Source organism: Salvia hispanica, unplaced genomic scaffold, assembly GCF_023119035.1.
Source record: "Salvia hispanica cultivar TCC Black 2014 unplaced genomic scaffold, UniMelb_Shisp_WGS_1.0 HiC_scaffold_907, whole genome shotgun sequence".
Taxonomy (NCBI): Eukaryota; Viridiplantae; Streptophyta; class Magnoliopsida; order Lamiales; family Lamiaceae; genus Salvia; species Salvia hispanica.
This window is the reverse complement of record NW_025952696.1, coordinates 7011-79099: the sequence shown is the minus strand read 5'-3', so window position 1 is coordinate 79099 and position 72089 is coordinate 7011. Positions and strand designations below refer to the sequence as shown.

Below are 72089 nucleotides of genomic sequence, written 5' to 3'. Positions count from 1 at the left end.
GAAGTAGGGGCTAAAATACGAAGATCGTCCGATGTTGTTTCGAGAATATTTAAGTTGAAGTTAAATAGTATGATCAAAGATTTTCGTTGTAATAAAGTGTTTGGTGACGTAGTAGCAGGTCGATTTATTGTATATTTATTTTATTTGTTTTTTAATTGTTTTAATTTTTTACTTTTTATTGTTTATAATATGTTTTTTTTATGTTGAGTTGTTTATACTTGTGGAATTTCAAAAACGTGGTTTGCTCACGCTCATATTCTTCTCGTTTTAGCCAAGAAGAAAAAACATCCTCGAGCCTGCAGATATTGATGAAATTATTTCTCAGAAATTCCGCATTCGATCTTGATGAAGATTATTATAAACTTGTCTCTGAATTTATGGTGCATGGCCCTTGTGGTGTAGCTAGGCGTGATTCTCCTTGCATGTTTGAAGGTAAATGCAAGAAGTATTTTCCAAAAAATATTTAGATGCTACAAAGTTGATGATGAGGGTTATCCATTTATAGAAGTGAGGAATAATGGTCGAACTATTTGGAAGAGTGGGATACCCTTAGATAATCGTTATTTGTTCCTCATAACCGTTATTTGTTGATGAAGTATGGAGCTCATGTCAATGTTGAATGGTGTAATCAATCTCGGTCTATTAAGTATTTGTTTAAGTATGTTAACAAAGGTAATGATCGTGTATGCGATCATTTTATATACACGTAAGAGATGCGATTCAATGAAAGAAGTGGATGAAGTTAAGATGTATTATGATTGTAGATATATTTCTCCATGTGAAGCTGCATGGAGGCTTTTTGGATTTGAAATACAGTATGAGATCCGCATGGAAAGATTAAGTTTTCATTTACCAAATGAGCAAACTATCATATATGATGAGTCAACTCGGTTTAGATGATGTGATGACTCGGAATAGTGTTAATGAAAGCATGTTTTAGGTTGGTTTGAGGCGAATAAGAAATATCCTTATGCTAGAGCCTGATATACTCGATTTTCCAAATAAGTTTGTTTGGAGATCTCACATGCAGAGTGGACACCTCGAAAAACAGGTTTTGTGATTGGAAGGTTGAGATTTATTCCATTATGTTCTGTGAGTTATATTATTTGAGATTGCTCTTGAATATTATTCCTGGTGCTACTTGCTTTGAAGATTTAAGAAGTGTCAAGGGTGTTCAATATGGTACTTTAGGGTGCATGTTATGCCTTAGGATTGTTGGATGATGATAAAGAATATATTAATGGTATTATGGAGGCAAGTGAATGGGCTTCTGCTCTGCATTAAGAGATTTGTTTGTAACGTTATTATCCTCTGATTCTATTTGTCGTCCTGAGTTGTTTGGGAAGCTTGTTGGAGTGTATTGTCGAGATGATATTATTTATAGACAGCGAAGAGTGCTAAGGCATCCGGTAATGTAATTATTATTATATTAAATTTTTGAGTATTGTTTATTTGATTTTGTTTATGTCATATTGTATTTGTTTTTCAGATTTGTTACTCATGAAGAGGATAAACGAAATTATGCATTAGCAGATATTGAAAAGGCCTTGGTGAAGGGGGAAGGAGTTTAAATGAATTTCAATCAATGCCATTTCCATCAGAAGATTATTTTCAACCTTGTCGAATAGGTTGATAATGGAGGAGTTGTCTTATGACCGAGAAGGCTTAGCTAGAGATCATGTCGTGTATGTCTCTAAATTTAACGATGAACAACGCAGTGTATGATTCTATAATTCATCAGTTGATTCGGAGGTGGGGAAGTATTTTTTGTATATGGATCTCGTGGTACGGAAAACTTTTATGTGGTCATCTTTGTCTCTGCTATTCGGTGTAGAGGTGAAATTGTGTTAAATGTTGCCTCAAGTGGAATTGCATCGTTATTGTTACCTGGTGGGAGAACAACTCATTCTCGGTTTAAGATTCCAATTAATGTAACCGAGGATTCATTTTTGTATTAAACAAGGAAGTGCACTTGCTGAGCTTATTGTTAGAACAAAATTGATTATTTGGGATGAAGCTCCAATGATGCATAAACATTGCTTTGAAGCTTTGGATAGAACTCTTCATGATATAATACGTTGTTCAAATCAAAGCAGGCGATTTACCTTTGGTGTATAACAACTGTCTTTGGTGGTGATTTTCGCAGTTTTACCTGTTATTCCCAAAGGTAGTAGGCAAGATGTTGTAAATGCACTATCAATTCTTCTTATATTTGGGATTATTGAAAAGTTTTGAGGTTGAAAAAATATGAGATTATTAATGTTGAAAATGGTATTGAAAGCTTAAATTTAAATTTGTTTTTCTAAGGGGTTGATGATGTTGGTGTTTTTGGGGGGAGTTAAATGGGTATGGTAAAGTAGTTATTCCAAGAGATTTGTTCTGGAGTATACTAATCTTAAAATATTTTTTTGACTTGTTTGGCAAAATGTTGAAGATTTGAGTTGTTTACGATGGTATTTTACCCAACTTTAGAAGTTGTTAAATGGTTTCAGATATGATGTCTCAAATTTTTGCAAGATATACTTTTTTGGCGGGTGAGTTGGATCATTCATGGGTTTTTTTGGGGAGGTTCACACTAAATATTGAATGGTATACGTTGTTTTTTTCAAATCATAAATTACATCTTAAGATTGGTACCCCCTGATGTTATTAGAAATATTGATCATGATTGTTGTGCACGGATAGATTGGGGATTACTAGACTTGGAAGTATTTTTTGGAAGCAAAAAGTGCTTGTGGTTTAAAGGGGCCATTTAGTTTTTAAACCCGGTTGTTCCGGTTTTATTTAAAGTTGTTTTTGTTTCAACGCACAATTTCCATTGATTTTTCTTATGCAATGACAATTAATAAAGTCGGATTTTTATCTCATTTTTTTTTGTTTTTGAAAAATCTTTTACTCAGGGGAATTTTATTTGCTATCTCAAGATTAAAAGTGCTGGGTTAAAAATATTTATTGGGAAAGGAAGAAAAATTCTATTTCCAAATGTTGTTAAAAAGTTTTGTAATGTAAAAATATATTTTATCTATTTTGTCTTTGTTGATAATTAATGTTTTGTTAAATTTTTCATTATTTGGGTTACCCTTAACATTTACATATGTATCGATTGCTTTTATTTATTTTTTTATATTGTTAAAAACCATGTTTTGGATATAATTTTTTGGGATATATCATATCATTAAAGTATTTTGTTTGATTTTAAAAAGTTGATTATTCGTTTGTTTTTATTTGTGATTCTTTTTAAATTGATTTGTTAAAGATTTTTATGCTAAAGATTTCTTTTTTGAATTGAAGATATGTTCTATTAAAATATTTTGATTTTATAAATAATTTAATAATTAATTTTGAATATCAAATATATGAAAAAAATGTTGGATATTTAAATAATATATTAATTTGTTTTTATAGTAAAATTTTGATTATATATTCAACAAATTTAAAATTTTTGTATTTCAAAATGAAAAGTTTTGATGTTGCATGGCGTGTTTACCATCATAGATACATATGAAAAGTAGGGGGTGCCAAAATAATTTGTTTCAATTTAATGTTTCGTAAAAAATTTAATTAAAATATTTTGTTTGATTTTAGTATAGTTGATTATTTTTATTTAAATTTTTTGATTATAATTAAAATTTGATTTGTTAAGTTAGTCTTAAAATTTCTTATAGAATTAAAGATATTTACTATTAAAATATTTTGATTTTATAAATTAATTTTAATAATTAATTTTGAATATCAAAGTATATTAAAAAAATTTTGGGATTATTAAAAAATACTAATATTGTTTATAGTATAAATTTGATTATATTTTCAACTTAAGAAAATTTTAGTAGCCCAAAATGATTGAAACTTAGATGTGCATGGATTGTTTATCATCAAAATACATATGATAAAGTAGAGCTTTAAAAAAAATTTTAATTTAAATTTTTACTTTACAAAATATTTAATAAATTAAAAAAAAAAGGAAGAAAAGGGTGTTGATTTGGAGTAGGTACCTAATGCAAAAAAATCAATGTTAATAATTTGTTAAAGAATATATAATTTAGATCATGTGGAATTCATTATTTTTTATATAAATGATAAAAAAAATTTTGCCCTTTAGGGTTGAATACAACTCGAGAACAATGATGGATTTTCCCAAAAAAAAAAGTGACAATTTTTCCCCATTTCAATTTATTTTTGTAAAAGATTCTCCATCCATTAGTAAAAAACCCGGATCAATTTTTTCTTCCCCCTTGCATAATGATGCCCTTTGATTGTGAGAAATCCCTTTTTGGTTTTCTTCTTGGCTGAGTTTTTTTGCCCGAATGAAAAAGTTCCTTAATAAATAAATTTTAATAATATTAAAAATTTGAGAGTATATTTAAAAAATAATTTTTCGTAGTTTTAAACTTAATAAAAATACTATTAAAATATAAGGTTAGGAAGTTACCAATTTATATTTGTTGTTTTCAATTACCCAACAAAAAAGGTCTTCCTTGGTAATTAATAGTAATCTTCATCCCCAAAATATCCCTGAAAATTTTTCAATATAAATCAAATATTTGTTAATTTATTAGAAATAATATTTTTTAATAAAATTTTGTTTAGTTTTAGTTTAAGAATATATTCCCGGATGGTGGGGGGACTTTTGAACCCCCATTTTTGTCAAAGATATCCTTTAACATCCATTGTGGTTTTTTTAGAACTAAATATCTTCCTTAACTTTTTATCATCAAGAAATTTTTTTCAACCATTTGTTGTAATGATTGTGTTAAAAGGCCCATTTCCCATTGAATTGGAGTTGAATCCATTGCTTTTTTTTGGGTTGGAATTTTGGTTCAAATTTCGTAGGTAGTTTTAAAATTTAACAAATTTGTTTTAGTTAATTAAGAAAGTAATAAATTGGTTTCAGTTTAATAAACAATAGAAACGGGTTTTGAATATTCCCAGGGTTTTGTTTAGGGTTTTTAAATTATGTATGGAAATTTTGTTTTACCCCCGTTTGGTTTTTGATGATGTTTGGCTTGAAGTGACTTTTTAATTGTGTTTTTTTTTTTAAAGAATTTTTTAAAGGGAATGAGATTTGTGTAATTTGAAACGATTGGTTGGAAATTTAAATAGTTTATTGGTTGGGATTAATTTAATAATTAAAGGATGATGTAATGAGTTTTTGAATTTTTTAATTTTGAAAATAGGGTTTTTTTTTCAAATTTTTTAATATAGGATTGCAAATAATTAATTATATTTTGTAAATTCATTTGATGTTATATTAGTAAATTCTTTAATTTTAAAAGTTATTTTTTTTTAAAAATAAAAATCCTTATTTTTTCGTAATGCTTTTTTTAAAAATTTCACTCCATTATTGTTTTAAAAAAAATAACAAAATTTAAAAAATTTCGTGGACCTATTTATTATTCCCTTCCATTAAAAAAAAATTTTCCTAAAAAAAAAGAAAAACTTTTTCCATTTTTTTTTCTTGCTTTTTTTTATCCCACCAACACTCTAAAAATTTTGCCCATTAAAAAATTTATTTTAAGTGGGATGGAGGGATATTTTGGTAAAAAGGCAATAATTTTGGGATAAGGGAAAAAAAAGATTGACAAATTTTTTCGGGATGGATAAAAGGACGGGAGTGATTCCTAGGATACTTTTTCTCTATGTTTTCTTTTCAGTTCCATTTTTTTAACTTAAATCGGGGTTTTTTTTTTGAATATTTTAACTCGGGGTTTTTTTTTTTTTTTTGTTTTTTTTGATATTATTTAGTTTTGTTTTTTTTTTTTTTAGATATTTTTAAATCAGTTTTTAATCAAGATAAATGTTGTATATTTTGGTTTTATGAATGATTAAATTTATAGTATATTTGTATATTTTTTAATATCATTGATTTATTTTAAATTTTCATAGGACAAATCTTTTTTACAAAGCAAATTTTTGGGGAAAATGTGTTTTCTTGGGTTGGATTGGTATATCCCTTAGAATGAAAAATATTTTGGGTTTTTAATATTGATGTGAAAGGATTATGTCGTGGGTTTGGATTTGTGTAGTAGGTGTCATCATTATTTTAGATTTGTTTTAATTTGGGTTTAATTTTTAAATTGAATGGATTTTTATTGTTTTTTAAAGAAACATAAATTTTGGTTTAAATTTATATGTATTTTAAAATTTAAATATTTGTACTCCCTATATGATTTGTAATGGTGGTAATAATTTATTATGAAAAATAATAATATTTTAAAAATATATAAATTTAATTCATATTTTTTTACAAATATATTACTATAAAAAATAGCAAAATATCCAATCAACAATTAAATATATATACATAATATAGTTACAATAATTTGAAGCGAAATGATTTTTTGTATTTTTTTTAAATTTTATTTTGATTGGTGAATGAATAAATTTATACTAATAATATTTGATAGTGTATTTTGATAATATTTTATAGATATATGTTATTTTTACTATCGTGAAAAAAGGATTTGTTTTTAGATTAAACTTTTAATATCCGATGAGATATGAATTTTTTTTTTGGGTTTTATGGAATGATCCCTTCGACAAAATTAATTGATTTCAATAGTAGAGGTTTTTCATTTAAAGTGTTTTTTTTTGGCAAAATAATTTGCAAAATAGGCAAAGAACAAGTTAAATATAAATCCATATATATTTCAATAATCAAAAAAAAGTTTAATAAGAAGTTGTTAATCATTCATGTAACTGCAAGATTTTGGGGGGGAGTTTTCGAGGACTTAGCGTGATGATGGAACAATGTTTTCTTTTTTGTTGTTTGGTGCCCTTGTTGGATTTTCCAATTTTTTGGGGTTCTTCATTCGATGGTTGAAAAACTCCAAAAAATAGTTTATGTTATATTATACAATATATTATCATTAATTAATTTGATAAGGATATAGAATAGAACTGATTAAAAAAAATGCCCCTTTTGGGGAAAAAACCTTCATTAATACCCTTGTTTTGAGAAATGTATTATGAATGTATCCTCACCAACATATGAAAATCAATAAAATAGGAATTCCAAAGTTTTATCAAAAAAATTCTTCCCAAACCCCTTGATAGATAATTCGGTATGGTGGCGTTTTTTTACTTTTTCTAAATGAATTTTCCATTCTGTTTTAAAAATTTTTTGGATGCATTTTCCCGGTATTATATTTCGTACATATCCTCAAACTTTGTAAATGCCGTGATATACAAGTGAATATAAAAGTTATATAATAATTAAACCCTATTTAATTACCTATAAAATAATATAAGATTATTGACAATGCGAAACATTTAAATTAAACATGATTATTTAGTCAAATGTATGATTAAAGTTTTTGTAAAAGTTAAAAAATAGTTTGGTTTAAATTTAAAAAATTTAAAAAAAATTAGAAAATTTTCGAATATAATTATAGAATTTTTTAGTAAAAATATATTTTGTATGATGTACAAATAATATTTAATAAAATTACGATTCTATTTTTTTGTAAATTTAAAAAGGATTGAATTCTTTTATGATATGCATAATATTGTGTCATATTAAATAATAAAAAATATGTTCATCTACTATATAAATTATTCTAATGTAAAAAAATTTTGTGTCAACTAGAGATTGTTATATTTTATGTAACATGAATAATATTAAAAATTTTATTATAATCATGACATTTAAATTTAAAAAATTTGTTTGGATGAAATTATAAATTGAAACAAACAATTCTTACCATCATTTTTTCATGTTGAAGGGTTGTACACTTTTGGAAAGGGGCTCCATTTGCATAGTATTGTATTGTTTGGAAAACTTTTGTTGTGCTATAATATTCAAAATAACAAATCGTTTTTTATGTTGATAAAAATTTTTAATTATTTAAAAGATGATGTTAAATGAATGAAGTAATATATAATAAATTTTTTCTTAAATATTTAAATTTTACCCTGTTATCTCTTGAATCTCATCTTCATCTTCATATTTGCCTTCATTTTATTTTTTTTTTTGTGATTTTTTGGGTTTTACTTTTGTTCCCATTTGTTATTGTGGTGTTAGAGTAATAAGTCTTGGGTTGTATGTTGGGTCCATCTTCAATCCCCATCTGGGTTAGTCTCGAATGCTTTATAATTTGACATTGTATGTTGAACAAATATTATTTTGGTAGCAATATGAAGTATAAGTAGTATATTACTATTAAATAGTAGGAGTTCTTTTTATACGATATGATTAGTTGTGAAATGACATGCGGTCAGTTTTTGCCATCATTGTAAACATTTTGTCTTTTCAATATCTTTTACAAGAGCTGCAGTCTTTTTATTTATTTGATTGTTTTCAATATATATTTTTAAAGAACTTAGTCATGAATTAGATTTGTGTAAAATTTAAATTTTGAGTTAAACTTTATTTGAACTTAAAGTTGAACTGAGATTACGTATTATTTAGTTGAGGTTCAAATTATAAAAAAATTATGTATAATTCAAGTTTTGCACCTATAATTTTATTTATGTACTATAAAGTAGAAAACTGAAATTTGTGATTTAATTAGTGATTTTAATCTTTGTGGGATAAGTCATATTTTGATCAAAGTTAATTATTTAATGGTTGTTTACCCTTAATTTAATACTAATGTAATTTTATTTTTGATTACAATATGCATACAATAAGATTTGCATTTATAATTTTAATTTAATGTTATTAGTAGTACTTACATCGTTTCAAGTAATTTAATTTGTACTACCGAGAGGTGCATACAATATTTATTGGATTGAACGTGTCATCATTGAGTAAATAGAGGTCGGGTGATATTATTAGTGGTATACATAGGGTTCTATATTTATAGATGTAATAATTAACTGTTATTTCTTTTGTAGGTTCATTAATTGTTCGTTGTTTTCAAGATAAAATTGTATGTTTTGTTACTAGGAGTACTATTAATTATAGAGATATATAGAGATGCTGTATACTTGAATTGTAAGAAGAAATATACGTTTTATGCTACCCTAGTAATTAATGTGTTATATTCGATTATAGTGGACATTTAACATTGATTTTCAAATTTATATTAAATGTAAATTACTTATAATCCATCCGATGTAAAATACTTTAACTAAATATTTGTTGTAAAAATATTCTCCTTTATTGTATTTTGTCTTTGTTTGTTTTAATTTATTGATTTATTCTCTCTATTGATTTCAGGTGTGTTATTTAAAATTATTGGTAACTGTGTCTACTTTAAAAAGTATAGTTGTGCTCTTGCCGATTTATTTTCTCCTTTTCCTTTTTCTGTTAATAGTGAAAAACATTTCTTAGAAAGTGATTTTTTATAATAAATTTTATACGAAAAAACCCTTAAATATTTGAAGTACTCAAACTTTTAATGGATATTGTAGAAGTACTATTTTAAGTTTGTAATTGTTTGTATAATAAAGTCTGATTTTTTTGTAGTATAAAATGTCAACCTCTGATGGGGAATCTTCTTCAAGCCCCTACCTTTGATGTGCAGCCGAAGATCTGCGTTCGTGTGAACAGGAATTTCAATTTAAATACATTAGTAAGATCTTAAAATTAGGATTCCATTATTTGATTATAATGTCATTTATCAAAATATTGTTTATTGAAATAATTATTTGATATTATTTTTTTTATTTTTTTATTTTAATAGGTACTGCCTCCTAATTTTGTAAGAAGTGATTCGTGTTTAATACCTAGAGAGTGTAAAATAATTATGTTTTCCACTCAATTTCAATGGGAAGTTGAAGTTTATTTTCGTCACAGATGTTATTATTTGTTATATGGATGGAAGAATATTATTACTGAGAATAACGTTGTAGTGGATGACACAATAACTTTGGAGTACAAAGGTGGTGGGTTGTTCATGGCTGATATCTACGCGAGTTATGGCTTGATCAAACCTGCACCAAGATTACCAAGTAATTATTTTAACTACATATATAAGTTGATTTCAATTTAAATATGTATAATGTTTAATTATATTTAATAATTGAATCTTATTATTGTAATTTTAGGTATTTTACAAAGTTCAGCATTCCAGCATTCCTTCAGAGCCGTTTGCATGGACCTTCTTTTAGTGTAGTCATACAAGAAGAAAAACGTTATGAATTGGTAATTTTTGATGTTGTATGATACTCTCTATTACTATAATATATTACTCTTTATTAGTAATAATATTATTCATGAGTAAGGTATGTTTCTAATAGTTTATTAATAATATATTTCATTTTATATATTTGTTTATCTAAAATATGTTTTTTATCAAACTAAACCTTTTAGATTAACATATTTTGATTGTTTCAATTATTTTATGTATGATTAAAAATTTTAATTTGAATATGATATCGATATTTTGTTTTTCAAATGTAGGAACTACCATTTTCATTTTTGAGACAACATCTACCTGAAAGGGAATTTCATCAAGTTGTTCTTACGTGTGATTGGCGATATTTTTCTATGAAAGTAACACAATGTGATGATGATTTGATAATTTTGCATAGTGGTTGGAGAATTTTCTATGATGAAAATGGTTTGGAAATTGGGAGCATAGTTACTTTTATGCTCTCACCAGATCCATACATCACTTTCAAGGTTACTATTGAACCATGATATTTCAAACTTTGATGATGTACATTATTTTCATTTTTTGGGTAATTTTTGTTTGTCATAATTCTAAGATGTTTGTGTTTAATAGTATGAGTGTTTAACTAATTATTAATTATTTTGTATGATTATATGTTTAGCTCTATGGTTTTGAGATGTTGTAGATGTTGGATTATCATTGTGGTCTAAGATGAAAGTATTGGCGTTGTAGCTCATATAGTATGTTTATATGTATAAAAAGTTATAACAGATTCGATGATACTACATTGATGTTAGTCATTTATACTCTAATATTTATCGTAGTGATTGAATCCATGATATATTGTATTCTTTTATGTGTGTATGTATGAGATATATTTTGGATTTTAGAGTTTCAATGTAAAAGAAGAATTGTCAATTGGTGGTAGTGTAATTATGAATTTAAAAAGTTTTTGTCATTAAGATTTGTCGATTCGTTTTAGATTTTGTTATATTTTCAATGTAGTCCAGTTGTTTTGTTTTGTGTATGTTGTATATTTTTGTATGCATTGCATGTTATTTATATTTATATTTACATTTAATTTATATATTTTGAATAATTGGATGAATAGTAGTAGTAGTATTAAGTGTATACTTTACTTACAACAATGTTGAAGCAATTTCGACGGATTTAATATTTTACTAGCTATCATATTTTAATTTTAACAAGATATTTATGTTTACCCATATGAAAATAGTAACTAATACAAGAAAGTAATATCATATATAATAGTCAAATAAGGTATGTTGTATAATAGTGTATTGATAGTAATAAATATAAAAGCATAAATCTACTTTATTGGTTAAAACTTAATAACAAGGGATGGTGCATAAATATTGGTTAAATAAGCGACTTCCTCCTAATTTCCTCCTTAAAACCGAGAATTTAGGGTGTAGGTTATCTCTATACCATTACCATTTGATAAATATTTCTATATCACTATATTATTGAAATTAAACAAATATTTTTTGCATTTATATGTAATTTGCAAGATATGTATTTACCCCAGTTTCTGCACTATTATTTATTTAGTTTAACATAATTCATGATATATTTATGTAATTTAGATGTTTATATTCGTAGTAAATTTTGTGTCATTGATAATTGCACCATAAATATAATACAAAATAGATGCTAATTGATGAGTGCATACTACATATTGTCTACTACTGATAGAGTACTTAAAACATTATCAATTAAAAATACATATTGTTTGTTCCACAAATTACAGTTTTTGAAATCCACTTACTTGATCAGCAATTCTCCAAAACATTGTATTTTGTCACCGTCATCACTGCAAAAGATATAGTGATAGTCTTCAAAACATTCTATTTATGATATCGATAATGACCTTAATTATTAAATGGAGTTAGTAAGGTATGTTTTCCTCCTACTAATGTTGTTATTAAATATTTATTTAATACTACTATAAAAAATTACAATCTTAAACATTGTATTTTGTCATGATTAATGGGGATTGTTGCGTAACATATAGCGCAAGATTATTTTTTTTATTTATCAATCAAAGAAATATCATGTATTGAGTTAAAACATGAATTATAGACTATTTATTTTTACCTCAGTCATAGTAACTTTGAACTTGATGGTAGAGGTATTCCTTATCAACTGAAAATTCAATTTCATTCCAGTGTGGAATGAGTTTTCATGGAAGAAATTTGACCATCCTGTTGAGACTGTCACTCTATCTTTAGTGCTCTTCAAGTATGTTTGCCACTTTCTCTCTTGGAATTCAAAGATTGCGACTTCAACGTCTTTGTTCATCACATGTGTCCTCCAGAATTGAATTGGTATGTGCTATAATGTTGATTACATTAATTTATCAATTTCAATTGTTCAATTTATAAATCAATAAACTCAATGATTATTAAATATATTTATGAAATAAAAATATAAATTCTTACCAATTTTTTGTGATTTGATGTTGCCATGGTTGATTTGAAAGAAGGTGAAACGATGAGTTCTGAAGATGATGGTCTGTCGATCATGACGATAGCTCCTTCTATAAAGTAATGATTAAAACATGGAATATTAAAATTTATATTAACAAAGTTGAATTTATTGTAATTTCTTACCCCATTCTGGTTGGTATTCTTTAGCACATTGCGTAGTGCCATCATATATTTCCACATAGAAGCAATTGGGTGAAATCAGATCAAAAGTTAAGATATCTCCAGCTCTCAAGTGGTAATCTTTGTGGAATTTCTGCCATCCATTGTCCAAGCACATTTTTCTGTTTGGAAGTTGTTTGATTGCTGCTATCCAGTAGTTATTAAACCTGTTTTCAAGCTCGCACGTTGGGCCTATTGTAACATCCCGAAATTCCGTAAATTTAGAAAAAAAAAATTGTTAAAATGCAATGGAAGTCGACAATTAAAATTAAATTAGAAGTCTCGGTGAGTAAAGATTTGCGTGTTGAATTAGTAGGAAAATAAATGGATTAGATACGTGTTTGTATTGATTGTAAAATGTAAAATCTAGACTAAGTGTTGTGGTGTAGGATTTTAGAAGAAAAGTATTAAAATTGAGAAAAAAAAGAAAGGAATTAAGAAAAATGGAAAATGGAAAGGTTTGTATTTATCCCTCAAAAACTAGAACCTACGAGATTCTTCTCTTGGCACACACTTTTACACCTCATACACACACTCACCGTGATACATATATTGATACACACACACACCCTATGGGGGAGATACGCAGTCCCTCCGCCGGCAGCATTGCGCCTCCGGCAACCTTTGTTCTTTGTTGAAAGTGGCACCCTCTCCTCGTCTCCCTCTCTGTCTCGATCTTTCTCTTGCTACTCACAAACATATGGTACTTTTTGTGGCTGATCGACTATTTCTAGCCGTCATTACTTGATTTCAGCGACAATAGATTAGCTTTGTCTCCCATTTGTGTAAGTAATGTTCCTATTTTGTGTATTCTTTGAATTTTATATGTGACTGAAAGTTAGGGCTTCTTTTTGAAATTTATCCCCAAATTATTGGTTTAGCAAATTGGGTGAAATTTTAGTATATTAATGGACATTTCTGTTCTTACTTATGATTGGGGAGTTGAGTTGGACGATAACTATGAATCTTGTTATTTAAATGAAGTGTTAGCTTAGAGTTCTTCCATATAATTTATGGAAATTGTATTGCTACTTTGGATTGACTTTAGAATATCTAAATCTATATGTGGGAGAAAAGTATTTTTGGTAGGGAAAAGTTGGGACAATCCATTGACTAGTGAGAATATCGATGATTTTTACATATTGTTGTTTAAAGATGCTCAAATGAGTTCTGTTATGCATTCATGGGAATATTTGCTACATGATTAACTAAAGATCAATGAAGAAGAGTTGATACTTGAGGCTAGGTTGTTTAACTGATTCTGGAACTCAAGATTTTAGAGCAATGATAGAATTTTATAGAAGTTGAGAATGATATAAAAGGATAACATATTTTATATTTAAATTAGTTTGGATTGATGTTAGTATATGTAATAAATATGTGCTAAAAAGGTAATCTTTACCGAGATATAATACGGGCAACGAGCAGAAGTAGGATTAAGGTGATTCTGGTTTCAAGGTGTTTTGGAATTTGAGATTAAGTGATCAAAGTAGCTCTTTTGTTGTACATTTTCCCAAGTTGGGTCGCTTGCCAACCTTTTGTGTTTGGGTAATTCTTTTGTTATGCTAGTTGTGGCATGCACAAGAAGTGTAATATAGTTGGAACATTTAGTTACCGCGTGCACCTTTGTTGAATATGTATATTTGTAAATTGTTATCCTAGTTCCATAAATATGTATATTTGTAAATTGTTATCCCAGTTCCATAAATATATATATATAGACTTTTAGAGCAGTTTTCTTTTCGATTACCAAGTAATGAAAAACAATTCATCTATATATAAATTAAGAATCAAGGATTTTCTGTTAATTCAATACTTGTACCAAAATGTGACATCACTTGCATGATTATTAAATTAATCCGGTAAGGGGTGTTACACCTATCTCAACTTGATATTTCTCTTGAAATTTTTCTGGAAAGATCTGTTGTAGGGAGTATTATTTAACATAAATGTAATTGTCTTTTTGAATCTTGATGATACAAGAAATGTTATTTCAAAAAAAAAAGCTAAAAGTAATAAATAAATTTCAATACATACCATTTGTGATTGTTCATCGGATGAAATTATCGTAGTAAATCTTGCAATGTTATCTTCTGAGTATCTCTCCTCTGGTTGCATAGACATTTTTTAACCACTTGAACGTTTGAGATTTACAAAGAGAATATGGAAGATGGAAATGGTTTTAGATGTGAGAGAATATTTACAGGAGTAATTGTGAAAGATGGAAATGGTTGTTGTCTTTATTGAATGTTAGGTGAGAAGTATTTTAATATATTGTACTCCACATACGTATTCTCTTTCTATTGACAATTTAGTAATTAAATAATATTATAATTAGATGAATATGTAATTTGCTAATACGATAATTAGATGAATACGTAACTAATTAATACTATTATAAATAGATGAAAAGTTATTAACTATTACTTGTGCATCGTTCAAGTATAGTGTTGCATTTGATGTTGTTGTGATTTTTGTTTTCTATGTTTTGCCGAATTTATCTCCTAATTTGCATGTTGTTTTATAATTTTTCGCAATAATTTTTGAGGGTTTGTTGGAAAGATTCGTTTATCAATTAACATAGAAAAAATTGTAGTTTGTGTTTGCAAATTATATAATAATATGATTTTATATTTTTAATATTATAACTGGTAGTATTAATATGAAGTACAGCATGTATAAATATAAATTATTGTACAAAATCATATGAATATCGCGTGTTTTTCTATTGACATTGTTGGTATGATATATTTTTAATATTTCTATATATATTTTGTTTTAGAGTACTGAAGATTGTGAATAATTTAAGGTTTATATTAATTTTCTTAGAAATAAATATTTGTCATTATTATAAAGAGTGAATGTTGTATTTGTAGAGGGATTTTGTTTTTCTTACTGATTTATAAGAAAATATCTATTCATAAATATTGTATTCTCAAATATTGTACTCCCTTTGTTTCGAATAATTTAGTACCAAATTATGAATACATATTTGGACGTTGTATACAAAAGATTTGGCACGGAATGTCCTCAGCAGCGCAACGCGCTGGGGATTTACCAGTGTATTGAATAGCTTGGGCTAAGACTCAACCCTATTTGCATCAATGTAAACATGAAATTCAATTAGTCCACCTATTTATAATACTAATGGGCCAGCCAAGCGGGCCCAAATGAAATGAGCGAGTGATAAGATCCAAAATTAAATACGACGATTATTTTGCCCCAATTCCATATATTTTAAATCTATCTCCATTTGAAGGATTAATAAGAATTGCTGAACTCCGACTGCAATTCAAGTATGAGAATCTATTGCCCCTCGATGTAAATTAAATCATTCTTTTCGTGATGATCCTGAATTATTGATTGGTGGATAATTTGATATGCTACGATATTATTGATGAAATATGTTGGAGCACTACTTTTAATATGAGTTAGATGTTATATAGACTAAGAATTTAGTTTTTCATGGATCACTTGTGTCGCATTATGCTACGGTTGCACAATAGAGCCTGGATGAGATTGGTCTGATAGTCACAATTAGCGGTTGGTATCATGGCTTAAATGGCGTTTGGTTTGGCAGTTTTATTTTTTGTATGGCCCGTGCAATGGGCCCCGGCCCAAGCTTTGGAGGCTGCAATGGCTAGTTAACTTATCGGTAAAATTTGGTCCGATACATATCTGTATTCCCCATAAATAACATGTAATTACACTTTTGTCCCTGAATTGTCTTCCTAAATTTTTGTTTCTTTCTTATGCAGAAAGAGATTCAACCAAACTTTTTACAATTTGAGATTTACAACCTGCATCGACCCCCTTCTCCTTCAATCCCAATTCGACCACATATTCGTCGCCGATCCATCGGCGAACACAGCGGCCCTGGCCCATCCGCCACCAGAACCACCGATCGCCGCTCAAGTCGGCATATTCGGAGACCCAGCGTGCCTGCAAGTAGGTGTGTTGAAGACGAAGGGCATGACAGCGGCGCTCGCGGGTAATTCGGGTGTGTTGTTCATGGTTTTGCGGCGTCGGATGAGGCGGAGAGATAGTGGAGGAAGATGGGGGAGGATGGGGCCCATTTTCTTATCAATTTTGCCATAGGATTTCTGGAAGTCAAAGCCCTTAGGATTTGGATAAATTTCTCATTCTAAACAAAACAGATGTTGTGTTGTTGTGGTGTGAGATGGGTGCACAAAAGAAAGTGCGCGGCGGCTATGCATGAAATTTTTTGGAGATGTGCTTACCCAATTAGAATTCTTGAGGGACAAAGTTGGAAATAAGAAAATGAATGAGGATATTGAGGAATTTGTGGGCAGCAACTGATGTTCCTTTACTGGCAAACCAAACGTTTAAGTTAAAATCGTTAACCGCAGAAAAGGAACTTTCTATGAGACTCCAAACATTTTCTAATGAAACGATAACCGACAAACCAAACGAGCCCAAGTTAAAGCTAGTTAAACTCAGGCATGTTGCTCATACAACAGTGACAGGGCTGTGATATATGATTCCAATTGTGCGGCATCGGGAGGGATATTGTTTGATACAGCTGGGGAGTAGATGTTGGGTTACACATTGCGGTGTAGACTGAATTATGAGCAATATATGATGGACTTACGTTGGCGTAAGAACGTGTGTTTGGAAATATTATTGTGAAAAGCGATAATATGACAGTTGAATTAGTGATATGTATAATTTATGAGCATATGTGCTTAGTGTATGAGCTATACTAGAACAGGGCAATGCCCTCTCCTTGTAAAGATGATAATATGACAATTGATTTAGTGACTATATGCTCAGTTTATATTAGAATTATAGGACATTACAATGTTGAATGCCCTATGAACCAAAAAAAATAACTTGGTTTTACTTTATTTGACAAGGAAAAAAAATTTGAATTAAAAAAGTCTAGGTGAAATTGTATTTTATGAGAAATTAACTATAAAGTCAGTTTGTATTTTTTCTCAACTTTCAAAGCTTGTTGCAAAAATTCATTTAAAAAATAACACACCATGAAATACATATGCCTAAAAGTAAAACTAGTAGTACTACCCAATATAATATCGGAACTATGTACATTAATTAATTAAGCACACCACCTTTGATTTGACCCCCCGTTCGAATACAATTTTGTCACTATAAATCATGTTACATAGAATTATTCACTACCTAAAAAGGCCTAATATTCTGTTTGGCATTTCTCACGCCACTGCATAATACTTATTTTGTTTTCCTTCTAGGAATACCATTTAAATTGAATAAAGACCCCTTTCTTTTTTAGGTGTTTTAAAAATTACTGAATAAATTGGTCAAAAACATTTGGAGTTCATTTGAGTTGCATTTTACATTCCGTCTTTGCATTCTAGTTCCAACTCCACACACACACAACAACAACACACACACATATTATTTATATCTATAATAATTTGTTTTAGATAAATGTTTAAAATACATACTTTCCCAATCATTTTTGGAATTTAGATTCTCGGGAAAATGGAAATAAATCTCAGAAATAAAAAAATCATGAAAAAATTCCGATTTCTGGTATCTTGCTGAAAAGTTGTTCAAAATCGAGATCTCAGGTGATCCCGCGGCTCACCGAGTTTTACTTTCTGTAATTCGGATTTGAATCTCGGATTCAAATTCCAGATCAGAGGTGCGGAGCATTCAAGTAGCTGAATTTCTGTTTTTCTATAGAGAAAGAAAGATGCCGGGGCATGGGGATTTGGATAGGCAGATAGAGCAATTGATGGAGTGCAAGCCGCTGTCGGAGGCGGAGGTGAAGATTTTGTGCGATCAGGCGCGGGCGATTTTGGTTGAGGAATGGAATGTGCAGCCGGTGAAATGTCCCGTTACTGTGTGCGGTGATATCCACGGCCAGTTCTACGATCTGATCGAGCTTTTCCGGATTGGAGGCAATGCTCCAGATACAAATTACCTCTTCATGGGAGACTATGTTGGTCAGTATTTTACCTTTCTCCTTGATTCTCCGCTAGATTTATTAGAAAGATGTTTTCTGATCTGTGTTGGTATGTATAATGTATGTATATATGATTTGAATGTTTGGTGACTTGGATAAATCGTCGATTTGCTTCTGACAAAGGTTGTTTTTAGTGGTCACGGAGTATAAATGGATGATTTTGTGAACTGAAGAAATTTGATGTGGAGTTGTTTTATCTGTTTCTAGAAATAATATGGTGGCACCTAAGTTTTGAAGGGTACATTGCTTGGTTTATAAAATGAGAGAAGAAGAATGCCCAAGGAAGTTCCTTGTTTGCAGAATGTCTAATTGGTCCATCGGATAAGGCGAATGAGCTTAATTTGTATTCTTATTAATTACTAATTGTTTCGTGTTCCTCTGAGTTTGAAGATTAATTGTCAAGCTTCCTGCATTGTTGGTGAGCTTGTTAATCTTTGACAAAAGAAAATTAGTGGTTAATATCTGTTTTTTAATTGGTCCCAAGCTACTCTAGATGTGCAACAGAATAGTATGGGGTGATTTTGATTGGAGCCAATTGCATTGGTTGACTGTTTCAGCGGCTGCTAACCGCTAATGTTGAAATGCTGAAGGAATGAGACTAGTGGTCAGTGGGAATGTTATATCATTGAGGAAATTTCGGTTTAAAATCTGTTGCATTCGCACTCGACTTTTCTTTTCATCCAACTTTTATGTCATTATTATTGCAAAACAAATGAAAAAGAAGTTATTAGCTTTATATTTATTTGTTCAACTATTCTTTTGTGATGCCAAATATCAGTGGGAATGTTATATCATTGAGATATATGTTCCACTATTCTTTTGTGATGCCAAATAAAAAATTGGGACTCGTTGCGTGTCACTGTGACGTTAACCCGTTGCAAAATATTTTACGTCATGTCTCTATCTTTCACAATCTTCTCATTTAGTAAATTGCTATTTGCATTTGGATTATCTGCTGTTGATTGTCGTATTAGATTAATTTCTTCTATTAATTGTAACTTTTATTCCATACTGAGATTGTGTTACTTGATCTACCATCAAATTCCATTAAGAAAGTATTCATTGAATGCAGATCGCGGATACTACTCAGTTGAAACTGTCACACTTCTAGTGGCTCTGAAAGTCCGTTACAGAGATAGAATCACAATTCTGAGGGGCAACCATGAAAGTCGACAGATCACTCAAGTGTAAGTCTCTGCCTTCTCTGGTTTGGTTTCATTGTGTTAAAGGCTCAAGCTCTAAAGATGACCTGGAGCTTGACATATCTGAGATGCAAAATTGTGTCCTTTCATTGTTAAATTCATCTCATGATGTTTGCTGTCCACAGATGTTACAGAAGATAGGACAATGCCCCCCACCCCCCCAAAAAAAAAAAAAACAAGTTAAGGGTCTTGGTCGTGTTGGTTTTAAAAAATGGAGTAGTGCACAATATTTAAAAAAATCAGCCATTACTCATAAATTATAAGAATATTTCAGGATCATTGTAGTTATAAGCAACGATTATGAAACGCAGTACCCACCCCACCCGCCCTAAAGATGAAAATGGAAGTAAAAGAAGAAACTCCTAACGCAACAGCAATTAGTAGAAAAAAAAAAGAAGGAATGGGGAAGTAAATAAACAAATGAAAGGGAAAATCAACACCAATTTGAGGAAAACGTTGATGGGGAAATGATGAAAGCTTTCTTTACAAGAAATTAGGTCTTGAAATGACCAAAACTAGTGGGATCATGGGATGAGTAGGGTGCACCATCAGATGCATATGATTGATACTCCAGATTTCCCCTTAAATCCACTACATGCAGTATCACTTATATTGTCTGTGGTATGAACTCTATTAAAGAAAAGAACAAGAAAAGGTTCAAAAGGCATGCCTAGATGCTGACATCTGTAAGGGCTTATGCCATGTATAGGAAATCGTATCGCCCCTTGCCACCTGCATCATGTCACACCATTTGTAGCTATGGTATGGTTAATTTGATCTATTACTATCTTCAACTTAATGACTTATGACACATTGAAATTTGATCACCAATTCCAATTGTTTTTACTCTGTATCACAGGCAAGATTGTATTATGACTATTTAGTAGAGGAATCTACTTTGACTTTGGGAACTTGTTGAGGAATAAGTTTGTACGAGTGCATGTCTGATATTTCATTGAAATTCAGTTTCATGAAAATACAGTATGTTGAAATATATTGTCCGTCGATTGTTTTGTATGTATTTGTTCAATAAAAGTTTGTAGGCAGGGACGGAGCCAGGAAATTATAATAGGAGGGACAAAAATATTAACATACAAATAAATAAATATAAAAATAATATATATACATTAAAATAATATAGTATTTTATCTTAGAGGAGGGTGAGCCTTCGTGTGTAGGTTAGGAGTGGGGCAAGTAAAAAAATATTTTTTCTAAACAAGGGGGCAAATTAGTTGAATATGTATATATTTAAGTATTATAATATATATATTTACATGCTACTAGAAAATGAGCTGGGGCATTTGCCCCTTCTCAAAATACTATAGATCCATCCCTGTTTGTAGGTAAGGACACAACACTTTTAATTTTTGAGGGCTTGTGGACACTTCATTTTGTTAGCACTAAATTGAGAAGGTTGCTTGCAATACTCATGCATCAGTGCTAGATGCCTTGCATGTAAAATTGTTGATAAGACGCTTTTTCATGCCAGGTATGGGTTCTATGATGAATGCTTGAGGAAGTATGGCAATGCCAATGTGTGGAAGTTTTTCACTGACCTTTTTGATTATTTGCCCTTGACAGCTCTTATTGAGAGTCAGGTTTGCATGATAAACACAATTATTTTTCAATTTGAATATATTACATTTTCAACATCTAATATCCAGCACTATGTTATTGTAGATCTTCTGTTTGCATGGGGGTCTCTCTCCTTCACTCGACACCTTAGACAATATCCGAGCTTTAGATCGCATACAAGAGGTACAAACAATAATCCTGTCCATGAATTCAATTTGATTTCCTAGCAACTATTTCTAGTGATGCTGCTTTAAATATTGTCCCAACTCCATTTCATGATCTGTTTCCTGTAGGTCCCACACGAAGGACCAATGTGTGATCTCTTGTGGTCTGATCCCGACGACCGCTGCGGTTGGGGCATATCACCCCGTGGGGCTGGCTACACCTTTGGACAGGATATAGCTTCTCAGTTCAACCACACCAACGGCCTCACTCTAATCTCAAGAGCACATCAGCTTGTGATGGAGGGTTTTAATTGGTGTCAGGTTTGTCTAGAATCTCAAATATTTTAACTCACCGTTGGTGCAATCGGAACAAGCCATAGTTATTATACACTGCTGCATTTGTAGGACAAGAATGTGGTGACCGTTTTTAGTGCCCCAAACTATTGTTACCGTTGTGGGAATATGGCTGCAATTCTTGAAATTGGGGAGAACATGGAGCAGAACTTCCTTCAGTTCGATCCGGCTCCCCGGCAGATCGAACCCGACACCACGCGCAAGACTCCAGATTATTTTTGTGAACTCAGCAACTACCCGTAGTGCATGCTTGCAACTATGTTACTGTAGATGTGTCGTAAGAAAAGAGTATTGTTATTTGAGAATTATTTACTTCTACACCATTCTTTTGTTTGGAGTTTGCTCTACTCCCTACTTTGGTTATGTGCTCAAGATATTTGATGCAGAGTTAGTACCTGCAAGGATGGAGATGGAGTTGCCTTTTTTTTTTTGCCTTTGTATATGTTATCCCCAGTGAAAAAAAGAAAAATAAAAAAAAAGAATTTGTGGCCTCTAATATCATCATCTGTAATTTACACATAGGAAGCAGATTTTCATAACCAATGCTAACATTTACTGGTGTTATCAAAGTTTTTTTATCTTATCTTGGATGAGGATGCCATTTCACTTAATGCTCCTTAGTTATCTCATAAATGAGCTTTTCTCTTACTTATTTTTATATAAATATTTGATTATAGTTCATCTATGCTATTTATTATTATATGGTACGGATCTCATTTCTTAGGACATAATTTTGGAATGAATAGTAAATCATGTTGGATCAGACAAAATGAAGATTTTGATACTCCCTCTCTCAAATTTTGTCATAGTTTGACTGAACTAGTAGTTTAAGAATTATGATGGAAATGTAGGTTGAAAAGTTGATAAGATGTGGGTAAACTTATAAATATTAGTTTTATAATAAAATTTGAGTATGAATAAGTTAGTGGAATGTGGAGGCATTACCAAAAATAGTAAAAGTGAAATATGACAATTTCAGGGACGGAGGGAGTATTATTAAACGTTCGGACTAAGCTGCTCAGCAGAGGTTTAAATACGTTTCCAGTGAAATATAACCTACTTGATCGACCTTGAATACATGTCTATTTTTGGTAAATGTTTCCTCAAATAAGTACTAGTAAGTATCTCATTGTAAAATTTGAAAAAACATCTTTTTTGCAGCGAACTTTACCAAGAAATCAATTTTTTGGTCCGTAATATTTGAAAATATCATTTGAGGTCCATTAACTCGATATAATATCGTTTGACCTACTTTTACACTCAAGTTTCAAATTTTTTTGACGAGAATATACTCAAGCCCATAAATGGCATTTTACTCTATTTATTCTCTCTTCTTTATTAAAATATTTAATTTCTCTATTTTGATTTTTTGCCCCATTCTTCTATTTTTTCTCTGTTCTTCCCCATTTTTTCATTCTCTCTTTTAATAAAGGGCAAATAAAAATTTAAAGAGATAAATTAAATATTTTAATAAAACAGAGAAAATAAATAGACCAAAATGTCATTCATGAGGATATTTTCATCCAAAAAAATTTAAAATAGTGAAAAAGTACCTCAAAAAATATTCTCAAATATTACTAATCAAAATTGATACCTTGACAGCGGAAAAAAAAATATTCCATCTTAACATTTTATACAATGAGTCAACTTTGAGGCACAAAAAGGCCTTTAAGAGTGAGAGTTCGACCATATTGGAAGTTTCAACTCCAACAAAATGTCAGGGTAGAAAAAAGAGGTAATCAATTAATAGAAGAAAGAATAATAATTACAGAAATTCTTGATACAAGGCAAAACAGGCAATACAGCAAAATAAACAACTCGGAATATTGGCCATAACTTACAACAGTCTTCATTGGAAAGCAAAAAAAGTTCCTATATGATGTAATCGTAGATTGGACTTAAAACCTAGAACTAGTAGGAAGCCTCATTGGCACACCACCAGGCGCAGCAGCACGCTTCCGCCTGAAGTAAATGAATGAGCCACTGCTTACGAGCAAAGCAACATAAGGGCCTCGGAGTGGAATTTACAGTACAAAGCATATACATAAGCAAGAAGTTGATTAATCAAAATAGACAATACATGTTATATTTATGTGAGGAGAATAACTTCTAGGAAAAAGAAGGCCAATGCATGACACCAAACGTGTCAATCTCAAGTTCTTTCTATATCAAAAGCTATCCTTGGACAAGAATAGATGTACAAAAGCATTTAAAAGGGGAGTAGTTTACCTCAAAACCTAGTACTGACAATTTTTCTTCGTTTACAGCAGGTATACAGCTCCTGTAAGTGACATAAGAGCGTGGTCCAGCATTGGAGGAATGCTGTGTAATCTTCTTTGCCTCGTTGAAGAAATACTCATGTCTCCATCATGCTGATTAACACCCAACTCCATAAACTCAAGAGTAGATCTTTTCTTATGTTGTTTTGTACCTTTTGAGTCTTTGGACCCAATTCCAGAGGGTACACATTTCAGGCGAATGCGATATCCAGTTTCACCACAGCGATATTTTTCATCACTCTAAGAAACAATAAGAAATATATCAGGGTGTCGACTCTTGAGAATTCAAAAAACATATTAGTATAAGAAGAAGAAAAATCCAGCAGATTAAATATAGTAGTACTATATTGTGGCATTTTAGCATATCGTCCCAAATAAGTTGTGTTCCATAACAATTAACACCTCAATTAGCTAGCATTCTCAAGCATAACAAATACATAACCATAAGGTGGAAATGGTGTCGTTGCTAAATTTACTAAGAGGAAAAGGTCGTGGATTTTGATTTCCTGCTGTGGGTTATATACCTTGCACTAAATTTTATCAAACTCCACAGATAACTTATGGTTTTAATTTAGAGCGAACAACACAAATGCATTCGTCAAAGACATTAAGAGAAAATGATGATACTATATATTTGGCTCATACGGAATGACAAACTGAATCCTGTGACGGTCAAGAAATAAACCAGCAATAGAACTAACACTGCTCTTACAAGAGGAAAACAAGAGTCATCCTGTTAAATATGACATGATCAAGGGTGTAATATGGCATACAGCACACAGTCTCCTATGCTGCAAGGCTAACTGCTAGGACTAATCTTAATTAATATAATTCCAAATAGCATCCATCCAATGAAGTTCCATCTACAATCTTAACAAACTTAATAGACATCATATATTAAGCTTCCGACTCCAGAATAGTAAGGTAATCTAAATGATGTGATCAATTTTGAACTTATACCCTAATTTATAAATTGAATTTCTAGAAAAACAATCATCAAATCAAGACGAGCGAAACCAATCCTATTATGATTCTCAGAGTGATAGGGACCTTTTCAGAGCGAAGGCATGGTATGCAAGGGCCAGAAGGAGAGCAATCAAAGGTGACATTTCCACCATTTGGCGTCTCCTTAATGCCCATCAGGGTTCTCCTTTCATTGCTATTGATTCACTGCGATTTCAGTAAATTATCAATTAAGAAGAAATCACATCTTGCAAACAAAATTCGAATTGCAGCTCCTCAAAAGGTCCACATTTTACATACAGAGAACAAAGAGAAAATACGGAAAAAGTGATGGAGACTTACAAATTGTAAGCAAGGGTAATATTCCCTGAGAGAAACGAAGTTAGGAAGAAGAATAGAGGAAGTAGCAATGGCGGTTTGGCGGAGTAGAGCATTTTCGCCTCTGTGTTTTCTCCTCTTCCTCCTGTGTTGAAACTAGAAATCTTGCCCTTCGTAGATCTCTTTCGAACTTATCAAAATACTATAATCACCCCAACTATTTCAACTTATTCTACTTCGCCCCCTGTACGCTATAGCAATTGCAATATGGACTATGAGTTCTTTTTTTTCTCATACAAAAATTTAATGATAGTACAAAATTTGATCAATTTCGTTTGAAATCAGAATATTAATTTATACGGAGTTTTTTAAATCATCTTTGTATAACATATTTTTTTTTTGGGTAATATTTAACGACCTTATCTTCTTTTCTTTGTTCTTTATTTAAAGATATATCTATTTAAATATTATCAAAGTAATGGTCCATAATATTTAAAAATATTTTCTGAGGCCCATAATTTGAGTTAATATCATTTAATTAAATTTTTCATTGTTTCAATTTTGTTTTGGGTTAAAATACCCTCAATGTCATAAATTTATGGCAATATCTGTCTATTTACTCTCATTTTCATTAAATATTGAAAGAACTTTTTGTTGTGAACTTCACCCCGTGAGCATTTCTCTCTCATTCTCTCTCACTCCTTTAAAACAATAGTTCGCACTTCATCTCCCCAATTCATGGAGCTTTTCTGCAAAGCTTAATTCCTAACTTGATCACAATTCTTTAATAAGTGGTTTTTTGAAGTTGATTTGAGTTTGCAAATTTGAAGGAAGTATTTATTAAATTGACAATTTGTTGTCTTTAAATATGATGAATCTTGAGAAAATAATCTTGATGGCTCGATTGCATATTCAATTTAAAAACTTCTAAATCTCTTTATTTTAAAAAGTATGGTCAAATTGTCCTAACTATATCGGAATCAATTTGGTCCAAAACATTCACTTTTAAAATCGGGTCCAAAACATTTGAAATGTTAACGAAGTGATCCTAAACATTTGACATCGTTGTCGAAGTGGTCCTTTTCCGTAAAATACTACGGTCACCTAATTTGGGTATAAAAAGTGGGTTAAAAAAGTTAGTTGCATGTGAGTCATACTTTTATATATAAGTTTTAAAATAAAATGTGAGTGAGAATGAGTTAGTGGAAGTGGGTTCACTACCAAAAATGGTAAAAGTAAAAGGTGACAAATTTTTAGGGATGAGCGAAAAAGGAAATAGGTGACAAATTTTAGAGAGAGGGAGTAATATACTAATGCATAATTAATTAAAAAAAATTTAAACATAAAATTAATAAAATGCAAAAAAATTCCAAAATCGACTTTTTCTCCCTTTTTTTCCTTTTTTCCCGGAATGGACGACAACAATGGTGGACGACGGCGATTTTGATCTCGGACAAGCAATGTGGAAAACACACGATGCGACGATCTGTGGAAGAGCGAGGAGAGAAAAAAGGCGGCGACGTTGAGCATCGGAGAGAAGAGAAGAGATTCGATTTAGGAAGAACGAAGGAAGATGGAAGAGAAGGAAAAAGAGGGATAAATGTCGATTTTGGAATTTCTTAGCATTTTATTAATTTTATATTTAATTTTTTTATTAATTTAAAGCATTAGTATTAATTAAGTTTAAAAAATCATTAATTAAGCGTTGACCGTTGGTTTTTACGGAAAAGACCACTTTGACAACGATGTCAAATGTTTAGGCCACTTGATAACGATTACAAATGTTTTGCTCAATTTTCAAAAGTAATGTTTTGGACCAAATGGTATTACTATAGTTGCCAAATTTTTACCTTTACTTATTTTAAACCGAACAACAACAAATTCCCCGATGGAATGCCAGAGATCATCGCAACATCACTATTACACTCCCACTTTCACAAGGAATTAAAGCTCGAATAAAAATGATATTTTAGCAAGTTCAGAAACCCAAAAAAAAATGTTCTCTCAATATTTTAATAGAAAGAGGGGGATAGATTGAAATATCCTTCATGGACTTGAAGGTATTTTCCTAAAAAAAGTTTGAAATAATGAAAAAGTAACTTAAATGATGTTAAACGAAGTTCATGAATCTCAAAAGATATTTTCAAATTTTACGGCCCAAAAAAATTAATATTTTGACAAAGTTCACATAAAAAAAAAAAAATGTTTCCTTTTAATATTTTGATTTTTTTTCTCTTTTTTTTTTCTATTTCTTATTTTAATAAAAATATGGAGTATTATTTTTATCTCCAACAAACAACATTTTGTATAAAATTTTAAAATTAAAAAGGGTTTAAAAACATACTACTCCCTCCGCCCAGAAAAATATAGACATTTCCTTTTTTAGTTGTCCACAAAAAATAGGGCACATTAAAAAAGAAAAAGTTTTCAACCTTTTTGCTTTTTCTTTTTTCTTCATTAATAATATGGAACTAAATTTTCCCGTCCTCTTCTCTTTTTTATTTTTTTCCCTTCTCTTTTCCCTTTACCAATTCTACTTTAAAAACTCGTTATTCACAAATTGTTTTTTTCGGGCCGGAGGAAAAATATTCCCCCTGTCCAAAATAGGAGTCCCTTTTTCCTTTTTGCCCGTCCCAATAGGGCCCCGGTTTTTACTATTTTGGACAATTTAATTATCCTCCCCTTTCCCCTTATTTACATTCCTTCCAAAAAAAAAACACCCCATCCACCCCCCTCCCTATCACACCTTTAAAGGGGATTAATTTCTCCCCTTCTCTAACTCCCCTCTCTCTCCCCCCTAACCCCACCCCTTCTCATCCCCCCCCGCCTCCCCCGGAAAAAGGCGCCCCTTCGCCTCCTCTTCCCCCCCCCCCCCCACGTTAATGGATTGTCTCGGGTGCAATAAAAAACCCTAATGGCCCCCCCCCCTTTTTCCCCGTTCGAATCCGGGGAAGGACCTTCAACACTTTGGAGGCTCTTATTTTTCCAAAACCCGCCCTCTATCTGGGGTTTTGGGAGGTTCTTAGATTTTGGGTTTTTAGGGGTTTCCTGGGGTTTGAAATTTTTGTGATTTAGCCCCCCCCATTTGGGGGAGGTTTGGGGTTGGTGTTTTCCCCCCCTAGGTAAAATTTGGGTGTTCGGTGTTTTTATTTGGGCATTTTTTTGGGTTTGGTTTATTTGTTCCCCGCTAATGTTTTTGTGGTGTTTTTTGGATTTCCCACCCCCTTTTTTTGGGGTTAGGAGGCAATGCCCCGCCCAAAGATAAATTTTTTTGTTTTTTGGGCCGGATTAAAGGGAAATTTTCTTCCGAATTTGCCCCGTCATATGGGGGATATTTTACCGGGGGTTTACTCGATGTTGTATTGTTGATATTGATTTTTGGGGGAGGCTTGGTTGATATTTTTTGGGGGTTTTATGCTTGCCCTATGTTTATTAGCCACCCCAAAAAAGGTTGGGGGGCCCTTGGGGGGTTGTTCTATATGAGAAATTTTTTCCAAAAGGGCCCTTTCATGGTGATGTGTTATGAAATCGGGGCCCTGGTTGATGTTGTTGGGGTTTTATGTGGTGTTGGAAATTTTTTTGCTTATCATTTTGTATTAGCCACCCCTTTTTTTGGTTTTGGGGGTTTTGGCTGAAACCCATGTTAAATGTATTCCCCGGGTTTTCTTCCATTACGAGCTTTAGTAAGAACGAACACATTGTTCTTAATTTGCTTCTCAAGATGGAAATTGTCCCCCCGCCCATTCCCTATCCCTATGATGAAATTTTTTGGGGATTTTCTCTTTGAATTTTTTTTTTTGGAATTTTGAAATTTTGGGGTTGATAAAAGGGCTCTTTAAAAGTATAAAGGTTGATTATTTTTTAGCACTTTGAAACTTTTCCCTTTTTTTAGTTAATTCTCCTCCAAAAAATTTTGAAAGGGGGAAAAAGAAATTTCTATTTCCCTCCATATATTTTTTAACTAATCTTGTTGAATTGCCGGTTTTTTCATTTTGAGCAATCTTTTTCTTTTCAGTTTTTTTTTTTGTGATTGAACATTTTAAAAATAGAAATATTAAAAATGTCATTGTAATTAATGACATTAAAAAAAGTTTAAAAAATAAAAAAAGGTTGGCGGGTTTGTTGTTTTTCAATTAAGATGAAAGAAAAAATTGAACACAATTGATGTGGGTCCCAAATTCCCCTCACACCCCCATTTATTACCCTCCAAACCCTTTAAAAAACCCCGGGCCCCTTAGAAATGGGGCCCCCCTTTGTTAGATGGAGGGGGTATTTTAGTTTCAAATACTATAGGACTAACTAGAAGGAGTATATATTCTATCCCTAAAAAGACCCAAAATTTTTTAAACCTAAAATACCCTTTTTAAAAAAAAAAATGAAAAAGTACCAAGGAATAAGAAAAATCCCCTGGGACGGACTTTCCATAGCCTTCCCAGGACTTCCCAAAAAAACCTCATGCCACGTCATAAGGACTTTCCATACCTTCCCAAAAACGCCCGTCATAAAGGACTTCCCATAACCTTCCCCCTCCCAGTGGCGGACATGTTGGGGGTTTGGTTTCCCCAAATTTGGGAAACTTTTTACAAATAAAAAACAGACACGGATCTATTTGACCGATTATGCGATTAATCAATTCCCCCATGTTAAAGATTTGCATCGGGGTAAAAACCCTGCTTAAAGAAAGTAAATCCAAAAAATGAATTCCCCCCCGGTTTTGAGTTTCCGATTTGATTCTCCCAAAAAATCGACGATTGCTTGGCCCTTTTCCCACGTGATGATCTTCAATACTAGACCACGGATCTTTTTCTCTGGGTTCCCCAAACGTATTTTCCCAAAATCAAAGGGGGGGATCTTATCAAAATACTAGGGCTCGAATAAAAAGCAGAAAAATCCTTTTTTGGGAAAAAGGGAGAAATCGAAATCTCCTTAATTTTTGGGGCCCAAAATTTGAAATTTTAAGTAGAAAATTGTCATTTTTCTGTCTCCTTATTCTCCCATTTATATTGGGGGTTTCCTTTTGGGGCCCCGACGGGGAAACTATGGAAAAGGGGAATGGGCTGCCCATTTTTTTACTAATTAAATTGAACCCACAATTTAATACAAGCTTATATTGGAATATTACGAGCGCCACTTACGAAGTAATATTGCACTCCCCATCCAAATCCGAAATTACAAGTAATCGGGTTTCCATTATTTATATTATATATTTCCCGCTTAAGATATAAATGTCCATTAATTAATTAATGTCTGCTATGGACTTAATTAATTAACATCTTATTAATTCCAAGAGTGGACTTAGCAAGAAACACTTATTTATTATTCATAGAGTAATAAAACTCCAGCGCTAGTTTTCGAATAATAAAACCTTGTTCAAGTTCCTCTTGAGGACATTATCAACGAGACTCACTGCGCACGATTCACATAATAGCAATCCTAGCACGCTAGATATTAATCACCACTACCCATATATCGGGATTATTGGGTTCTGAAAACTCGCACCATTTGATAAGTCAAAGTAGTGCATAATCAATACGTATGCTCAATGCTAACATATGTAGATTAAGAAATAGTATTTTATCAAGACCTAGTCTTTGTTAGATAGCATAAAGACACGTCTTCTTGTTAGATCCATTCGAGTGCTATACCACACCAACGTCATCTTATTTCGGTAAGGCTTAGAAATAATCGGATGACATTGCAACCTTTCACGATAGGTAGTCTAAGCCTATCGGGTTGTGAAATTCTTCTTTTTCTTTTGCAAAGCATTGCATAGAACCAGCTGTGTTACCTTAAAGTGGACGCGCCCACAACCAGTCTACTAAGCAAAAGACTTAGACTTTGTTTTTCTTATACATTCAAATGTTTATAAAACATCTTCTAAATGCACAAGCAAACACAATGTAATAATATCTGATTCTATTCTTGCGAGCGCTCGAATAATGCGAATCGGGTTAAAAGTAGATTATAGAGTTTTACGTATACAAGCAAGATTCTATTAGAGCGAAACTTGCTCGAAACATGCTTTTCGTATACCAAACCTAACGGGACCTCTCATAGTCTTCCTCGCGGACTTCCGCGGGGTTGCCTCGATTTCTCCTCTAGTATCGATCTCATCCTTCAACATCCGCTTGTACATGGGATCAGTCGCTGCATGCCACTTCTTCGTTGTTTCGATCATGGAACGCGTCATCTCGTTCGGCGAGATTGTCAGCTGGGGAGTGATCGTGAAGGAGCTTCCGAGTGGACCTCTTGCAAGTATGTGAACTTCCCTAGCCATCCGCATCGCGCCTTTTGCCCAATCGGGCGCGGCGAGGGAAGACGATTGAGGTGTCGGGAACTCGCCTCGGCCGGGAGTTCGTGGGAACCGACACTGTTGTACTCGCCGGAGACATTGATCTTCGTCCGCTTCGGCAACCCGGCTTCAACACCCACCATTAACTTGGGGAATTCTCCACCTCAGATAAACCTCCCAATATTTGAGCTCCCGAACCCCTTCTCCCTTGTCGGAATGCTGGTGAGACGAAGCTTCACATCTTCGGAGGTCAATCGGCCGGTTGCTTCTTCGGCCGCTCCCATGTTTCGGCACTCTCTGTACCGTGAGCCTTCCGTCGGCCGGTTTCTCGAGGTAGCTTTGGCTAATACGGTACCACATTTTGTTGATGACCTGGTTGGCGAGACGTATGGATCCTCGACTACACGATTCATGCCTTTGCCGGCGCGACGCACTCTGAATGTTCCGGCGGTCCTTTTTCCCGCCGCCTTCCTCCACCCCCGCCCCACTATCGGTCGCTGCATGCGAGGTAGTGGCCTTGCTCTTCCCTCCCTTCGCATCCTCGCCGGTGGTCTTGGGGCTGCGTGGCGCGCGTCCACGGAGATATCCCCAAATCATCAAAAGAGAACAACTCGGAGTCAGGACCGAGTCTCCGGGCGTCACGAGTCTCCGCGAATCGGACGGGAGAATCACGCAATAAATCCATATAGGGACGATAGACATTGTCCCAGGCTGGTTGAGGACACACCTGCTCCCTCCCGCAGCGGCGGTGGATCCTTGCGGTGGGGCATCATCCCCGGTTGCATTTTGGGCATCAACCACGGCGTTTGTTGCATTTGGGGCATCGCCCCGCATCTGTGCATCGGGCGTCATCATCCCGGGCATATTGTAGTACCCAAGCATCATCCCCATTTGGGGTTGCTATATCATCGTTACATTCCGAGCATCATCCCGGACATCGGTGCACTTCAGCTGGCATTTCCCCGACTCAGATGGAATACAGCGAGGGGAAAATTCGCGTTTGTGACTCGCTCGTGAGCGGGAATAATTATCGTAATGCGGCATATTTCGTCGGAAGAAATGAATATAGAGAGAGATAGAAACTTGTTAACACAGTGGTGCGAATGAAATGAAGTTTAACGAGTCGTATATATAGAGTTTGGAAAAAAATTAAAAATATATCCGAGCCGCCGCGGGCGTCATCGCATGCCACGTGGCGGACGTCATGTAGCCTTCGCGGGCGGATGTCGCGCCACGCGGAACTCCCGTGTCCGCAGGGACGTCCGCACGCCCGCCTTCCTCCCGATGGCGGACGTCGGGTACGCCGGTCCAGCCCGGTGGACGTCCGCCGGTCTGGTGCTCTAAACCCCACATATGCGTATTAAAACTTGAAAAATAATACAATTTCCAGAAAAGGGGATAATAAATGATTCTGCATGATAACAACATCCACTTAATTTTTCAAACTATTCTTCATCCGGCTAAGATTACATACAATTCTTGGAAAAAGATCGATTCTTCCTTTCTCTTTTTCCAACATTCTCATTCCACGTGTTCTTATTTGAATTAAAATATAAATAGAACATTCACATTCCATCCAATCATAACAAAAGTGAAAAGACCCTTTCACATAGTAGTACTATAACATTGTGAAATTTGGAAACGAATTGAACATGAAAATTTTCGTTGATTGAGAGAGAATTGAACAAAAGAAAACATGTGATTTGATCGAGAATGAAGCAGGCATACAAGAACAAGAGTGAGAAAAAGGAGTCTGTTTGCATGAAATCAATGGAGCTGGTGTTCAACATTATCAAACTCTCATCCTTTACTCTTGCAACCATCAACTTAGGCAAGAGATCTTCACCGACTAATTCATCAGTGAGAGAGACAGAGGATGATCATGATCATTATTTTTCCGATTACATAAAGAGCTTCCACACTAGAAACAAGATTGAAGCCATCACAGATGGGAAAGCCGCCGCTTTCATTAACAAGTTTCACCAGAAGAACTCTCGTAACTACACGCCGCCTCTGCTCCCGTTGCCTCCTCCTCCTCCTCCGCCTCCTCCTCCTTCTCAATAAAAGCACTTAGGCAGCGTTGCCGTTGCTAAATCTTGCATATATATCGATAGGGGCTGTGATTTCTAAATTTTTGTTCGAGAAGTTATAATTTTGGGTGTTTTTGATCAATTGTTAAAGAATTTTATATAATAATTTACATTAAACTTGGATAAATTTATGCAAAAAGAACAAAAAGTTTAAAATGTTTTTATTGGGGGCTTGTAGCCCCTCCCTACTTCCACATGGGTCGCCCATTTATAGATGTACATTTTCTTCTTTGTAGACTATGCCTCTATGCAGCTGAGATCATTTTATGGGCCCGAACACAAACCAATGCCTAATTGGGCTGAAATTTTGGGCCAATACGTGGGCCCCTACAAACTAATTTGTGAAATTTACCGGACATCGTTTTCCTACTTTTTTTTCGTTAAATAAACAGAAATTTGAAAATCGTGTCAAGATGAATTAGACTAATACACTATTTATTTTTATTTCGAATCCATTGTACAAAGCTATTTTTTCTTTACCATTTTGTAAATTTGAATTCGAGTAATGACATATCACTAGACTAACACTCTTGATTTTTTTTTTCGAATCCCATTGTACAGAGCTAATTTTTCTTTTCCATTTTGTAAATTTGAATTCAATTAGTCTTACCTACGCCTGATCAAAATAAAAGAAATCTCAACTTTTCCTTTACGAAAATAACATTAAGACGAGAAAAGTAAACTTTACATAATCAACCAAGTGCAAAAATTTGCCTCTACTAAATTCATCACTAATTTGCACAATGTTTCGTATCTAATTCAGTAATTTATTTTCCAGGCATGATCAATTGCTACTTTCTTAAGTTCTTTAACTTGTTAACTCATCATGATCATTGTATTAAAAATGTGTTGACATTTTGATCCGTCTTGACATTTTTAATACACTGATTGATGAGTTAGCAAAGTTAACAACTTAAATAGTTAGCAATATAACACACCATTTATTTCCCACAACTAAATTTAACTAAATTTGCATTAAAAAAAAACAAAAACCATAATATTATAGTAACTGTAATAAACATTTATTATGAAAATTGAATTGCCATAAATCAACATGAAGATTAGTTATTGGGACACCACGGATGGAGTATATAGATATAATGAATCTTAATTAATACTATAGTTCGAAATTTAATCTAAAAAAAGTTAGTGGTGTAACATGAGTGGGATACCACACCAACAAGTACTATAATAAAGGTTCCCCATGTTCTAAGAAAACAATTCTATTTATATTAATAAATTCCGAAGTGCAACTTCCTCTTATTTTCTTCTTTTAGGAGAATTGCAACTAAGTTTCGAGGATCTTAAGGTTTAAACCCAACCTACAAAAGTCAAGCGTCGTATCTTATTGGAAAACGGTAATATAAGCCGTTTATATTTTAGAGGTTCTCCAACAAATCCAACAAATTCGAGTAATTGACTTTTGCATGATAATTATAGTAATTAGTTTTATTTTGATTGTTTACCAAGTTCAAATCACCACAATCATAAAGACCGGTGAGGATAAATCGTCCACCACTGCGACAGTTACATCAATTATTGAGTTTTACTATGCAAAAATTTGGTGAATGAGTGATTGGAATGGCATAAATACAAATGAACTATAGTATGTCAACCAAAGTGACAAAAGCAAGTGGCCCCGCCCCTAACTTTGATAGAAACTTAATAATTTTGTTTTCAGAGAAAACGCCGAAAACACATAGGAAACAGGCTGATAAAACCTTAAATAAACCAACCCCCACAAACATTCAATAAGTATTTTAACTACAGACAACAACACAATAACATAAACAACCCCTCCCTCCCCAACTACTGAAAACGACCTCTACTTTCATAATTTATCTCCCTAACCCTGTACAATAAGATATAATTATATATATATATCCACCAGATTAAATAATCTAACAATCTACTATTCCAACTTTGGATATCTTGTCTTCTCTTGGATGGTAGAAAGCAGATTAAACCCCACTTTACAGCACATACATCACCACCACAACCATAGATAGGTTCCCATCAAGCAACACTTATCATGCTATCTCCACCACTCCCATTAAAGCCAGCAGCTGGCATTGCTTGGAAGGCGGACGCGTGTCGCTCTTGACTGGCCGGAGGCGCCTGTGATGACATGGACAGGTTTAGTGACAGAGGCTGATTCGCGGCCGCTGTCGTTGTCTTGTTTAGATTGAGGCCGGCCATTTTCGATGATGGGGGACTGGTAAAATGGGAATTGGCCTAATGGGCTTTGGTGAATTGGTGAGCTGATTGACTTGACCAAGTGAGAGTTTGTCCATTGGAGTTTCGGTTGTGATTGGCACCACTAAAGGTGTGATAGCCATGCCAAATTTTGGCAGGGGAATTTTCTCAAGATTCTTGGTTTGCTGTGTTGGTGGTGGAGGCTGAGCTGAATTTTCTTGATACATTTGGTCATCATCAATGGCAGAGCCCACAACCTGTTGAAAGCAAAAGAAATCAACAAAGTTCACCAAAGTCACATACAATTTATTGCAAGTGACAACTAATTGGAGTACTAACAACTAATTTCATGACTACTGAATACCGACAATTTCTCGGATAATTAAACCAAGGAGAGGACTTCCTATTCGTACCTAATTACCTATGGGAATTGAATTATGTGTAGTATTAGAATACCTAACTTCTGTGTTATGCAAGGTGAAAACAAAGAAAACGCCTAAAAATGAATGAACATAGCAAATACTCTAAATGAAAATTAGAAGTAAATAAATACTCCAAAAATGAAGGTTAATGAAGAACTAAAAGGTGGGAGAAATACCGCATCAGTAGTAATGTCAAAGAGGCTGGATCTCCGGCGCCGCCTGTTGTGGTTGTTGCGGCGGAGGAAGTACTTCTGCGCATGGCTTGCGACTTGAGTAGGCGTTCTGGTTTTCACATAATTTCTGGAAATCCCTCTCCAATCTCCTTTCCCAACCTTCTGCAGCCCCAATAGAAATAGCCTGTGCTCCTCCTCACTCCACGGAACCCCTAATTTTGAAACAAATTCCACAATCGCACTCAATTCAACAATCAAATCAGGTCGCCAATTTCTCAATCAATTACCCCAAAACATTACCTCTTTTCCGCTCGCGGCTCCTGCCGGAGGGGTGAACGACGTCGTCGGAAGCATAGCCGGCGGCGACATCGTGGCTGGAATCCTGCGGCAGCTGGTCGTACTGAGCCAAATTGTTCATGCTCACACTCTTCCTGAACGATCCTTCCGTCAAAACTCTCACTCCAAACAGCATGAATCCCCTACCACCGCCGCTGACTTCAGATCCTGTGCGCGAGCTCTGGCCGTCTTCCAGGGCGGAGGTGTCGGAGCGCATCGCCGCCATCTGTTTGAAGGAGTATGTATCGCCTGGTTCCCCCGCCGTACGTGGAGGGTCAGGCCATGTAGAGAGAGGATAGAGGAAATTCTGAGTGGAGACGGACGATGGAGAATATAAGGTGCGATCGTTTACGTAGCAATGAGGGTTTGTTTTTGTTTATAAGCCACTGGTGTGTATAGATATTCCGCTGCTTTGCTAGTGCACGCTCATTTGATCATCGTCGAATCAATGCCCTCCACATCAATCGTCTTTAAATCAACCAACGGATCCAAAAAATATTTGTACCGATTGAAATGTTCTAATATATGTAGGTAGTGTTTGATTTTTAGGATAAAATAGTACTTTTAAAAATGATAAGATAATTTAATTAATTGTAGATTGTTTTATTGGAGATGATGATATTAATTATCCATAATTATTGTTTGAGTTTGAGATTACTTTCTAACCAAATCACTATATATTTAATCTCAAAGATACATTTTAGAACTAAACAAGTAATGGATGAACAAATCGGGACAAACTCCAAACCTAGATTTCATTTCTAATAAATCATATCTTATACATCTACCATATCACTCTAAAAATAATTTGAAACGAAATTAAATTATTGCATTACAAATTAGTAAAACAAAAACAACAAAATAATGACAAAATGGGTAGTATTGTTCTAATTGGGTGGAACGGAGTGGTGATGGAAGCAGAGGATAATCCCTCAATGGAATTAAATACATAGGTAATTGATAGAAATGGACTCTAATTATTGGTGACATACGGTCTAATTGGACATATGAAAAGTCTTGATTATTAAAAAGTACTTATTTGCTTTCAATAAATAAAAGAAATTTTTAAAAACATAAATACAAATAAAAAAAAGGATGGTGGAGAAGAAGGGGTTTCTGGGCCGTAAAAATGGCATATTTTTAAATATTTGGCATAGGGCCTTTTGTTTGGTCACCATTGGGGTGGGTGGGATTTCAAAGGAAGGGGGAAATTTGCCCCCCTAATTACACTCAATTCACCATCCCATTTTTTTTTATATCTCCCTTTTTTTTCATAGTGTACTTTTCATATTGATATCTAACAATTTTTCAAAAAACATTATACTAACAAAATTTAGATTTTTTGTTTTTTTTTTTTAGAGAAAAGCCATTTTTTTGACTCCTTAAAATTGCTTTTGTAAATAATTAATGTCAAAGAGGGAAAATTTTTGGGAACATTATCTCATGAATCATTTTTGTAAGAGGGCACTTTGGTCATGGTGTGAACACAATCAAACACTAGATACACTCCCCATAAATAGTTATTACATGTCTTCTTGTAAGAAAGGGTCTTTATAGATGCTTTATAAAGCATCCATTGATATAGTGTTTTCAAATTTGTTGTATATGTTTTTTCAAGGGGTTCAATTTTTGACTAAAAAGATCATATTTTTTATAATTTTATACATAAAATTCTACTTATGCTCAATAAGATAGAATAAAATTGTTTTGCTCCCCCAAAAGCATGGTTCTAAGTAGAGTATAACTTATATTGTTAAAGTGCTGGGTAGGCTTAGATTATATATAGAATAAGGACCCACTTATTAGCATACTTTCAAATATAATAGTAGGATTTATTTTATCAAACCAAGCATATTTTAAGTGGGCAAAGAAGAAGTCAATTAAAAAACACATGGTCACGAACAGAGAAAGTGTACATGTGAAATAATTAGATGTAAAAACCCTTAATTAGTATTTCGGATTACGAAAATTTTTATATATTAGGACGTAAAAATTTAACTAACTAATTAAATTTCAAACTAAGACAAATCTTTTCTATTAGAAATATCTATCTTTAAAAAAGTCATAAAAATATTTTTAAAAAAATTAATAAATAAAATTTGGGAATTTAAGCAAATTTCCCCCCTTAAAATCATTTAAAAACTTTAAATTTAGTAATTCTATTTAAATTATTTTTTTACAAAAAATATATCAACTTAAAGATAATTTTATAAGGATTCCCGAGATCCCATTTCTATGTTCAACGACGTTTTTATTAAAATTTAATTTAATTTTATTTTGAAAGTTGAGGCATTTCATCCCTGTCTCTTTGCTTTAACCGTAATTTTTTATTATTAAGGAAATTTCCAGTTTTTTTTTCCCCTCAAGAAAACACATGCATCCTTCCCTCTCTTAACCATCTCATCCCTTAACTATTTATTCAATTTCATTTTTTATTTTAATTCCCAAAAAAATTTAATTAATAAAAATAACCCCTTTAAAAAAAATAAAAAAATTACAATTTTAAAGGCCTAAAAATTAAAAAATACATAATTAAAATCCTAAATAAATAAAAATACATACTTAAAATACTCTAAATTAAATTATAAAAGCTTACTCGCGGGGGAATCATCCCCGAGTGGCGGTGCACTTGAGATTAGATCGATCCCGAATACCAAGTTGAGCTTTCATATGTAATTCCGTCTAATATGGGCTTCAAATTAAGCGATGACTCATTTTTTAAGTGTCGGCCATCGTGGCGAGAAGGTACATGGACATTAGGGTGTTCGAGCCGAGCCAACCCACACCTTGATTAAACGCGGCCCCTCCTCGGCTTCCCTCTCCCCTTCGCTCTAGCCGCCTTCGCATGTGGTCACCCAGGGCCGGCGTCGTGAAGCCGGAAGACCCCTCGCATCATCGGTTAGGCGTGTCCTCTTGTGAGTCTTGCGCCCGCTTGTCCAGCCAGACGAGTAGTAGCCACGGTAGCCGTGCGTTCGAGCCCGGCAGGCTCGACACCTTGACCAGCACTTTCAAGGTGGTGGACGTAACGACCAAACTTCAACATGCTTGAAATCTTTGGCGTCGTCTTTGTAGAGAACATGGCCTTATTTCTCGGAATATCGGGCTCCCTTCAGCTCACATTTAGTAGTCAGCCTCTTAACCACGTATATCCCGCAAAAATTTTGACATCTTTATCGCATCGGTCTGACCATTGCTGTGCGCTCTTGGCGTTGCGGGCAAAGGTCTTCTTCGGCCTTCGTGCGTTGTAAACTTGGTGAATTTTTTCAGAAATACAAGTGGGTTTGTTGATTCCGACTGACAGGGATCGTGCAGGGAGCCCGGCGATCCAAGCCGCCGTACGAGCCCAGCGTCTCCCTTTGGGTGTATGGATGACGGCCGTGGGTCCCCCACAACCTCGTGGTCGCCCTCTTCCCTTCCTCGGCATTGGCCTTCGTCTGGCGGAGCCTCCACTATCCGCGGTATTCCAAAGTGCGCTCGGCCCGGAAGAGTATAGAATTTGGGATAATTGCGATTGCCCGTACGCTTTGGGGGGAGGGACGATAGTATGCATCTACATCAAAATGTGGTGTTTGGTACGCGGAGTCGATCGAGGCTTAGGTGCCGAGCGACGAACGGGAAGTACCCGAAAAGTTGTATCTTCCTTCAGTACGTCGGCTCCAATTCCAGAAGTCGAACCCGCGAGGAGCGCCGCGAACGCGGCTGGAGTTTCCATCGCCGTACGTTTTTCAACAATTGGAAAGAATATGTGAGTGTAGTGTTTGTGTGTAAAATGAAAAATGGAAGAGGAATGAAGTATTTATAGAATAATAAAAAGAAAAATTAAAAAAAAAAAAATTGAAAATTTTGACCGTTAATTTTTATTTTTTTTCAAATTTTCAAATGAAAAAATAAATAAATTATGGCGTCATAGTGCGCCCGCCCATTTCGCCGGCGGCGGGTGGGCGTCCAGCGCTCATCCGCCGGCGCGCGCCACGTGGCTGCGCACGGCGAGGCTGTCTCGTCCGTGAGGCTGAGTTCACTCTTACCTAGCGGTCTCGCCGCTATCTCGTCTCGCCAGAGACGAGGCCCAGGAGCGATGGCGAGCGGCTGCGGATGCCACGATAACCATGTAAACGTCTCGATAAATATGTGTTGATATTTTCTTGTCGCAGTATTTTATTAGCATGTCGTATTGTTGATATTTGTAATACCACTTATATTCATCGAGGCGGATCTAGGTGGGGTCGGCCGACCACCGCCAGCCTCGGAGAATCGCCGGAGGCCGCCCTCCATTGGCCGCCGACCCCATGGTCTCCTTCGCACCTTGACCCCATCCTCGGCACCCGTCCGACGATGGCCTACTTGCGGAGAACTGGAGTTTAATTTCCTATTAATTTTCTATTTATTGGGCTTTTATAAAATTTGGACCATCTTATTTATTATTGATTAAGTTATAGTCTAACTCATTTTTCACCTTTTATTTTAAAAGAAATTCCAACATTAATTCAAGGTTTCATAAGTTAAAGAACGAAAACCGGGTATAAGTTTCCAGTTTCAATACTAGTACTGATAATCTTTAACTCACTTTTCTACAATAAGACTATTATTATTTTCATTTTTTTCACTTTGTAGACTAATCAATAACTATTATACTCCTACTCCGTATTCCATATCTGTTCTCTTAGTCATAGTTTTTTCTCTAATTTAATTACTTTTGCTTTTTGATTATTCATTTTATTATACTCCTCTGATTCCTAAAAATAGAAACTTGAAAGCGACTGATGTATGCAAAATTGGTAATGTGTTAGTGAAAAATGAGTCTTGGCTCCTTGAGAAAAAAAAAAAATTTCCTAATATAAAAGTTTATATTTTAGAGGATGGAGGAAGTACTAATATTTATCCTATAGACTAGATTAATAAATGCTATATGAAAAGATAGATAATTGAATATATCTAGAGCTACTAGTAATTTTATTAAATCTATCCAAACTATCGCGAATAATTTACGGTGAAATAATTTCAAGTCATTTTGAATATGTATGCGACTGGAGTCAACTTTAGGTGTACAATATAACGTAGTTTTATTAAAATTTAATATTTTTATTAGTAAAATAAAATTTAAATATATAATACTTGTCTCGTTTGGTCAGCCATGAATATGGTCTGGTCATGATTATTATGTTGATATAAAAAAACGTTAACAAAAATTATCGTATGATATACATGTGTGATGTGCCATTTTGTTGATATTTTGTCTTACTAGTATTTATTAAGATTAATAAGATTTAATGCGCTCGAAACCGTTTAAAATCTAAAGATGAAGATTTGAGTGTTAATTTTAGATTAGCGTCTTCCTTATAAGCATTAGAATATGACCGTGTGCATGCATATGAAAATTGTGCAAACTATTCATATTGTTTCGTCTGAGTCAAATTAGTTTGTAAAATCTGATCATTTCATATCCTTTAGTTTCTTTTATGACCTTTACTAAAGAGCAATATGTGATTGCAAAAGCAGCGCATCAATTCAACGTACAATAATTTTTTGAGTGGCATCACTCTATAAATGGATGTCTAGAATAATGTTAGATAGTTATCACACACTCTTACTAAATGTATGAACTTTTTCTTGTATCAGTTAACCAGTAAAAATACTTTTTAAAGTAGATATATGCTAATAATTACTCATTAGTCCAAGAACAAATTTATACAGAGCATTAAAAATAAAATGAGACATTTAAATTTGTACATCCGAAAATAAATATGGAATATTTAATGGCAAAGGCAGTGAATTAATAATTATCATGAGCTCAATAATCGTGTCTCTTAGTTGGGATGACCTAGTGAGATCTCAACTTACTTAGTCATTTTACCTAACAAGCTTCTTGAAGTGATGTTTTTTATTAAAGTCTCCTTGATTGTGTTGGCTAAGTTAATCTCATCTCTTATGAAACACGTGTTTTACTCTGTCTAAAAAAGAGGAAAACGACATATTTGTCCATTTTCTAACTCAATAATTTTGCTATTAAACATCCAATTATATTGCCTTCATTCTCAGCCACGGATTTCAAAGGAAAGTGCTAGTGCATCTCACTCGAAATTTAATTTCAATCGGCTTAATTGCTCATAACAATTTCGATTTATTAATAGATAGTAGGAGTAGTATATACTGAAAAAAAAAGAGTATGCAAATAAGTATTATCGCATAGATTATCATCACATCCAATTTAATCAACTGGAGTAGGATAGTATAGTGATGTTTAGTTTTCAAGATAAAATAATATCAAGATATAATTTAGGATTGAGTTATGAGATTATATTAGTCAAGGGGGGATTAGCTATGACTAATTATCACGTTTATTATCCCGTCCAAGTTGATTGTGGTATTGAATGCAACAGGCAAAGCATCTGTATAAATTAAATTTAATACGTGATCACGTGTACCGATCGAACATTAGGAAATATGTGTTTGTATAGTCTATACAGAAATAATTATGTTTACTAATAACTATTTATGGTTCTAAAACCTTTGGCATCAAATTAAAGTTTTCAACGTAAGTATGTTATGAGTTTTATGATTATGTAATTTTGGAATAATTATTTTGGCGTTTGTTGTGATTATATCTCCAAGAATATTGGGTGGCTTAGGATCAGCTTCTTGAGATATCGTGAAAGTGGGAGCACCAATCACAAACTCCCAAACTTCAGCCACAAAACGCTTATCTGTTTCATTTTCATACATACATACAAATTTAAATAATCAAGCTTATGTCTCCTCATATTATTTTATGTTGCTTTCATGATCGTGCATTCAAAATTCAAGACCACGTTTTTTGATTTCGATATTTGCACATCAGATTACAAAATATCAAAGATGTCAAGATTTTTTATGTTAGAAGAGGTAGAGATAATTTGATTTGGGGTTGTAGCTAGTTCGACTTTGACCGAGTATTTTAGACAAATTAATTGAAACAGCAAATGCTATTAAATTAGTAAATTAAAATGCCATGGTATGCAAAGGCAGGAAACAAACTGGAATTAAGATATTTAATTTCCTTGTCATTTTTTCTTCGTTAGTAAGTCTTGAGATTGTTCTTTTTCTTTTTCTCTTTTTGGGTTGATTTCATTTCATCCAACAGTAAATTTATTCGAATTGTATGTCGGGCATCTATCCCCTTCTGGATATTATGAAATGAACTGAAAGATGTATAATCGAGCACAAAACACTCTTATTAAGACAATTTAACTTTTTTAGCTGGACAGGACGACATATATACTATATGTAGGATTTCCACCCAACTTAAGCTGGGCTGCATATTTTGATCCAAAGATTTAGAACAAGACAAAATGGTTGCCTTAAGAAGTTTCTAAGCCCATTATACGTTTGTCACGCATTTTAAATGTTGCCCAAAGCGTGTCAATCCCTATGTTGGCCGTTGGCTTGGTTGAAATTGATTCAATTTAAATGGTATTATTAGTGCAAATTTAGCAAAATATTATATGAACAATGTTAATACTTAATATTATGATTGCCTTCATATTATGTCACGTATATTTCTTAAATGTGATTATTTAATCCATCGATAATCCATTGATCGGTTTTGCTATGTTTTGATCGCTATTCATTCATTCATTCAACTATATTTTAATATTTTCCCTCAGATCACTCCCAATTTTGACGTCTTTTTGACTGGAAACCGCGAGGTTTTAAGAAATATAATGGAAAGTGAGTTGAAAAAAGTTTGTGGGATATGAGTCATACTTTTAAAGTATTAGTTTTATAATAAAATGTGGTAGGAATGAGTTAGTGGAATATATAGTCCATTACAAAAATGATAAAAGTGAAGTGTGTCAAATTTTCATGAATGGATCCAAAATGGTAAATTGTGTCAAAAATTTTAGGACGGAGGGAGTACTATTTTCACACTTGTCGGCCCCATTATAAAAGTGAAAGCACATATTCTACGGACTGAAAGGCATTCAATTGTTGGTGGAGCTACCCCTACTTTCCTTTCATTTGTTTGTCACATTAGCAATTTCTTTTCTCTCAACTTTCATCTTGCTACGTACTCTAGTATATTTTTCCTTGCACGAAAACTTATCTACTACTGCAATAAGTAAAGATGTGCCGTGGAATGATCTGAATTTTAGAAAATTTTATTTTATGTGTTAAATAGAGAAAAAAATATAATTTTTAAATTAATGTGAGATAGAGTTTTTTAAAGAAAATAGAAATGTAATATCTTTTGTAGACCCAAAAAAAAGTGAACAACGGAGGGAGTAGTATCACGAGAACAATATTTGTATCAAGATTTCACCTTTTGTATTGTTACGGGCTTTGTTGGTCGAGAGTAGACAAAGAAGTTGTAGGACTGAAAACCAATACTATAATATTTCCGGACCAGCTTGGTATAAGCCGTGTTTGGAGTTGATGAATTATCCAAGAAAAAACAGAAAACTAGATTAGCCGATTCTCAATGGACGCGGGAATTCTTCAGCTATTCGTTATTCCGTTAAACCCTCCACGCCAACGTCATGTTTCCCACGCCCGCGCCAAATCAGGGTTTCTCTCCAATTCTCAGGTGAACTGCAACCAATCTCCTCATCTTCTCATTCACAAATGATTGCTGAAAATTGACTGGAATTCGATTCAAATGGAAGGGAGGCTATGGAGGTCCCAAGCCCAAGAGGGACCTGCTCGCCGAATGGGTGTCTAAAAACGACGATTTCGTCCGGAGCTTGCCGATATACGTCGGCGGCGCATCTCTGGCGGTTGTGCTCCTCAATCGAGCTGTGTCGGGCATTGCTCCGGTTGCTGACGCTAACGGGCAAGTTCAATTATCCTGTGATATCGAATTAATTTTCCCGCTCTAGATCCAAAATCGAGGAAATAAACGTAGGAACTTCAAAAATGCATGTTTAAATACAAATTGCTTGTATTTGCTACATTTACAAAAACTACTTTTAGTTTGGAAAACTAGAATGTGCAATCCTTTGTTCAGCTACGCATAATTTGCTACTTTAATAGTTTATTTCAGAGGTATGCTATCCTTACTGATTAGTTTTATGGAAAATCTGTAGCTTGAACTCTCTGTTAATGGTTAAATCAGTGAATTATTGAGCATCTGCTGTATCTGGCAGTTCCCAGTCTAGAGCAGATCTGTTGACGCTTGGTTTGGCTGTTACCAATATCTTGATCAGGGCTTGTGTGGCTCTCCGTTCGCCCAAAAACTATTTCTGTGGTGAAAGATATCTTCCATTTGATAGTTTTGGTATGGTATTGGAGAAAATGGTTTTATTTTTCATACTTAAACTTCAGGTAGATCCTAATGGGGTGGATTGTCGAAGAATTTATCATGGCCTTCCTGAATCTGTGACTTCAGAGTTACTCTGGTATTTATATTTGTTCTATTTTAGCTACTTCTTTCACAGAAACCTTTTTTCCAGTTCATCTTTCTACACTTCCACTCATTATAACTTAATGAATCTTAGGCTGTTATTTATTTTCAGATATTTATTGTTCCTGTTTTTTCTCAATGTAAACTAATTTGTTCAAAGGAAAGAAAAGGGGGAAAGAAAAATCGGCTAAAGCATAGAAAATTATTTAGACAGATTAAAATCTCGGGTCTAGTTCCGACTGATAAATTTGTTGAACAACTCTAAAAGTGATTGACAAATGCAGATTAACAATGTTTTCTTGTGAGATATTACAGTAAATTGAGAATGTTGATAGTGGTTATATAGACTGGAAGTCTGAAATAATGTTCACTTTATGAAAAAGCGGAAAAAACCTGATGCTTTTGCCAATCCTCAGGGCATGGGAGTCTATATCAAATGCTACATGCTGCAGATCTCATTGCTTAGTGTATGATGGTATCTGCATTTTACAAATAGGGTTTGCTGATGTCTTTACACTTCAAATGGAGATGAACCCATGGGTGTAGATGCTGACAATTGATCAGATCCCTCTATGAGGGACTTATGAGATCTGGATCACGTAGATATTTTAGATTTTCCCTTTGCATGGAAATTTTAGTTTTATTGTGGCATTTGATAGTGAATTGATATTGAATGAACACATTTCTCCAGAAAGTTATTTGGCTAATCTGTCTTTGTATCCTGGGAAGCTGAGCCCGTTTTACCTTCAAATCCCGGGTATTTCTGTAATTTCTTATCTTTGAGGAAGATATAAAATTTCCAATCTTTCGTGACTAATGTAAGTTATGCACACAATTTACTTCTTAACCTGAATTTTTCCCTTATGTAGTATAAATATCATATGTTGTGGACTTGTGGGTTGAGACAGTGAACCCCCTCTTTAATTCACCATGGTGTAATTTGATAATTTTGTTATTAACCTCTCATTTGTTCCTCAAAGTCTTCTTCTGTATCATTAATGATGGTTCCAAATAAACATATGGCCTCTTTTTATTACCCCATTGATATTTTTATAAAAACATCATAATCTTAGTTGTATACTTCTCCTTTGCCCATAAATGTGCATGTAAATCAGTACTTGTGAAGTAATTTTTGGAAAATTGATGTGTTTAGGCTGTTATCTTGCAACCACTTGGTGAAAAAGGAATTGCAATAGTTGGTGGTGACACAATTGGGGGTTCACTACTTCAGACCAGGTATTTAAGTATTTTTTTTTTTTTGTGCTTATCTAGAATAAAAGGGTTCTACATTTTAACAACTGCCAAGTTTTACATGGGCTTCTCATGATTTATTCTTCAATTGGAAAAATGTGACCATAAATATTCTTTGTCATCTTCATATTCTATGCACTAATTTCTAACTTTGTACATTTCTATTTCTCAATTTTAGGCATGGATCACATTAATAGCAGAGAAGTTAAAATGCTACACTTGCAAAAGCTGTAAATAAAACTCAATTGACAGTGGAAGAGAATAGCTAATTAATCCAGCTATGACTTGAATTCCTGATCAGCCAATGATGCCCCTAATAATGCATCACTTCAATGGTAACTTCAAATTACTCAATTTATGTGTAGAGTGACTGTAAGATGTTTATGTTCCTCGATGAGAAGATGACTGGAAAAAATGAATGACCTTTCTTTTGGTGCTTCAGGATTATTATTAGTATTATTAAAACGGCGTTAACATTAGAATTTTCAGGATAGTATATTTTGACGTTTTTTCTTCGGGATATTTGTAGGCTATTCTCGGCTAAATGCTAAAAGCCTGGCATCCCATTCTTTTGTTCCTGCAACACAATGTCCAATTTTCCGGAAGCACCATCAAGTTGAGCCCCACTACTACAATAGATTGAGAATGCCAGATTTTTGGATGTTCAAGCAGAGTATCTTTTCATGTAGAAGATACATTTTGTTGTTTCTATGCTACAGATTTTTTTGGATTTCATATTTCTAATGTCTTGCAATAGTTTCCTTACTTGTAAACTATTCATTCAATAATGCTGCTGAAGAGTTCAATCATTCAATAAGAAAGCTAAAACTCACTTCCTTACTATCTATAGCTCTGTTTCTAATCTATGGCCTCTCTAGTCTTCTCCCAAAAGCAGATGTATACAAATAGGAAAACTATAAATGAATGTCTAGTGTGATCTTCTCCTTTTACAAGTGGCAGGAACACTTATTTAGCACCGGCTGGTGGTGCCTCCCACGGCAGCAAACCGGTGTTAAAATCAGCCAGATTAGCCAAAACAAAGTCTCTGAGCCCTGTGTCCCAAACCCCACAGAACTTCTGTGGCCAATCAGGTGGCTCAATGGCTTTCCCTCCCCAGCCCCGGGGCTCTGTCACGTGATCCCTCGTTCTGGTTCTGTTGCCAATCTGCAACGTATGTAGCAACTCTTCTGTAAAATTTTGCTCTAAATACCTCCCACCTTGGTATTTGTAATGATTGATGACTGCTGCAGTGGCAGGCAAATTCAGGTACTTGAATCCCTTTTTGAGGTGGAAATGGTGCACCACGTTGAGCAGGGTTGGGTCGAGTGCATCTGCCCTGACGATCGACTTGTGCCTCTCGGGACTCTGAAGCCGACAGCTGTACCCCACAGTGACCCCTGTGGTGGCGCTGCGCTCAGCCCGGACGGCCCAAAGCTGTGGCAGGATGTCCGGATCTCAGCTATGGTGCTCGACACGACGACACGTTGGCCACTAAGGTACGCAGTGAGCCCTGCTCTGCATACCCTAGTTTCCTGAATCTTTGGTGCTTGGGAGTTGTATATGGCAAGTGGAAATACTCATCCACATCCATGAATGAGACCCATTTGCATTCATCCTTTGCTCTCACTGCACAGTGAGAGAACCCTGCTTCCTGAGTCTTGATCCATGGCCACACATGCCGGCTGACGTTGTAGTTCTCTCGATCAAGATTTCGGACAACCTCATCTATCCCATCATCGCTGTTGTTGTCGTACACGAACCACCTCTCCACCCCCAGCCACGCGTGGTACATGATCCACTCGCGTATGGCTGAGCCCTGGTTCCACACCATCGTACACACACACAGCTCATATTTACCCTCACTCATCTTCCTCCCATCATACCCTAAATTAGACACCTTTGCCACAGATGGCACGAGCAGACGCCTACGAACATGAGGCTGCTGCACGCAATAGTGACGCGAATCCCATCAAAACTATCCACGTTGCCATGGACTCGCAACCTCCGTGGCAACGCGCACCTCACAACTTCCTGAGCAGCAGTCAATGCCTTGGTCCTCGTCACGTACCTATCCTTCCTCTCCCGCTTCCCCAACGCGAAATGGCAACTGAATTGGCTCGGGTCCGACTTCCTATCCGCCCTTAGATTCAATCCTTTGACAAACACAACAACAGAGCTCTCATCTATTGCAGCTGCATAAGTAACCCTGTTCCAATGCTTCAACGATGAACTATCCTCGAAAACCCTATCCTCGCCACGCCACCTCAAATCCGTAGCAGCCGAATAATTCCCAACCGGAAGAGGCACCTGACAATGATCCTAAACTCATCGTATTCATCTACAGACAGCACCTTGTTCACAGCAGAAGCACCACTGTAATTCTGTCTTCTTCAATAAAATAAACACATTCCAATTTATCATCGTTCATCAACCCATCTTTCCTACCGCCGGTCACCAACAAGAGACATGGTCGGGGAACAAAACCCTATCCTCAATCTCCAACGGTAACAAAACGCCCCCAAAAGTTTGTATTGACTTAGCAGTCGTAGTAGACAGTAAGGATAAGCTAGAAACGACTAGAACAGGGCGGAAAACGGAAGAAGTGAAGGGGAGTGTGTAGGATAAGAGGTAGAGGAAAGTGAGGAAGCTGAAGCAGAGGAGGAGAGATCTTACAGAAAAAGAGATGGTCGGAGAATACGTTTTCTGTTGCGGCGTTGATCGGAAGAGCTCATCTGTTTGTTGGTGAAGATGAGTAATTAATGAGATTACGGATCTGATGATTTAAGGAAATGGAGAAAATTGGTTGTGCAGATCTGTGCGAGTGCCGACAGCGGTTGGTGCAGCTTCTTCTTTTCTTTTCTTACTTTAACGTTTGTTGCTTCTGTTATCTAGTAATTGTCGGAGAGATTACTCTCTCTCTGCTGCTTTATGGGAATAATAATCATCTTTTTTACAGCTGCAGCAAGCTATGGCTGTTGCCTGTTGGAGATGTTGCTTATGTGGAGTTTGCCTTAAACGTGTGTGCTAATTCAATAAATCAGCTTAGATTCTTAATTATGCTTATTCATGTTTGGCTGACTATATTTAGGACTTATAAATTGTGTAATTTATGTTTCATGACTAGGGGGACTTGCTACTCAATTTAAGGCGTCTTGTTTATAATTTCCATTCTTGTGTAGTGGTCTTTAATTATAACTACAAGTCTCGAGTAATTTTCTTTGTTTCTTGGTTGCGCATCTTCATTTTAAATTGAAATGGGTAGCGAAAAATCGCGAAATTTTTTAACATTCTTTATTTCCCCGATAAAATTGTTAAAAATACACTCCATCCTTTAGGAGAGTCGGCTGCAAATTTGGACTTTTCAATAACCAACAACAGAAGTTGGATTTCTTCTAAGTTCTAAGATAGTACTTTTATTCGCTAATATATGCGCAATACAAAATAGAAAAAGTATCAATCGACAATAGTCATGAGGTCTTCATTACATTGCATAAATTCAAATTGACAATTCAAAGTATTCATTATGATATGACTACATAACACAGTAATTAAAGTACGCCTTGTTACCTTAATAAGTGGAGTAATATTCTGTGTTATTAATGTCTTGTTGAATTCACCTAATCTTAATTAATTGCTTCGTATTTTTAGCAAAGGTATTATAATAACAATTTATTAATCAATCTAAGTTACTCCATCTGTATCATCTGTATCATAAAGTTTGTAGCCATTTTTCATTTTCATTTGTCCTACAAAATTTGTCATATTTTATTTTTATCATTCGAGAACCTTTATTCCATAACTCGTTCATACTTACATTTTGTTATTCCCTTAGTTCCTTATTGATTTTGAATGGAGAGAGTATTATAGAACTATTGTGACTCGCCCTCCTGAAAATGATCTACTTTTGTTTTTGTTCCCAACCAAAATGATATATTATTAAATTTTAAAACACATTTATCTTTATTTTATTATCTCTTTTGATGGACAGAGGGAATAGAATATTTATAGTAATAAATAATTAAATGCTGCTTTTGTCATTTATACAGGTCTATAGTAACGGCCACGTGGAACGTTGTTTACACGCGCGTTAAAGAACGTTTAGGTTCGGTACATGTGGCAGGTAGTTGTTGGGTAGCTTGATTTACTTTCGGAAATTTAGGGTGATAGATTGATCAGTTTTAAAGTATTACTGGATCAGTTTTGGTCGTTTTCGATTATTTAATTGAAATAAATGAACTGGATAATGGATGCCCATTCTCTTTTGTTTTGCTTTTAGCGAGAGCATACTCATTCTCTTTACATTCACCGTTAATAATTCCAATAGGATCGACACCGAATTATAAAAAATAAGAAAGTAAGTGAATGAACAAATTTAGCTTTACACACCATCTAAATGACAATGAAAAATTGGTGAATTTTGGAATTAAAATTTTCATTTTTGTACCCTTTTCATGAATTGAACAATTTAGGCTTGCAACACAGCTAAGAATATTCTTTTCTTGACACGTGTGAAGTATAATTATTGTACTCAACTCAGTCCCTTTCTAAGTGAGCATTTTTATCCGAATCCGCATTTTATCTAGTATATTTTATGAGTAAGAACATATTTGATAAGAAAGTGTGATATAAGAAGATATATAAAAACAATATGTAGAGATTTTTTTCATAATTTTTTGATTATAAAGAAATTATCTACTTTGTATAGTATTAAATAATAGTGGCTTAACTAGACAAATTGATGGGTTACATAAAAAGTTTTAATTATGGCAAGATTGGGTAGGGCTCTTGTCTTATATTAGGCTTTGAGTTAAACAAGATCTTAAATATGATATCAAACAATTAAAGTGCTATTTAGAATTGTACATCCAAAAAAGGAAAATGTGGCATTTAGAGTGGGACGAAGGGAGTATATTGGTTTAACATGTTGCCAGAAAATCGTTTCATCCAAGAAGGGTCAAAAAAGATGAAATCTAAAAGAAAAATTCTTTTCTTCAAAGGCATACAAAGAAATGGTACATATAGAAAAGAAGAATCATAAAAGTCTTCTTACCATATTTCAAGTTTGATTACAACAGCACGTTCAACGATTTTAAATTAAAACCATCATCGAATTATATAAACTTTTTTCCCAGTTTTATTCTTCAGTTTCTCCCCTGTTCAGAGAATATCTGCGCATTAAGCACTAGTGAAAAGAGAAAAATAGCTTGATTCAACAAACCTGAATAAACTGCGCCTCCTTTAAGAGATGACTATTGTGAAATGGAATTGGAATTGGAATTGGAATTTCAATTAACAAAATCTGCCACTAGGGCTCACCTGAGTGCTTTTACACAGTTGGATTGAATTTCTACACGACTGCGCCCGCTGCTGTTCGCTCACAACAGTTTGCTTGCAGAAGATTAATAAAGGCGCTTCATACCCTCCATTAGAGCATCAGTATGCTCTGGCTTGCCTACGGATACACGGACATAACCCGCTAATTCTTTGTTACTGTAGTGACGAATCATGATACCCATTTTTGCGAGGTCTTCCTGTAAGGAGAAGTTACATATGTAAAGATTTGCAATGAACTGCTTGAATAACAGCCTTTAGGTTCATATATCTAGATTGCAATCAAACTACTCAAGCCCAACTTTTCGATAGGTCAGAACTGAAAACCAAAAACACCATACCTTCAGTTTCTTAGCATCTCTTCCAGTTGTCACCTCACAAAGAATGAAATTGGAGTAGCTTGGATATGGATTTAGAAATGGCACTTCTTTCAAAAGCTTAAATAGCCTCTCTCGCTCTTCCACCAAAGCTATTTTCACATTCTGATACAAATCAAATATAGATGTTGATAAATGGATGGCTCTACCAGTCAATAAAAATTACATGGCACATGAAAAGTGAGACAGAGATGTTGATCCTGGTACCTCTAGATAGGTAGGATTCTCTAATGCAGCACATGCTGCAATTTCAGCTGCTACTGACACATTATATGGCTGCTTGGCCCTCCAAAGGTATTCAATAATGCTCAATGGAAATGCTCCATATCCAATTCGAAGGCCGGCTAGAGCTGAATCACCAAAAATGAATACGACCATCATTTATTATTTATAATGCATCATAGCACCCCAATATTATAGGATATATATATCAGCCAAACAAAAACCTCGCACAAAACAGTTCATTAAGCAGTAAGTAGGTTTAGTTTTGCCATCAACTCAAGAATTTTGCATAATTAGAGCAGCAGTTAAGGCTTAAATCCCACTTCCCTGTAAAATATGTTCCTATATGCGCAGAGAGCAATCCTACAGAATGCCTAACATCAGAGAGTTGGTTTAACTGATGATGCAGCGGACATACCCCACACATTTTGTCCGAAGTTGATAAATGAAGGTCATATAGATAGATTATAGAGGACAACTTAGTTTTAAGTAAACGGAATTCAATAGAATTTTCAGATGTCCACTACTACACATGGCCAGATCGCAAAGCTTACCAACCTAGTGATACACTCATATCAAAATACACATGAATTTTTATCAATGGAACAACTTTTAACCATTTTTCTGTTCAACAGCTATATCAAGTGATGTTGTATTGGATTAAGTTGGGTACTTGGGTGCGTATCAGCATATGAACTCATGACATGGGTCAGAGGTGTGTAGCACTGCAGTACAATCATTATACTGAGCTCCTACCTAATTAAATTGAAAAGCCTTTTGGATTGTATGAAGACATCTCAAGCAACAGGTTTCATGTAGTGCTCAGGAATGGAAAAGAAGGGAGGAAAATACCAGCTCTTTTGCTAAATGTCCGGAGGACAATTAGATTCCGTACTTCTTTACCCATGTCATCTTAGATTTAAGTCCCGCAAATTCGATATATGCTTCATCCAGCACAACTAATATTGGCAGACTAAGTATTTTCACAAAGTTTCATCATCTATAATGCTGCCAGACCAAAGAGGAAATCAGTCCATAATAGAGAATAAGTTCAAACAATCAGAATAAAAACGTACTAGTCATTAACCATTTCAAACATAATCTAAATGTATTGTTTCCAATGATTATTATAGTAATCTCAAATTGCAAACCGCAATGCAGTTGATTACTTTACTCTCTTCGGAGAGTAATGAAAAAAAAAACTATAATTATCAAACAAGAAAAAAGTATGAACTCAAGTGAATTTACCTTCCATCAGGATTGTTAGGTGAGGTGAGGAATATACACTTTGGTTTCTCCTTCTCAACAACTTCAAATATTCTATGCACATCCAGGCTGAAGTCGGGCTTCCTAGGAACTGTGAAATGGGATAAGGCCAGAGTTACAAAAGATGGACTGGGTGTTTTAAAGATGTGAAGACAGATACAGGAAATAAAAGAATAATTATATGCATACAGGCTCAGCATTTGATGTTATTCAATAACAAAATGTGTCTAATTTTTAATTCAAGAAGAGCTGAAAGAGAAAAACAGACATAAGAGACTAAGCAGGTTACCCTTGACTACAAGTGCACCATTAACAGCTGCGTCAAACTCATACATAGTGAAAGTTGGTGGACAGTCCAATATTTTATCACCCGGTTCTAAAACACATCTGAAGGTCAAAAGGAAAAAAATTGTTGTAATTAGACCTTGAGAAAAAAGAACCCTGAAAGTATGAAAGACAATGTCAGAAATGATTGGCCAACAAACCGCATTATCAAATCAATAAGTTCGTCTGCCACAGCCAGCGAGAATATAATCAGCTTCAAGACCAGAATCTTTCGCCAAAGCAGCTCGCAATCTCCGGCTTTCAGGATCGGGATAAATATAAGGGAATCTCAAAGAGCTCAAAGCCTCAAAAACCTACAAGAAAACAGTAATTTTGCAGTAAATTGTGCAAGGTATTGAATAATGGCCGCCACATGAATAATCGCTGCACAGCAAGAACTGAAATACTATCCCACACAATGGAAGACTTAAAGCAATGTTAATAGTACCTCTGGAGGCGGACCATATGGATTTTCATTAGCATCTAATTTGATAATTTCCTCAGGTTTTCTACCGAGACGAGTAGACAACACCTGAACATGAAACACTAAATTTTAGAAGAAACAACTTAGTAAATAGCGATAATCAATAAAACGACTGACTTATTTGGTTTCAGCAGTTTGGTGGGTTTCAAAACTAAATGGCATTAAGAATCTTGAAATGCACCAAATATACTACAGGGAAAAGCTATGAACTTTAAAACTCCTTTGAAATAAAGTTCGTTTGTAAGTACACGAAAAGGAAATGAGGAAAAAGAAATTCCATTTTACTCAAAAAATGCGAATAACACTGACACGAAGACCTTGATATGCATCAATGTTATTAAATAGCATTTGTAATTTGATTTTGTTAACAGAAACTGATGACTAACATAGGCAGAACACTATAACCTCAGTCCTCATACAACAGTGTTTCTTCGTATGTTTTATCCATGTTCATCTATAGCGAGTAACAGAACAGTAAAGGTGGCGATTGGAGAAGAAATTACCTCGAAGGGGAGAATAGGTTGATATGGGGACAATTTACGGAGATGCGGCCGTATAAATGAATCCCCGGTCAGCTTGCCGCCTCCTTCCTTTGGGCTATCCTCAGTTACCGAAACGGCGGCGGAGGAGGAGGCTGGCGGGGTCATAAATGTAATTCTACTCCGCCTGAGATTCACCTGAAATGAACCACAATCGGGACTGGGAATCGGTCTGTCTACACAAAGAGATGAGGTCTTGCAGAGCAACTCGAGCACGCCCATGTATGACCAATTGCTCTCCAACTACAGAAATTATAGCTAATTGAGTAATCTGAGTAGAAGGAAAAAGGATTAGAGAAAGAATTCAAGCATACCTTGATTTCTTAGTGGTGGATGTCGCTGCTCTTGTGAACCCTAAACCCCCTTTTGGTAGTTGGAAAAGTAGCTAAGTAGCCACACACAAGCTTACGACAAGACAAAATATAGATTTTCCTAATTTTATTGATAATTTTGGCGTTTAAGATAATTTCTTAAAATATAAATATGCTTATACCCATGGAAATATCAATGAAATGTCTCCTAATTGCCAAATGGAATTAGTTGATTAATTTAAGGGATAATTGTAGCCAAAATTTATTTAACTTTTGGTCAAATTGTTATGCGTTAGGTTATCTTAATAGTATGACTATTGGACTTGAATGCCACTTATTTTAAACTTTTAATAGTAGGGATAATTGTAGCCAGTTGAAGATTGATTTTTGTTTCAATGGTGCATATTATCATTCGATTCTATACATTACATTCATCAAAATTCTCAACAATAAGGATTAAACCAACCAAATTCTCAACAAGACAAAGATGAATAAACCAAGAAACAGCAGAGCAACTGAAGATAAAACCTTTTCCTTGGCCTCATCTCTTTTTGCTACAGAAAAATCTGTATATATACAGCTTCTAGCTCGACCTAAAACAAAAGAATATCTATCACTTTACTTTCTTGGACTATCAAGCCTCGTAATAATCTTAGCATCCTTGTGCATAATCCCATTTCCATGACTGCTGCTGAAAGATGATTCCAACTTCAAATTAACAGACTCTCCTCTCCTCCAAAACTTGGGACTAAGAAACTCCCTTCCTGGGATCATACAGCAAGCGTTCCCCAACTCCTCACTTGTCGTTGAGATCCTTCGTGTTGGGAGAGCAAAATCCTCTGACATGACGCCCAGCACCTTCTCCAACCCATCCACTCGCTTCTCCAACGAGCTCATGCCCTTCTGAGAGCTCCCAATATACCTCTGAAGCAACAACAGATCAATCTCAATACAATACAACACAGCACAGCATAATGTAGTAGAAACCATTTTCAACAGCTAGTACCTGAAGGAGGCTGAACAAATTCGATTGCTGGCTTTCTATCTGCTGCAGCTGCCTTCGGATCAGAGACATGTCCTCAAACTCGTTCTCGTTCTCGCTCTCAAAGTCATCTTTGATATTGTCTGAACTGTCACAGGGAACCACCCGAGCACGGGTGTCCTTCTTTACATTGAACTTGTTACTGGCAGTGGGAAGGCGGGGTTTGGCGTCCTCGTTTCCCAGAGTGCTCTCCTGCTGCTGCTGGTTGACGACGAGCAACTAGACGCAGGTGACCTCGGTGGATGCATTTTTCTCAGTTGAGGAGTTTCTGAGCTAGGGGAGTAATAACCAGCACTGCTAGTATCTGATTGAACTGACAAACAATGCAAAACATCAATATTCATCATTTTTACAGTCTTAGCATTCTTTGATCAAACAAGGGCTAATTATCAACTGAATTTGCTTAATTAGCAATGCGCCTTTTGCATATCTTTAACTATCATCAATTGAGAGTGATCTAATGAGTCTCCCAATTATGACGGTTAGTATCTCATAAATTGAGTTCATCGCATTAATTAGGGCAAATTGCATACGAAAATAACATAGAATAATTTGAGAAAATTCGCCGGCGATGCTATATAATAATTTTTCAGCCAATAAACAAAAAAAGTGTAGTAGTAATTTGCTAATTATACCATTTGGCGAGGAGAGGGCTTCGGATTGCTCGGGAAGATCTTTCCATATCACCAATGCTCTGTTCATCTTTTCCCTAACAAGCTTTACCTGTAAATTAAAAGGTGAAGAAAACAGTCAATACACATTTTTGTCGCTTAATCATTGAAAAAGAAGAAGGAAATTGACTAATTACTTTGTCGAATCTCCTGTTCTCTAAAGCAGCTAAGCAAGAAGCCTTAAATTGCACCGACAAATTGCAGTCAGTCATCGCCGCCTTCTCCAAAACCTCCGCTGCTCCTTTCTCGCAGCCCAATCGTCGCTGCTCAGGAAATCAACCGCCGTGGAAACGGTAGAATTGAACAAACTCTTACTCTTAACGCAATCGGTGCTAACGATGCAACCTACCAATGCGAGCAGAGCCGGCTTCGCCTTGCAACCATCGCTCCTGGCTAATTTCAAAACCCTAGGCAGCAGCCTCCTCATCTCCGCCGCGTCGGGATCCGTCGCCGCCTCCACCGCCGCGGCGAGGCAGAGCGCGGCCCCGATCTGCGCCTTGAGTCCTGCTCGTGGAAGGAGCTTCAGCCAGAGGCTTCAGGATCGCGGCGAACAGCGGAGGCGAGGTGACGTGCGCGGAGATGGAAGATACGGCGTCGACGCAGGCGGCGCGGACGGCGGAGTCGGGGTCGCGGAGGCGGCGGAGGACGGCGGAGATCATCTTGGAGACGTGAGGGGAGAGGGCGTCGCCGTGGGCGGCGGAGAGGACGCTGATGAGGCGGACGCACTGGCGGCGGACGGGGGACTTCTCGGAGGAGTCGGTGGCGGAGAGGCAGTTTAGGAAGGGGGCGAAGGCGTCGTTTGGGAGGGTGCGGGCGATGGATTCGAGCTCGTTGGAGGCCATGGCGAGGGTGTCTCGGTCAGAGAGCTTGTCGATGCAGGTGTTGACGCGTGATTTGAGGTCGCCGGAGGATTGCTTTGTGATCGCCATTGGCCACGGCGGCGGAGGAGGTGGTGGATGGAGTGGTGGAGGAAGTGGGATGGTTTCTTGGGTTTTTATACTCAACGTGCGTTGTCATTTCGGGATTTATTTTATTGTTAACTAAACTTTTTGCTTACTCTCATGCATATTCTCTTATACTCCTAACTTACTTTCTGTTTTATTTCATTCAACTTTTATTAAAAATATATTTTTATATACTTTATTCTCTTTAACAATGTACTACTCTGAGATTTAAAATCATAATTTTATCAATTTCTTTCTTTTGAGAGCATAACATTTATGAAATTTAAAACCATAACATTTGGTTTTATCAACTTTTCTTAGTGAGAACGTAACATTTTAGCCCACTGAAATTTGTTAGTGTAAAATTTTTGGTGAGAGCGGTTTTAACATCTGCTATATTTATTAATTTTATCAACTGTCAATTTCAACAAAATTTATTCATCGATGGAAATACTTCCTCCGTTCCTTATTAGTCATTTTCCATTTCGAAAGTTCCTATGGTTGAGTCATTTCATATATAGAACTTTCTTTCTTTCTTACTTTACTCTCTCTTACTTTATTCACTTTTTACTTTATTCTCTCTACCTTTTTTCTCTTTCTTACTTTTTTATTTATTTCTCAACATTCAATTCTTAAACTGCTGCTAAAAATTCGCCTCAACTATGAGAGACGGAGGGAGTACTTAATTATGTAATGACGGATAACGAATGAATGCCAAGATCTCCTCCGTCCAAAAGATGTCACCTGTAGAATTGCGAGATTTTAGGAGATTTTGTTTTCGTGTTAAATTGAGAGAAAAATATAATTTTTATATTCACGTGAGAGATAATTTTTTTTAAAAGGAGAAATATGACATTTTTTATGAAATAAAGCTAAAAATGAAATTATGACATATTTTGTGCGACCTGCATCGGTTGTCTCTTGTGAATGCTGATTTCTGAATTCTGATGGGACATGTGAATGGAGAGAAACAAGCTAGTTGCATTGGAAAATGGAAACTTGGACTGCCATAAATTCCTTTTCCGAAAATTAAATATGAAAACAAATTTAATGCTGAAAATTTTCGTGCACTAGTTGTATTGCTTGCGTGATGATTGGGACCAAAAATAAATATGGGAAGATTGATTAGATCAGTTAGGTGCAGACTATGAAAAAAGTTAAATAAATAAGACATCCTCACTATGACATTTTCTCCTCATAAAAATAAACAAGACTTCCTCAAAAATATATTTTCTCCTAAAAATAATTTGCCGGAGTATAATTTAAGTAGTATTGATTTAGTTCAACTAAAAAATAGTGACATTTATTTTATTTAGAGTAACATGTCATGCGCATTGTTGATTTTGCTATAAATTTGTTAGTATTTTATTGCAAATGGAATATAGTATATACGAACTTTAGGACGGTATAATTTACAGAGAATTTTTAGAGTTTTTTTTTTTTAAGCTTTTAAATGGTTTATCACTTTATGTTTTTACCTACGTAAATTTATCTCAAGTTCATTGCCATATGCGATCAACTATCATGTTGAAGTTATGCACCAACCATATTTGTGTGCGTCACATTTGCTAAGATCCAAAAAAAGGATTTAAAAAGATTGGCCATTGAAACTTGAAAGGCAACACTTTGGATTGAACTTTCTAATTTTTTTAATAATCCAAATCAATTAGGTAATCTGTCTAAATACTTCATTGGTATCTACACTGAATTTCTGACAATTGACAGCATATTGCTAACAAACTATAGCAAATCCTGAGAAAGTCCCTGATTGACAATGGATATATTTAAGCGAAAAAAACAATACTACTATATAGTAGTAGTAGTACATAATAATAGGCATTGATTTCGAATATATATGATTGCTGTTAATTATTGATCAGTAATTATTTTGAGTAATTTATGCTATATTAAATCATGAAATACAGAAAAACGACAAGATTCCATCAAATTGCCATCCTGTAACATGATTGGAGCCCCTATAGATAACATATTTTATTTTAAATGAAAGAATTTCGTCACATGGTGGTCAATTTTACTTATAACTTCAGAGGATATGACAACAATTGTGCATGTTATTGAAGAAAAATTCTTCATAAAATTTAGTAAATGTTCTAGTACTACTCCATATTTTTTTACGTATCAAATTATTTGAAATAGGTGGCTTCTTTATATAAGTCCACTTCTACTTAGTGTTAGAAGACGTATACTCCTATTAAACATAGTAATACGATGTATGTGTCATATTTGAGTATTGTTGAGCATTTATTTTATCGCTTCTTTGTTTGCATATAATGCCCGGAGCCGGACTCGCGCAATTAATATACTATTTATTAGTTTAAAATATGGGATTTATTGGAAAGGAAAGACTATTAAAATGGTTGGAAGTTATTTGGATATTCATTGTCCAGGACTTTTGGATTCTGTTAAAATTGAAATTATATGATTTTAAAGAATAAAGTTGGTGTGAGGACTTAATCTTAATCATCAAACTAAACTTTGATTTCAAATACTACATAAATCAACTTTCTACTATTTTTTTTTTGATGAATACTGTACTTATAAGGTTTATTGATTGCACCGCTCAGACAAGTTATTGAATAATGTATAACTTTATTTATAGTTGAAGCGAAACTTTTCGACACGGAGTTTTAGAAAGAATATCGGTGTGTTAAATAAATAGATAAAAAAGTAAGAGAGATGAAAGGATAGAGAGAATAAAGTATAAAGTGAATAAAGTAGTGAGAATAAAGTATGAGAGAAAAGTATGAAGAGAAAAAAAATTACCATACATAGAAATTACTCAACTATAAAGAAACTTCTCAAAATGGAAAAATGATTCAACTATCTAGAAACGGAGGGAGTATCGAAGAGTAATAATGTAATTAGTTAATCACACTGAACTATAGTCTATATACGTGCCAGTATAGGCTAAACTTTGAATAAGTCTTTGGTACATGACCGATTATTTAATTATGGTAACAGAAAGAGAAGTATACTCAATGCAGGGCATGTGAATTAGATATGGGAGTGACATTTGATATCAAGAATTTTAACTCTGAAATTGCAGAAAATCACGTGAGAGTACAGAAGGCCATTCATTGATCTATTGTTGGGATTCCATCATCATGAATCAATTTTATTTTATTAATTAATTCTAGGGTCAAGTTAAAAGATTAGATTGAGCTGCCACATGACACAATAGGGTGTACTACAAGATGTCAAATTTTCTTTTGGTCTCCTCGGCAGGGCAGTACAATTATCAATTATTGTACACTTTAATTTACTTTCAAAAGTTGTTACGTATTTACATATTAAAGTAACCTATACTTGCTAGTTGCTAGGTTGGGGGAGGGTTAGGAATTTTCATTTCTATATTGGAGATTGTATGTCATGTCTATTTCATGGTGATTTACTCAATTAAATATGCACTGGATTTTATTGGGATGCATGTTTTTCTAGTCTATATATACTAGGAGATGGAGCCAGAAAATTACGGTAGAGAAGGCAAAAAAATGAACATTCAAATTTTTCTTTGGAGAAGTTCTAATTTTTATCATATGCTATAAACCTTAGATTTTTTCTGCATGTTCTATAATCTAAAGAAAAGGAAAATATTTTATCCATCTTTTCTATTATCTTGGACTGCATTTTATCCTATTAGATGGGGCAATTATATATACTTTTTTATTATAATATATGGAGGGGCAATTTAATGCTTAGTTAATAAATTGATATAATTTGCTATATGAATATATATGTACGTGGAAATTTGAGGTTGCCCCATTCTCACTATGAATTGGATACGTTTCTAGGACTAGTAACATTTGCCGGCTTTAGTGAATTTAGGTTATGGAACCAAAAGAATTGAGTATTAAGTTTGATCATTTACAATTCAGATTGTGACGATTCTAAGAATTCTTATCCTTTTGAAAATAGAAACATTTGAGTGGTATAATATAAATGATAAAAAATTTAACTGTATGAGACATATATGTTGTACTACTAAAAATTGTGACAACTCGTGCAACTACTACGATGGATGTGTAATATTGTTTATTTTTGACTTGGTTAGCTAGCGTAAATTTATCAATGCAACTAATATAAAAGATGTGCCATATTGTTTACTTTTGACCACCAGCACCATACACTTCAGATATGAATTAATCTAATTAGATTCTAATACTATTAAAGTAAACAAACTTGTCGTACGACGAGAAAAGAGAATTTCATACACCATCTTATAGCCCATGTATCAAGGCGCCAAAATAGTCCCTTATTTTCCATCTCCCAGTTGTACCATATAGGCATATACCTGAATACCAACTTGTTTTGAATATCATAAATCGACCACGCCATGATCGACATAGAACATGCAAATTCACATCTTCTTATCAAAATTTGCAAACGAAACACCAGTTTGTTTTGAACATCTTAAATCGACTATGTCACAATGTGGAACATGCAAATTCTCTTCTTATCAGAGTTGGCAAATGGAACACCAAATCAGGTTATATATGAAGCAAATTTTCGGTTCTTTTGATAGGCACATTGAGATGTTCCACTAATTACAACAATAATACCAAAGTTTACTTGATATATAACTAGGATCATTAAATCAAATTTTAAAGTGTCCAAACATGAAGTGATGAAACACATGCCTTTCGTTTCAAACTTGTCCTCTTCTAAAATCATTAAATCATGTCCTAACGTGGAATTTTAAAATTTAGACTTCAAAAGTCATCGTTTCCTACCTCAAGTAAAAAACAATTACATATGATTTTATATTTTGTTACAGTTTATCTTACATGTCACGCCAGTCAATTAACTTATTAGTATATTAAATCACGTTTATTTTGCTTAATCTTTTCAAATTTATATTTCATTAATATTTTCTTCTCGCTGTCATTAAATTTATAATGTTTATATCTATAAAGTTTTCGTACTGTGAATTAAGGGCGATGGTATACATATACACATTACAGATAAATATTAGTACTAGTATTATCATATTATGGAGTAGTAGTTAGGTGTAAGCATGTAAGGTCACCTAAATCCTCAATGGAGCTAATCCAGTATTTATTCTCGACTATAAAACCTTTATTAGTACTTTTTTTCTTCTCAAGACTTATTTAAAAAATAATTAAAAAGTTAGATAAATTATTCGTTGAATAAGGACAAAGCCAGCAAATAGAAATGTGGAATAACAGAAGCTGCTGATCCTCATTTATTTTATTTATTCACTTTCCCCTTTAATTAACAGTAGCACTTAATTTAATACTATTATAGTTTTGGATTGAGCGTCAGCACTCAACAATAATACATCTGGTAAGCTGCCAAGCTGTAATGGTTTAGGTCTTCTTCTAAAAAAATGCAGAATCATTATAACTAAATGGTATGGTAGGAATCAAGTGAAAATTAATTTTTTGTTAGAATTAAATTAAATTAAAATATTGAGAAAAATCCACCGAAGATTTTTATAATTAAGGAGTTGAAATAATTATATTTTCTGATCAATATTTAGCATTCTCACTGAATCATTTTTCCTGATTAAACACACACACACACACATAGTATCGTTCTGGCAACTAAACTAGAAGAATGATAGAAATATATTTGGCCAAAGCAGCAGCTGTCCTCTAAAAGTTAGAAAATTGTTGTTGGTTATCAACTAAGAAGCTATGGTTTATTTTTAATGGGAGAAAAATACTCCCTCCGTCTGTAAAATATTGTTCATATTTGACCAAGATTCAGTTTTAAGAAATGTAAGAAAAGTGTGTGAAATTAATGTAAGTCTCATATTTATATACTAGTTTTATAATAGAATGTGAGAGTAATAAGTTAGTGAAAACTGGAGTCCATTTACCAAAAATGGAAAAAAAACAAAGTGGACAACATATCATGACGACAAATGATAAAACTGACAACATTTCATGACAATGAGTAATGATTAGTTTGTTATATATGTGAGGATTATCTGTATTAGCTTGCATAGTGGTAATGAAGATTCCCAAGCTATAATTATAATGCAATTATGATATGATTGCACAAGACTTTAGGAAATTATATGAAATCAGCTTGTCCCACATAGGGTAATTAGTCGGATTGAATGTCAAATGAATTGCCACTTTTGACTAATTTTTAGATTATCTTTGAAACATTTCGATTGTGCTTCCATCATTTGATTATATAAATTTTAGCATCTCATATTTTTCAGAAAAATTTATCCCTGAAACTATATTGTTGATTTGATCGACATTTAGGAAAGTTCATAAAGATTAAAATTACTACAAATCAAAAGTGGAGTTATTAATGAAAAATTTGACTGAATTGCAAATTTGCAATGGATCAAAAGTGCATACCTTTTATTCAATTGTTGCTATGACATGGCCAATTTTAATTTAATTATTCTAACTTTTCTTTACCTTTTACCAAGTGTTACTTGATAAAGCATCATTAATACTATATGAAAAGGAAACTTACCATGATTTCAAAAAAGAAAAAGAAAAACAAGAATGACACCAAATCAATTTTTTTTAAACCAAGTTTCGGGTTGATATATAGGTTACCAAACAATACAAACAACATGTGGAATAATTTATAATTTAATTGATAAGTCTCCCCCTCCCATGTTCCCTTAAAGGAAAAAAGAGTTAAAATAAGCAACTCTAAACAAATTAATGTTTGTCATATGATTAATTATGACAAATAATTCTCCTATAAAAACAGAGAAAAATATGAAACCATGACAACTAATTCGAAAATAAATACAAAAGAGTCACATGGATTCTGAAATGAAGTGTCACACTCCTCTTTCTAAACCAGGGAAATTTTGCATTTCCCTTTAATGCCCTCCAAGATTGGGAAATCAGAGTTTCTAAAATGTACCAGAGAAAGTGATCCAATAAGGAACTTTTGCATCTCTAATTAATTTAAGTCGAGTGATATATTTTTCACCTACCTTGCAGTTACCTTTTATATTTTGACAATTTTTTTTTTTTTACCATTTTTCATTTTTTAAACAAAAACCAATGCTAGGATAAAATAACGGCAAGCAAAAAAAATAATAAAAGCAAAGGTTCTATTCAAAATCACTAAAGAAGAAAAAAGATAATGAACTTAAGAAACATAAGAAAAAAGAACATCGTCATGTCAAGTTATCCGTCATCCTCATCCACCGTAAGAATTTGATAACCATATAACATGAAACAGAAGCACACATGAATGTAAATAATAACTACTCATCATAGTTTTGGATTGTGACATCAACCGTTTTTTGAGAATTTAAATGTGTCATATTAGACATCCATTATGTCGTAGAAATGGAAATGTAGAAATAATTTAACTAGGTTACCCTAGCAACATCTAAAATTGAGACATCGCCGTATCTAAACGAACCCGGACTACTTATTAGAAATGGCCACTCACCTCAACCCGACTACTTATTAAATGAGCTACTCACTCTTAAAGACCTTATAAGAGGAGGTTATCCACACTTATATGATTAGATGAAATATTCACCAAGTCGATGTGGATATGATTTAGCGAATTTAACACGCCCCTCACGTGTGGGCCGGAAAGGACATCGGTCTTCCACCACAAGGTAGGTAATACAAGAGATAAGAGAACCATCATCGATGTGGGTAATGCAAGAGATAAGAGAACCGTCATCGATGTGCAAGAGATAAGAAAACCATCATCAATGTGGGCCGGGAAGGACATCGGCTTTCCACTCGAGGTAGATAAGAGATAAAGAGAAATTCATCATCAAATTGAGCGCTCGATAACATATTAATGAGTCACTCACCTCCTAAAGGTCTTATAAGGGGGATGATTATTCACACTATATAAGTTAAATGAGATCTTCACCAAGACAATGTGACAATTTAGAGAATTTAAAAATACTCTTTGCTCATGGGAGGACGCCTGTATAATATGTGACAACTTCCAGATATATAAAGGGAGACTTATTCAATGTATATTGTCCTTCTTTCTCCAATTAAAAAAGAAAATTCTTTTTCACGACTTTTAATTTTAAACGTTTAACTGGGGTGGTAATTGCATGGTACATGCGACGTATGAGAAGAATTCGATGTTATGTTATCTATATACATATTAATATAGCCTATAGGATATACACATAGATTACGTGCTAATATATCACAATATTCATTCATATAGATCATTTTCATAGTTATATTAAATCTATAAAGCGCACATATGTAAATTACTAGACTAACCTTAAAACAAGCAATTTGGTAGTAATACTATTAATAATAGATAAGTATAATATTAAAATATTTGAATATTGCGATGCCCTTTAATATTTTTAATTATTAAAGCTCTATATAGTTGCCTAGTTGGTATAGGGCTATAGTAATAATGCAAAAAATTCGACCACTATATATACATATATTGTCTTTTCTCACTTTAAATCCCATTAGAGTATTTCTTTAATCCACCTCCTCTTTCAAGTATTTTTTTAAAAAGTACCTATGATTTATTATTTTGTTCTTTCAAATTATTTTTCTTAATTACAGTAATTATTAATTACTGATAAATCAAATAATCGATGAACGGCAAACCAAGATATGACAAGCGTACAGTGTTTTGTTTTGACTGGAGATTAATTATATTACTATTGCAATTGAACTAATTAGCATTTAATCTCTATTATTATGTTTGCAACAACTTCAACAGCCACTATAATTGCATTTCATGTCGCATAATGTACCAGTAATTAATGATTTATAGTCGATATATTTGGTGGAATATCATCTAAGGAGTTTTATGATGAGGTTGCTATTCTACATGTAATAATTAACGAGAAAATTAAATACCATCTTTTAGTTTTGGAGACCTAACTATATGCAATTTGAAGAAATTAATTCCTTGGATTTTAGGCCTTTCAACAGATGATATAATGTTGGATTTAGACAGTACATGATCAATAGTCACAACTAGTCTCGTGATTTGGTTACAGCTGGATTTAAGGAACATCTACAAACTTCAATCTGATTTCAGAGGAATGTTTGCATTGCAACTAATGTGAATGATATGTGACAGGGTGTTTCCAATGATTAATAATTTAATTTGAGAGAGAGATGCTCCCATCGTCCCCTTAGTTGTTCACTTTGCTATTTTCATTCGTCCCATATTAATTGTCCCACCTCCATTTTTCCATAATTGGTAAGTAATTCCACTATTACTTATTTCACTTATATTTTATCAAAAACCAAAAAATAAAAATGGGACTGTATTCCATTAACTTTTATCTACTTCTTCTACGTTTTTCAAAATCAGAACCGAAGTGGATAATTAATGAGAGACGGAGGGAGTAACTTTCTTCATAGTATATCTCATACGGTCATACAGTACACTGGGGAAATACTTGCTATGTAAATTATGTATTCCCTCCAGGATCACGATCACGCTATTCACACTTTTATTTTTGGATCATTAATTAAGAATTGAGTAATTAATAAAATTAATATTTTAAATATAATACTGAAAACATTTTATAAGAAAACACTTAATGAATTTTAATATCTAAATTAAATATCATAATTTTTACATAAAATATAAATGGTACAAATAGTTTGGGATGGGTCGAAAAAATTTGTGAGTAATAGGATGACGGAGGAGTATATATAACTTGGCAAGCTTTCATTTGAGTACGTAGTTTAATTTGTGTGTTTAATCGAGATAAAATGCTGAAGCTAAACTAGCTAGCTAACTATACGAAACATGAAAATATCAAAAGAATTAATTAATAACTAAAAATATTTAGTATGTCAATCAGCCCAAGACACTGAAATTTTTTAGTTTCATAATTTCCTTGTTTATATCAGTTTTTTATTAAATTTTGTCGATACTCAAAAAAGTTTTTTCATTAAAGATTGTTTTTTTAAATGCAAAAATGCAAAAATAAAACGTAATATCCAGATTTCCAAACAATGACAATTATTCTTACGAGATCTATATAACATGTAACAGTGTTATTATTTTTTTCGAAAAAAAAATAAAATGTTGTTATTAATATTTAAAATAATACAGATTAAAGCGGTTATTCCACTCTTGAATGTCTCCAAATTAGGGGGTAGGTACGGTATCCTTTACCAAACCAATACCGTATACCTTAGTAAATACGTATCGAAAAATCATACCTTTACCTACAAATTTTTTCGGTATTACCTGAAACCCTTTATTTTTGTTTGCAATTTCCATCAAATCTTTCACTCTTTTTAGATTATTACTCGAAGTTAGGTATACCTTACTTTAAGGTATACGACTATCAACATCAATTAAAATAGAAAATTAGAGTATTTAGAATATTATTTATATTTTATAATTTTTAAAATAAATTTAATATAATTTATTCATAATTATATTTATATTTTAAATGATTTTATAATTTAAAAATATACAAAATATATTTTATATATAATTGTGTCTATATTTTGTGGTATATTTAGTTCACGTATATCCTAATTTCGGTATATACCAATTTCGTATCTACGGTATACGCGTATTTGAAAATTCATGTTCCCTTTACGGAATATTTCGGTAAGGTATCATGCAAAACAAATCGGTATCGAAAATTTGGTATTTTCTAATTTTTTCTCGATAAGGCGTTTGGTATTTTTTTTTTCCGCTTACCCCAAAATTAAGGAAAGATTAGTAAGTGAGACTATCTGAAACTAAAAATATAAAATAACAATAGCTAGAGATAACCCAATAAGAATAGATGGAATCATTATGATTTATGAATTACAAGTTCATGGAATTTCGACACTAGCACATGCATATACATTGATTTATGAGTAAATGAAGAAACAAGACATATACATATAAAAGGTTTATGTATCCGACACATCCCTATTATCACATTGTCTCTCCCCCATCTTCACGTGACACCTCTCATTACCCCCGATCAGTTTATATGTTATGTCCCTTTTATTCTTATCTCTTTTGTTTATGACACAACTTCATTGCCATTTCTTGGACCTTTTTCCTCTTTTTTCCTATTTAGGGTACATGCTCTATAATATCGCTTTAAAAGTCTCATATTTTTATTTCACATTGGTTCGGGGTACTCGATTTTAGGTTTGCATTATTGAAATATGTAAGGCTAGGATTTTGCATGGACAAGAAAAGGACTGATATTTTGTTTGATTACTAGTATTCCCTCTATTCTATGCTACTCATTTTTTTTTTGGATCCTAAATTAAGGATTGAGTAATTAATTAACTATTCCATCATTTAAAAGATGAAAGCTAAAAATTGAGAATGGAAAGAAAAAACAAATACTCCATATAAAATATTTTGCACATGCTTATTTTAGAGTTACTCTTAACTTATTAATGGATCAGAATGAGAGCTGAGAATAGAATAAACGTGGCCCGAAATATATGTAGGCCTTGTTGCATAATAAAAGCCCAATAGCAAACTGAAGCAAACGTCAATTACGCCATTAAGCTAGTTACTTTTTCCTTCTCATTTTTATTTTTTAATTAAAACAAGATCTACTTACTAAATATTAACCCACCAAATAACAAAAAATAAGATTATGACTATTGCAGAAAGTAACTCGGGGGACTGTGAAGAAACTCATTAAAAGGATGATTCTATTAGTAGTCTCCATTTGATTCATTAGAAAGAAATAGATAGCAATTCTCATAGACAAACATTATTTATTCGATTATTTCTTCGGCAAAAAAAAGACGTGTCGTGAGTTCTGAATTTTCTTATTAGAGAAGAATCGATTTTTGTTGCGAGTTTAGAAATTTGTGTTAAAAATTGTTTTTCTTATTGAATCAGTTAAAAGACGAAATTTTAGAAATTTTTTTTTGTTATTTGTTACCCCCTTGTCCCAAAAAGTTGAGACAAAATTTTTGGGGCCCGGGAGATTAAAATTTATATTAAATAAATGGGAGAGATGAAAAAAATAGGAAAGATAAAGAGAGTAAATAAATGAGGGAATAAAATAAGAGTATAGATGTTTTTTTTATTTAAAAAAAAGGAAATGCTAACTTTGTTGGGGCCTTTTAAAAAATCCTTTTTGGGGACAGGGAGATATTAAATAGGAGACTAAAAGTAAGTAAAATATGAATCAATTATTCCATTTAAAATCTAATAGGCAATATTTATATATATTGAGAACCCCCCTCGCTCAACCCATTAGTGCATTTTTTGGGCCCATCATTGTTTCGCCTTTGACTTCAGTCCATAAAATTCTGTAAAGGTCGACTTTCCTCTTTTAAATAATCATTCGGGGAAGCTCCCGTTTTGGGTAATAAGGGCTTCATTAAAAAATATTGGGCCTTATGTTTTCCTGGCACAACTTAAACCTACAGAATACCCCTACTAATATAAACAAGGGGTAACTCAGTATTTAACCACCGTATCTTTTTAAAATGTAAAGGAAAAAATTTGACCCCAAATATAGGTCATTTTATTTTTTTAATTAAACATTATTTTTAGATTTTTGGCCCGATCGTATAAAATTTTGACTTTTGGTTTTTAGTTTTTAAAAACAACGGCCCCGGATTTAAATCGATTTTGACCAAATTTAAGTTTTAATTTATTTTTTTTCCTTAATTAAAAACCCTAACTATTATAAAAAATATTCTTTTAAATATAATTAGAAATTATGACAAATTACTCAAAATAAAACACAAAACACTTTTTTTCCTTCTCAACACGTACCTCAACACTTGGAAAATTCCCCAAAAAAATAGATTGGGATAAATCTATCACAATCCAAAACCCCAAGACTCAATAAACAACCCCAAAATTCAAGAAAGAAATACCTATTTCTATTGCACATAGGGATCTGAACTAACACCATTGGAAAATAGCCATCAACATCAGCAGACTCAAGATCCAC

At 33.7% G+C, this 72089-nt stretch overlaps 1 protein-coding gene, 1 long non-coding RNA gene and 6 pseudogenes across 2 annotated transcripts; 3 read left to right on the top strand and 5 right to left on the bottom strand.

The window, feature by feature from the left end:
* The first annotated feature begins 13151 nt into the window (after positions 1-13151).
* On the top strand, positions 13152-17556 carry LOC125200336. Its single transcript, XR_007172716.1, has 2 exons — positions 13152-16382; positions 16486-17556. It is a non-coding gene; the product is annotated as an uncharacterized LOC125200336 (long non-coding RNA).
* A 439-nt stretch (positions 17557-17995) lies between these two features.
* LOC125200334 (serine/threonine-protein phosphatase PP2A-2 catalytic subunit-like) lies at positions 17996-22404 on the top strand. Its single transcript, XM_048097993.1, has 7 exons — positions 17996-18303; positions 18419-18681; positions 19774-19888; positions 21393-21501; positions 21584-21661; positions 21772-21963; positions 22048-22404. The coding sequence occupies exons 2-7, from the start codon at positions 18429-18431 to the stop codon at positions 22237-22239; spliced, it is 939 nt and encodes a 312-aa protein (XP_047953950.1). The 5' UTR covers positions 17996-18303; positions 18419-18428; the 3' UTR covers positions 22240-22404.
* A 1315-nt stretch (positions 22405-23719) lies between these two features.
* LOC125200328 lies at positions 23720-31839 on the bottom strand (annotated as a pseudogene).
* Positions 31840-35638: 3799 nt separating this feature from the next.
* LOC125200326 lies at positions 35639-37338 on the bottom strand (annotated as a pseudogene).
* An 8182-nt stretch (positions 37339-45520) lies between these two features.
* On the top strand, positions 45521-48427 carry LOC125200335 (annotated as a pseudogene).
* A 231-nt stretch (positions 48428-48658) lies between these two features.
* Positions 48659-50638, bottom strand: LOC125200327 (annotated as a pseudogene).
* A 2273-nt stretch (positions 50639-52911) lies between these two features.
* LOC125200333 lies at positions 52912-56662 on the bottom strand (annotated as a pseudogene).
* Positions 56663-57062: 400 nt separating this feature from the next.
* Positions 57063-59269, bottom strand: LOC125200332 (annotated as a pseudogene).
* Between the last annotated feature and the right edge of the window lie 12820 nt (positions 59270-72089).

Coding starts and splice junctions, on each gene's coding strand:
- LOC125200334 (XM_048097993.1), top strand. CDS start 18,429: ATGCCGGGGCATGGGGATTTGGATAGGCAGATAGAGCAATTGATGGAG. Junction 19,889..21,392: donor AGTCGACAGATCACTCAAGT/GTAAGTCTCTGC, acceptor TTTTCATGCCAG/GTATGGGTTCTATGATGAAT. Junction 21,662..21,771: donor CTTTAGATCGCATACAAGAG/GTACAAACAATA, acceptor TGTTTCCTGTAG/GTCCCACACGAAGGACCAAT.